Here is a 72089-nt window from a genome sequence, read left to right on the forward strand (position 1 = left end):
AAATTTATTTGAGAAAGTAAGTTAGGTTAAACCTCCACATTGTTGAGAAAATTAACATTAGAAAATTATGGAATCTATTAGCAAACATACCAATGGGAACCCTCTGGAATTTTTTTTGGTGGGTCTTGGGACCAGGTGAATAGAATGTTATATAAAATTATGTGAAATCTAGTTGAAAAATGTAAGATATTCAACTGATAGCCTATTTTGGCCTCAATGTAGCATTCTTTATTATTCTACATTAAATAAATAAAGATTGTTCTAAAATATATAAAAATTTAAAATGGTTCCCAAATTGACCTAAAGAAAGGACTTTCAATGACCGTAAATTAAAGGCTTTCAAAGGGCTTTTAGTAAACTGTGTCCACTGACTTCCTATGTTTTATATTATATTTTCTAAAATCTTTCTCTTTTTTCATATCTAGTGTTGCTTGTAAATTCTAGTAACTTAGAAGATTTCTAAGGGGAAAATGCAGCCAGACATAAAGTTGCTGTAAAAATCTTCAGCAACTGGGAGCCAAGATGGCGGAGTGAAAAGGTAGTCTCTCTCACTCTCCCCTATCAACTTCTGAAAACCCAGAAAATATCACCCCAGAAAAAAAAAAAAACCCTGGAACACCTGAACTAGAAGAAAGACAAGGAGCAGCAGTGCAGCAGCCCAGCAGACAGGTCTCCCAGTGCCTCAGCAAAAACAAGGGCCCCAGGTGGATGAGTACCCTGCCACATTCATCTGAAAGGAGGTGAAGAAAACAACCGAAAGACTTCCTAAAGCCCCGACCTTGCTGATTCCAACCCAACACCAGGTGAGCTGTAGGAGCCCTGAAGCCCCCAATTTTGAAGAGATCCTGAAGCCCAGGTGGTAGAGCAGGCAAACACCAACACCTGGACCTCCGAGTGCCTCAGTGAGGGTGGGGGGAACCTGTGGAAACCAGCTCAGAAAACCACCAGGAGACTCCACCACAAAGGAATCTCCCCATGCATTAGGAGAAAGGAGGGACACAACACTGCAGGGGGCCCCAGGCAGATAAACATCCTGCAGCAGCCATCTAAAAGGAGCAGAAGAAAGCTAAAGGAAAGGAAAAGCAGGCAACCTAGAATTGCCTGAAAGTTCCAGCCTTGCTGATTCCAGCCCAACACAAGGTAAGCTGCCAGAAACCTACAGCCTCCAAATCCCAGCATAAGAGGCCCCAGAACGCAAAGCCAGTGACCAAGACCTAGGCTCCCAACACAAGAAGCTTGGGTCAGTACCCTCTGTTCCCCAGCAGGAGAGGTCAATCTCTTTAAAGGCCAGGGAATAAAGAAACACCATGAGTAAAAAGAAACGTGCCATAGATTCATATTATGAGAAGAATGAAGATCAAGACAGAAATTCTGATAAGGACAACATTGTCAACAAACCCACATCTGCAACAACAAAAGGGAATATGAACTGGTCTGAAGCCCAAAAAGCCTTCTTAGAAGAGCTCAAGAAGGATTTTAATAGTCAAATGAGAGAGGTAAAAGAGTCCTTCAAAAATACAATTGGCCAGTTGGAAAAAAAATACACTGAAGAAAACAAGTCCCTAAAAAACACAATTGGCCAATTGAAGAAGGAAGGACAAAAACTAACAGAAGAGTACACTGAAGAAAACAAGTCCTTAAAAAACAAAATTGGCCAGTTGAAGAAGGAAGTACAAAATCTAACAGAAGAGTATGCTGAAGGAAACAAGTCCCTAAAAAACACAATTGGCCAGTTGAAGAAGGAAGTACAAAAACTAACAGAAGAAAACAATCTGTTAAAAACTAGAATTGGACAAATGGAAACTAATGTCTCTATGAGAGAGCAAGAATCAGTCAAACAGAAACAAAAAATGAAAAAATCGATGAAAATGTAAAATACCTCATCAGTAAAACAACCGACCTGGAAAATCGACTCAGGAGAGACAATTTAAAAATTATTGGACTACCTGAAAATCATGATGAAAAAAAGAGCCTGGACAGTATCTTTCAGGAAATCATAAAGGAAAACTGCCCAGAAGTCCTAGAACCAGAAGGGAAAATAACCATAGAAAGAATCCACCATCACCACCTGAAAGAGATCCCAAATTGACAACGCCAAGAAATATAATAGCAAAATTCCAAAATTACCAGATGAAAGAGAAGGTGCTGCAAGCAGCCAGAAAGAAAGAATTTAAATATCATGGAACCACAGTCAGGATTACACAGGACCTTGCAGCTTCTACATTAAAAGACCAGGGCATGGAACATGATATTCCATAAGGCAAAGGAGCTTGGAATGCAGCCAAGGATCAATTACCCAGCAAAAATGAGCATCATTTTTCAAGGGAGGAGGTGGATATTCAACGAAATAGGAGACTTCCAAACTTTCCTGATAAAAAGACCAGAGCTCAACAAAAAATTTGATCTTCAAGTACAGGACTCAAGAAGGACTTAAAAAGGTAAATGGGACAGAAGGATACAATATGTTGTTAATAAGGGGGGGGCTGTTTAAACCCCTACAAGGGAATATGAGACTTGCAACCCTTGAGAACTGTATTGTTATTACACCTTGTTAAAGGAGTATACATAAAGAGGGTGGATATTAGTTGACTTTGATGTAATGATAAAAAAAAATCTAATCAAGTGGGTTAAATGGATCCAAATAAGTGGATCAATCTAATCTTAGAAAAGGTACTGAGAAAGGAGGAGGCAGACAAGGGTAAATTACATTACAGGAAAAGACACAAAATCCTATTACAGCAGAGGGAAAGGGGGGGGAGCATTGTTTGAACCTTACTCTCATCAGATTAGGCTCAAGAAGGGCATAATATAATCAGTTAGGTATAGAAATCTAACTTGCCCTATAGGCAGTAGGAGGGAAAAGGGGAAAGAAAAGGGGGGGAAAGAAGGGAGGAAGCAGCAGTAAGACTAAAGGGGAAGAAAAGGGAAAGGGATAATAAAAGGGGGAAGGGACTGAAGGAGGCGTGGTCAAAAGCAAAACACTAGTGAAGGAGAAAGGAAAAAGGAGAAAGAAAAGCATAAATAGGGGGAAAAGGATGGAGAAAAAGACACAGATAGTAATCATAACTGTGAATGTGAATGGGATGAACTCTCCCATAAAATGGAAACGGATTGCAGAATGGATTAAAAACCATAATCCTACAATATGTTGTTTACAGGAAACACATTTGAAAAAGAGTGACACATACAGGGTAAAGGTAAAAGGCTGGAGCAGAATATATTATGCGTCAGCTGAAGTAAATAAAGCTGGGGTAGCAATCCTGATCTCAGACAAAGCAAAAGCAAAAATAGATCTAATCAAAAGAGATAAGGAAGGAAACTACATCCTGCTAAAAGGCACCATAGACAATGAAATAATATCATTACTAAATATATATGCACCAAATGGTATAGCATCCAAATTCTTACAGGAGAAGTTCAGGGAGTTACAGGAAGAAATAGACAGCAAAACTATACTAGTGGGGGACCTGAACCTCCCCCTCTCGGCACTAGATAAGTCTAACCACAAAATAAACAAGAAAGAATTTAAGGAGGTGAATAGAACATTAGAAAAGTTAGGTATGATAGACCTCTGGAGAAAACTGAATGGGGATAGAAAGGAATATACTTTTTTCTCAGCAGAACATGGCACATACACAAAAATTGACCATGTACTAGGGCATAAAAATCTTCAGCAAAGAAGTTTAGAATGCTGGGGAGGGGACGAGCCAAGATGGCAGAGCAAAAGCAGTGACTTGCTTGAGTTTTCCAATAAGCCCCTCCAAAAACTTGTAAAGAATGGCTCTAAACAAATTCTAGAGCAGCAGACCTCACAAAAAACAAAACAAAACAAGACAAAACAAAACAAAACAAAAAACCCCTAAAAACAAAAAAAACAGTGAAACAAATTTTCAGTGGAAGACAAGGTGGATGGTTGATGTGAAAGGTCTGTTGCACTGGGCTGGAAAAGCAGTCCAGTTCAGCATGGGCAACACAGGAAAAGACCTTGCCTCAGCGAACCTGGAGCAGGCCTCAGGGGACTGAATCACTAGCAGTGGTAGCAGTTTCCAGACTCTTCAACCCACGAATTCCAGAGACAACTTAGAAGGTCAGTAGGAAAGGTCTGTTGGACCTGGGTGAGAGAGGAGCAATGGTCTGGCTCCAGTGCTTGTGCAGCCCTGGGATGGCAGCTGCTTCCAGAGCTCTAGTGCCACAGATCATGTGGAGATCAGGTGGCTGATCAGACAGAGATTGCAGGGATCTCTTTACTGGTACTGAGGTAAGATTCTCTTGATCGGCCCTGCTTAGATCTGGATCACAGTCATGGGTGGCAGTCCTGGGACAAGGAGGAGTGCCCATGTGTCATATCTTGTGGTGGCAGTGCAGAGGAATCCTCCTCACAGTTCCAAGGCAGAAAAGTGTGGTCACTCATAGACCAGAGCACAGGCCAGGAAAGAAGTAAACACCTTTCTGTTGATCATACCACCTTTAAAAAACTGAAAATTTACAGGGTCCTAGAAGTATTTCTGAAAACAGCTGCACAAAACCACTGAAGCTTGGACAGCACGCTCTACACACTGGGAGCAGAACCCTGCCTTAACAAAGAGTTTAAAAGTTAAGTAATTGCCAGGGAACAGGAACAAGGAGAAAAAACCCAAAAACTCAGAATACAGAATCTTACTTTGGTGACAAAGAAGATCAAAACATACAACCAGAAGAAGACAACAAAGTCAAAACTCCTATATCCGCAGTATCCAAGAAAGATATGAATTGATCCCAAACCATAGAAGAGCTCAAGAAGGATTTGGAGAAACAAGTAAGAAAAGTAGAGGAAAAATTGAAAAGAGAAATGAGAGTAATGCAGGAAAACCATGAAAACAAGTGAACAGTTTGTTAAAGGAGACATAAAGAAATACTGAAGAAAATAACATGTTAAAAATATTGGGGGGGTGGGTATGTGGCACAGCGGATAGAGCACTGACCTTGGAGTCAGGAGGACCTGAGTTCAAATTCAGGCTCAGACCAAACACTTGACACTAGCTGTGTGACCCTGGGCAAGTCACTTAACCCCAATGGCCTTAAAAGAAAAAAAAAGTAGACCAACCTAAATGGCAAAAGGGGCTCAAACAGCCAATGAGGAGAAGAATGCCTTGAAAAGCAGAATTGGCCAAATGGAAAAAGAAGTCCAAAAGATCACTGAAGAAAGTAATTCCTTAAAAATTAGAATAGAGCAAACTGAAGCTAATGACTGTATGAGAAATCAAAAAATTATGAAACATAACCAAAAGAATGAAAAAAAATAGAAGATAGTGAAATATCTCATTGGAAAAACAACTGACCTAGAAAATAGATTCAGGAGAATTAATTTAAAAATTATTGTACTACCGAAAAGCCATGATAAAAAAAAAAGAGCCTAGAAAAAATCTTTCAAGAAATTATCAAGGAAAACTGCCCTGATATTCTAGAACTACAGGGTAAAATAGAAATTGAAAGAATCCACTGATCACCTCCTGAAAGAGATCCACAAAGGAAAACTCCTAGGAATGTTCTAGCCAAATTCAAGAATTTCAAGGTCAAGGAGAAAATTTTGCAAGCAGCCAGAAAGAAACAATTCCAGTATTGTGGAAACACAATCAGGATTACACAAGATTCAGCAGCTTCTACCCTACAGGATTAGAGAGCCTGGAATATTATATTCTGGAGGTCAAAGGAGCTAGTATTAAAACCAAAAATCACTTACCCAGTAAAAATGAGTATTATCCTTCAGGGAAAAAAAAATGGTCATTCAATGAAATAGAAGACTTTCAAGCATTCTTAATGAAAAGACCAGAGCTGAATAGAAAATTTGACTTTCATATTCAAGACTCAAGAGAAGCATGAAGAGGTAAACAGGAAAGAGAAATCATAAAGGACTTATTAAAATTGAACTATTTATATTCTTGCATGGAAAGATGGTATGTGTAACTCATGAGCCTTTCTCAGTATTTGAGTAGTTGGAGAGGATATACATACATACATACATATATATACAGAGGGCACAGGATGAGTTGAAGATGAAGGGATGACATCTGAAAAATAAATTAAGAGATGAGAGGATTTTGCTGGGAGAAGGAGAAAGGGAGAAGTAGAATGGGGTAGATTATCTCATATAAAACAGACAAGAAAAACTTTTACAGTGGAGGGGAAATGGGGGGAGATGGGAGGGAAGGGTGAATCTTACTCTCATCAGATTTGCCTTAAGAAGGGAATAACATACATACTCAATTGGGTACTTAAATCTATGTTACCCTACAGGAAATGGGGGGGGGAGGGGATAAGAGAGGGAGGGGAATAATAGAAGGGAAGGCAGATTAAGGGAGGAGGTAATCAGAAACAAATATTTTTGGAGGGAAAAAAGTCAAAGGAGATGCCAGAAGAAATGGGGGGCAGGATAGGTTGGAGGGAAATATAAGTAGAGTTTTGTTTTTGTTTTTGTTTTTTTACAACCTGACTATTATAGAAGTGTTTTGCATGACTACACATGTACAACCTGTATCAAATTGTTTGCCTTCTCAATGCGATTTTTGGGAAGGGAGGAAGGGAGAGATTTGGAACCCTAAATTTAAAAACAAATGTTAAAAATTGTTTTTACATGCAACTGGGAAATAAGATATACAGGCAATGGGGTATAGAAATCTATCCTGCCCCACAGGAAAATAGAAGGGGAAGGGATAAGAGAAGGGGGGTGATAGAAGGGAGGCAGATTGGGGGAAGGGGTACTCAGAATGCATGCCATCTTGGAGTGGGGGGAGGGGAGAGATGTGGAGAAAATTTGGAACTCAATACCTTGGAGAAGTGACTGTTGAAAACTAAAAATAAATTAATTAAAAAAAGAATGCTTGGGAAGATTAATGAAGTTTCATACTTCAAACGGTTCTCCTAGCTTTCTGTAATCTGATGATAAATTCTCCATTTCATTAAAAAGATACTGACCCCACTTTAGACATTCAATGGTAGATAAGATTTTAGAAAAAAAAAAAAGAACCTATAAGACACTTTCTCCTTGTCAGTTCAGCCCTGGCTAAATTGGGGTTACAGAGATAAAGTCAGATAACTAAAGAAAAGAATTTTTTTTCTATTCTGTTGAAATTTACAGCATTATAAACTAATTAGATAGAAATTTATAATTAAGATGTAATATCTTTATGGTAAACTTGCAAATTATGATAACTGCTAAAAATCTTCTTATTAAATTTTAGAGATTTGCAGATGAAAGTTAAGGAAGTGCTGAACAAGGAACTCACTCTGTTTCCTTTGTCCTGTCTGATGACTTACTAAGAAGAAACTTAACAAATGCTGAAGTACCTTAGTGAGTTTTAGGGTACCACTCTATAGAATTTGTTTTAAGGAAATATAAAAATATGATTTTGTGGGAATTACACAAAAAACAACATGTAGACCTCTTATTATTCGTTCCCTGAAGATTGATAGAGCTATTGTTTTTGTAAAAGGAAGGAAGTTGTTTTCACTAATTAGGGGAAGGTAATTAAAGTTACTTTGAAAGTAGCTCCAGTTCTCTAATCATATACAGAATTAGGACAAATTTCTAAGAATACAAGCCATTCCCCAATTGATAAATGGTCAAAGGGTATGAACAGACAGTTCTCAGATGAAGATATTAAAGCCATCTATAGTTATATGAAAAAAAATGCTCTAAATCATTATTGATTAGAGAAATGCAAATCAAAACAACTCTGAAGTACCACACCAAACCTATCAGATTGGCCAACATGACAAAACAGGAAAGGATAAATGTTGGAGAAGATGTGGGAAAATTGGAACACTAATGCATTGTTGGTGGAGGTGTGAAATTATTCAACCATTTTGTTTGGTTTTTTTTTTTTTACTAGGCAATGTGGTTAAATGACTTGCCCAGGGTCACACAGCTAGTAAGTGTTATGTGTCTGAGGCCAGATTTGAACTCAGGTCCTCCTGAATCCAGGGCCAGTGCTCTATCCACTGCGCCACCTAGCTGCCCCTGATTCAACCATTTTGGAGAAGAGTTTGGAACTATGCCCAAAGGGCTATAAAAATGTGCATACCCTTTGACCCAGCAATAGCACTTCTAGGGCTATATCCCAAAGAGATCATACAAATGGGAAAAGGACCCACATGTACAAAATATTCACAGCCGCTCTTTCTGCAGTGGCAAAGAATTGGAGATTGAGAGGATGCCCATCAATTGGGGAATGTCTGAGCAAGTCATGGTATATGAATGTAATAGAATACTATTGTGGTATAAGAAATGATGAACAGGCTGACTTCAGAAAAACCTGGGAAGACTTGTATGATCTGATTCTGAGTGAAATGAGCAGAACCAAGACAACATTGTACACAATAACATCTGTGTTGATCAATGACTAATATGGATAAACTTAACCCTTCCCAGAAATACAAGGATCTAAGACATCTCCAGAGGCCTCATGATGGAAAATATTATCCATATCTGAAGAAAGAACTATGAAAGTTGAATTGCTATTTTTTTGTCTTCTGTTGAGTTTTGTTTCCTCTTTCTGATGGTTCCTCCTATTGGTTTTAATTTTTACTTACAATACTGATGATGTGAAAATATGTTTAACAGGAATGCAAATGTATAGCCTATATCAGATTGTGCACTGTCTTGGGGAGGGTGGTGGAGAGGATGGGGGAGAAAAATTTTAAACTCAAAAGCATATTGAAGTGATTATTAATACATCAAAATAAATTAATAAAAGTTTTAAAAAAAGAAAGTAGCTCCAAAATGAAAAAAAATAAAGTATAATAGGAGGAGGAGAAAGAAGAAGACAAAGAAGAAAAGGAAGAACAACAGGAGTAGAAGAAAAAGAACAAGAACAAGAACAACCAGAACAAGAAGAACGAGAACAGGAAGAAGAGAGGGCCATTAAGAAGGCCTGCTAAACCTTACCCCCACTGATACCTATGTCTAGACCCTGCTGTACATAATAGGAATAGATATTCATAATGACAGGAATAGGGGAAGGTGAGTATGAACTAGGAATGTCTTTTATGAAGATTAAAGTAGAACTTTCAAAGTCTTAAACAAAAAAATTTAATTGCTTAGCTGAACTAGAAACAAGATCACCTAAGAAAAAAGTAGAAAAGACTGCATTTGTCAGCTGTTAAGAACTCCAAAAAGGCATGATTTTGAAATTAAAAAGGAAAATTTCAATGGAGTGAAGATTACTTCTTTAAATAGTCTGGGATATGATTAGGAAATACAATACTCTGCCCCTGAAAGATCACTCAAAGGCCATATCTCAATCCTTTCAAACCTGTAGTCACCACAGCAGCCATTCTACTTCTTGTCAAAGGGGGTGGAGGGTAATTCACAAATTGATTATATAATGAGTGGTTTTCCATCTAGAAATATTTAGCTAAAAATATTAAAATATACAGAGTGGTTTAAAATTTAACTTCAATGCTTTAATACATATAATGTGTTAGGTTGCATCTTTGAGCCAGATTAATAACAATAGATTCCAGATTCAAAAATTCCAATCTTGCATTACTGGCAATACAGATTGGAGGCTTACAGTAGCCATAAATTTTCTGGGTGTTTTGAGTTAACTATCATGTATTCACAGTATGTGCAGAACCCCAGAATATTCTTAATTTCCAAATAAAGGATAAATGAAATGTCCTTATATTTCTCTTCTTTGCTAACTATTATTTAAAACTGAGTCAAAAATAATAACTTAGCTCTAAGCTATGATTAGTGAAATTCTGCTATTTGAGGTAGAATATCTTGGGACTGTAATTTAATATTGATCTGAGTTTGATTTCAAATACTGTTTTCTGAGTTATTCATTAAACCTATAGTCCACCATTCAAGAAGAAAATGGCATGTGCTGCAATCTGAGAACTGCTATGGGTGGATGCCTGTCCCTGGAAAAAGTTGAGTGGATGACTTTGTCATGGTTGAAGGTAGGATTTTTTAACTAAGTCTCCCCATGATGCTTTTTCCTTTTTGAACAGGAAAATTTCCCACCCGTTTAATCTAATTCTGCCTTTTGATACCCTGTGAATAATGCAGAAATTTTCTACAAGACTATTAATTATGACTTATGCCAGGAATAAAAGAACTATGGGAGTTTTGTTCCCATGTTACTACTTATGTCAGGTCAGTGAGAAAACAAGTCTTAATACTTTCATAACCATGTCCTTCATTTTCCTTTCATAGCAGATTTCTATATTCAGACAGGGGAGCTGTAGAAATGTGTTTAATTTATACATTTAATTTTGAAACATGTAGGTTTTGCTGTTGCCAAGCTGAATCTATGAATTAAGTAAAGTAATGCTACAATATTTTATTTCAGATCATAATATAGTGATGATATCTTCCTAAGGGGAGAATTAGACAAAATAATGACAGATATCATGTAAAAGTTTTCTAATTTGAGAAAGCAACAGGACTCAAACTATTTTTATACAGAACTAGGATAAATATGTATATACATGATTGACTTCCAGATATTTCTAAATGGAAATTCTTACTTTAAGTAAGATTTAGCAATAAGTTCTAAAATTGGATTAAGAATTTTACATGTAAAATTGCATTGACAATTGTAAAGAAAATGAAGTAATTTTCCTATTTTGAAGTATCTGTTCTAAGGGTCAGAAGGTCTCATTTTCCAAGTCACATCCATCATGTTTTCAGGTATGGGGGTTGTTGTTGTTTTTCTTTTTGTTTCATTTTTGTTTGTTTGTTTTTTAGTCTGTGGATAGCATTGTCTGTATCTGGAATAAGATTCAGATCAATATAGAAACTGAAAATGGTATATAAAAACTGAAATCGTCTGAAGTTTCAAGTGAAATAAGAGTTTCTATTTTGATATTTTTCTTATAGGTCTTTTGTTAATAAAGAATCAATGAGGAAAACAAAGAAGCAAATCTGAGTTAATAAAGGTATGATGGTGATCTCAAATGATACTGGGAAGTCTGAGAATATGTGGCTTTCTGCTAAAAGATAATGAGTTCCATTTGTACATATTTAGTCTGAACTGCTTCTAGGACTTTCAGTTGGAGATAAAGTATAGATAGTTGATATGAAACAGTAATTAGCATTACATGCAGATATCTAGAGTTCACAGAGATGACAACTGAATGTCTAAGAGATGATGACATCATGAGTGTTAAGTAAAAAGGGATACAAAGGAGGAGGAGTCACAATGGCAGAGCAAAAATTGGGACTCACTTGAGCTGTCTCCCAATCCTCTTCAAATACCTATAAAAGTTACTCTAAACACATTCTAGAGAAGCAGAATCCACGAAAAGACAGAATGAAACAAACTTCCAGCCCAAGACAACCTGGACGGTCAACAGGAAAAGTCTTTGGTGCTGGGCTGGGGGAGGAGCACAGTCTAGTGCAGAATGCAATAGCACAGACAGGAACCCAGTGGGCCCAGAACAGCCCTCAAGGGACTGAATCATTGGCAGCTGTAGCAGTTTCCAAACTTCTCAGCCCACAAATCCCAAAGACAACTGAGAAGGTCAATAGGAAAGGTCTACAGGACCTGGGTGGGAGAGGAGTGCAGGCCACCAGTGGCCCCAGGGCAGTCTCAGGGCAGCAGCAGCTGCTTCAAGAGATCTCAGGCCAGACTTCCGCTTCTGGGAGCCAAGATGACAGAGTAAAAAGGTAGCTGCTCTCACCCTCCCCTATCAACTTCTGAAAACCCAGAAAATATTACCCCAGAAAAAAAAAAAACCTGGAACAGCTGAACTAGAAGAACTAGGTGAACAGCAGTGCAGCAGCCCAGCAAAGGGGTCTCCCAGTGCCTCTGCAAAAATAAGGGAAGCAGCACTACAAAGGACCCCAGGCGGATAAGCACCCTGCAGCATTCATCAGGAAGGAGCTGAAGAAAACAACCTCGAGTCTTCCTAAATTCCAAACCTTTGCTGATTCCAGCCCAACACGAGGTAAGCTGCTAAACCCTACAGCCTACAATTGCCAACATAAGAGGCCCAAGCGCACAAAGCCACTGACCAAGACCAAGGCTCTCAACACAAGAAGCTTGGGTCAGTGCCCTCTGTTCTTCAGTAGGAGAGCTCAATCTCTTTAAAGCCCAGGGAATAAAGAAACCATGAGTAAAAAGAAAAGTATCATACAGTCATATTATCAGAAGAGTGAAGATCAAGACAGAAATTCTGAAGAGGACAACATTGTTAACAAACCCATAGCTGCAGCATCAAAAGGGAATATGAACTGGTCTGAAGCCCAAAAAGCCTTCTTAGAAGAGCTCAAGAAGCATTTTTAAAGTCTAATGAGAGAGGTAGAAGAGTCCTTAAAAAATACAATTGGCCAATTAGAAAAAAAAGTACACTGAAGAAAACAAGTCCCTAAAAAACAGAATTGGCAAACTGAGAAAAAAAATTACACTGAAGAAAACAAATCCCTTAAAAATACAATTGGCCAATTGGAGAAGGAAGTACAAAAACTAACAGAAGGAAACAATCTGTTAAAAACAAGAATTGGACAAATGGAAACTAATGACTATGAGAGAGCAAGAATCAGTCAAACAGAAACAAAAAAAATGAAAAAATAGATGAAAATGTAAAATACCTCATCAGTAAAACAACCAACCTGGAAAATCAATTCAGGAGAGACAATTTAAAAATTACTGGGCTACCAGAAAATCATGATAAAAAAAGATCCTGGACAGTATCTTTCAGGAAATCATAAAGGAAAACTGCCCTGAAGTCCTAGAACCAGAAGGGAGAATAACCATAGAAAGATTATATTGTTCACCACCTGAAAGAGATCCCAAATTGACAATGCCAAGGAATATAGCAAAATTACAAAATTGCCAGATGAAAGAGAAGGTGCTGCAAGAAGCCAGAAAGAAATAATTTAAATATCATGGAACCACAGTCAGTATTACACAGGACCTTGCAGCTTCTACATTAAAAGACAGAAGGGTGTGAAACATGATATTCTATAAGGCAAAGAAGCTTGGATTACAGCCAAGGATCAACTACCCTGCAAAAATGAGCACGATTTTTCAAGAGAGGAGATGGATATTCAACAAAATAGGGGACATCCAACCCTTCCTGATAAAAAGACCAGAAGCCCAACAAAAAAAATTGAACTTTAAATACAAGATTCAAGAAAGACATATAAAGGTAAATGTGACAGAAAGATGCAATATGTTGTTAATAAGGGCAGACCATTTACAGCCCTACAAGGGAAGATGACACTTGCAACTCTTGAGAGCTGTATTGTTATTATACCATGTTAAAGGAGTATACATAAAGGGGGTGGATATTAGTTGATTTTGATGTAATGAAAAAAAAAGCTAATCAAGTGGTTAAATGGATCCAAGTAAGTGGATTAGTCTGATCTTAGAAAATGTACTAAGAAAGGAGGAGGCAGGCAAGGTAAATAACATTGCAGGAAAAGAAAGAAAATCCTATTACAGCAGAGGGAAAGAAGGGAGGGTGGTGAGCATTGTTTGAACCTTACTCCTTTCAGATTTGGTTCAAGAAGGGAATAGCATAATTAGTCAGGTATAGAAATCTAACTTGCCTTATAGGCAGTAGGAGGGAAGAGGGGAAAGAAAAGGGAGGGGGAATAGAAGGAAGGAGAACTAATGGAGGTCATGGTCAAAAGCAAAACACTAGTGATGGGGGGGAGAAAGGAGAAAGAAAAACATAAATGGGGGAAAAAAGGCTGGGGAAAAAGACACAGATAGTAATCTTAACTGTGATTGTGAATGTGATGAACTCTCCCATAAAATGGAAGCATATAGCAGAAAATGCTATCCACATACAAAAAAAGAACTATGAAAGTTGAATCACTATCTTTTTTTTTTCTTCTGTTGAATTTTGTTTCCTCTTTTTGATGGTTCCTCCTGTTGGTTTTAATTTTTACTTACAACTTCACTAATGTGAAAATATATTTAATAGGAATGTAAATGTATAGACTATATCAGATTGTGTGCCTTCTTGGGAAGGGTGGTGAGGAGGAGGGAGGAGAAAAATTTTAAACTCAAAGCATGTGGAAGTAATTGTTGATAAATCAAAATAAATTAATAAAATTTAAAAAAAAAAAGATCTCAGGCCACAGACAGTAAGGGGGTCAAACAACTGATGACAAGGAGACTGGAAGGATCTCTTTGCTGCCACTGAGACAAGATTCTGTTGCATTGCCCACAGTTGGATTTAGGTGGCAGTCCTGGGGCAAGGAGGAGTGCTGGCATAGCAAAGCTTGTGGAGGCAGTGGAGAAGAACCCTCCTCACTGTTCCATGGCAGAAAAGAGTGCATGTGGTCACTTACAGACCAGAGTATAGGCCAGGAAAGGAGTAAACACCTCTCTTTAGATCACACCACTTTGGAAGAACTGAAAACTTACAGGCCCCTAGAAGTATCTCTGAAAACAGCTGCATACAACCCCTGAAGCTTGGGACAGCACACCATCCACACTGGAAGCTGAGACCTACCTTAATAAAGAGTTAAAAGTCAAGTAATTGCCTGGGAACATGAGCAAACAGAGGAAAAACCTCAGACTATAGAATCTTATTTTAGTCACAAGGAATATCAAAACATACGGTTAGAAGAATACAACAAAGTCAAAGTTCCTACATTCAAAGTCTCTAGGAAAAATACAAATTGGTCTTAGGCCATGGAAGAGCTCAAAATCGATTTTGAAAATCAAGTAAGAGAAATAGAGCAAAAATTGAGAAGAGAAATGATAGTGATGCAGGAAAATCTTGAAAAATGAGTCAACAGCTTCCTAAAAGAGACCCAAAAAATATTAAAGAAAATAACAACCTAAAAAATAGACTACCACATGGCAAAAGGGGTTCAATAAACAAATAAGGAGAAGAATGACTTAAAAAGCATAATTGCCCAAATGGAAAAGGAGCTCCAAAAGCTCACTGTAGAAAATAATTCTTAAAAATTAGAATGGAGCAAATGGAAGCTAATGACTCTGTTAGAAATCAAAAAATTATAAAACAAAAACAAAAGAATGAAAAAATAGAATACAATTTGAAACATCTCGTTGGAAAAACAAATGACCTGGAAAATACATCCAGGAGAGTTACTTTCAAAATTATTGGACTATCTGAAAGCCAGGATAAAAAAAAAAAACCTAGACATCATCTTTCAAGAAATCATAGAAGAAAACTGCCCTAATGTTCTAGAACCAGAGGGTAAAATAGAAATTGAAAGAATCTACCAATCTCCTCCTGAAATAGATCCTAAAGGAAAACTGCCAGGAATATTGTAGCCAAACTCCGGTGTTCCCAGGTCAAGGAGAAAATATTGTGAGCAGCCAGAAAAACAAAACAAAAGAAAACAAAACAATTCAAGTATTGTGCAAAAGCAATCAAGATGACACAAGATCTAGCAACTTCTACTTTAAAGGATCAGAGGGTTTAAAATATGGTGTTCTCAAGGGCAAAGGAGCTAGGATTCCAATCAAAAGTCACCTACCCAGAAAAACTGAGTATAATCTTTCAGAGGAAAAAAATGAAAATTCAAAGAGATAGAAGACTTTCAAGTATTCTTGATGAAAAGACCAGAGCTGAATAGAAAATTTGACTTTCAAATACAAGACTGAAGAGAAGCTTAAAAAGGTAAACAGGAAAGGGAAATCATAAGGCACTCATTAAAATTGAACTGTTTACATTCCTACATAGAAAGATGACATTTGTAACTCATGAGACCTTTCTTAATGTTAGGGTAGTTGGATGGAATATATATAGACAGAGGGCACAGGGCAAGTTGAATATGAAGGATAATAGCTAAACAATAAAATTAAAGTGTGAGAGATGATTAACTAGGAGTAGGAGAAAGGGAGAGGTAGAATGTGGTAAATTATCTCACATAAAAGAGGCAAGAAAAGGCTTTTGTAGTGGAGGTGAAGAGAAGGGAGGTGAGGGGGAATGAGTGAACCTTACTCTCATGGGATTTTGTTTAAGGAGGGAATATCATACACACTAAATTGGTTTGGGAAACATATCTTATCCTACATGAAAATAAGGGAGAAGGGGGGCATGATAGAAGGGAGGGTAGACTGGGTGAGGGAGTTATCAGAAACACTTTTGAGGTGGGACAAGGCCAAAGGAGAAAATAGAATACACAGGTGGGATGGGATGGAGGGAAATATAGTTGGTTTTTCACAACATGACTATTATGGAACTGTTTTGTACAACTAAACATGTATAACCTATATTGAATTGCTTGCCTTCTCAATCAGGGTAGGTGGTGAAGGAAGAATGGAAAGAATTTGCAACTAAATGTTTTTAAAAAAAGATTGTTACAGTTATTTTTACATGAAATTGGAAATAAGATAGACAAACAATATGATAGAGACATCTCTCTTACCCTACAGGAAAATAGAAGGGGAAGGGGATAAGAGAAGGAGGGGTGTTAGAAGTGAGGGCAGGTTGGAGGAAGGGGTAATCAGAATGTATGCCATCTTGTCATGGGGAGAAGGGAAGATGGGGAGAAAATTTAGAATTCAAAATCTTATGGAAGTGAATGTTGAAAACTAAAAAAAATAAATTTTTAAGAAAAAGAAAGAAGGGATTTGGAGCGTGGACAGAGACTAGGGCAATACCCATACTAGAGGATGGGGTATATGTTATTATCAATAAAGATCATAGGATAAAGACATAGAACTTGCTGTTTATGAGCTTCAGAATATTACTATGTGATATTATTATCTTTCTCTAATTTTAAAAATTATATTTTTATGCTTAGAAACTTTTGAGTGGTACAATTCATACTTATCCATTAGATTACAAGAATGAGTAACAAATATATTTTTCAACTAGCTTTATCATCTTTATATAACAATTCTATTTACTAAATTTTATGTAGTGCCTACTTTATGAAAGACACTCTGTTGGATACTGAGTATATAAAAACAACAACAACAACAAGAAAACCTAGCAGTTTCTACCCTCAAGGAACATACATTTGATTTTGGGGAAACAAAATACGGAAGTAGGAAAATTCATGGTAAACACAAAATAATTTCAAGAAGAGGAGGATATAAACAAATAGGATGGGGTCCAGTCCAAGAAAGGCCTCATTTAGAAAGAAGCACTTGAGTTGTGCTTTGTGAAGGAAGGATGAATTCCATAAGGCAGAGGCAAAGAGGCAGCACATGACAGATATGAAAGCAGAGGTTCAGAGGCAGTATCTGTTATTTCATTTCATTCATTCATTCATTCATTCATTGTTATTCATATTAATAATAATTTTAAGGAATAGAAAGTATGTACTATCTCAATTGTATTTTACAACAACCTTGTTAATCTGTAGATATTTTTATCTATTTGTCTATCTTCCCTGAACTCCTCAGGTGTCCTCACCCTGGAACATACAACCACCCGCCTTCTCAACTTAGAATATCCATCTGTGAGGACCATTCTTTTATCCTGTTGGTGAGTTCATCCTGAAGCTTCCATTTTGTGGAAGAGCCTAGGCCAACCTTTTTTCCCCTCCCTGCTTTGTTTCTGGCTTTCAGACTTCAAAACTATGCCTTCATAATTGTGCTGTTTTCTCCTTTTAGAATGTAAACTCCTTAAAGTCAGGATCTAATTTTTTTTTAATTTTGCTTGTATTTGTATCCCTAGCATTTATCAAATTACATGACACACATCATAAGTGTTTAATAACTTCTTTCTTCCTTACTTACTTTCTTCCATCTTTCCTTTCTCCCCATTCTTACTTCCTCCTTTCCTTCCTGCCTTCTTTTCTTGTTGGTCCAGACATATGATTTGGTTGGTAATTTTCCATTCTGAAAGAAAACTAAAATGACATCACAATGTTAGAGGCAAGTTACAGTATGTTCAACTGTGGCTGAGCAGACAAATGTGAACTCAGAATGCTTTAACACAGGTCAGCCACAAATAGTCCATGTGAATATTTGTGGTGAATTCTCTAAATTTGTGCATCTTGTGGTTGTTTTTTTTTTTGAGCTACTTCACTTCTGTTTTTTCATAGAGCACAGTATCTTCTTTGATGAGGGTATGCCATGCTGGGTGTTCTTGTGCCAGTGTCTCCCATGTCTTGCAAATCAATTCTATAGTTCTTAAGAGGGACCTTGAGAGTATCCTTCCATGAATTCTTCTCACCTTCAACTCTTGTGGAAGTTTTCCAGTAAAATAGTCTTTTAGGCAAGCGTACGTTTGGAATTTGAACAATGTTACCAGCCCATCAAAGTTGTGTTGTCTGTGGTAGAATTTGAATGCTTGGAAGTTTAGTTCAAGAAAGGACCTCAGTGTCTTGTACCTTATCCTGTTAGGTGATTTTCAAAATCTTCCTAAGGCAATTCAAATGGAAGTAATTCAGTTTCCTGGATTCTGGATAATGGACTATGTTTTCAGCTTTTGAAGTCACCAATGGAGTGGGAAAAAAAGACTATTTGCTTGCTTCCATGATTTTTAGTATGATGTTTTCAGCCATATTGTCATGCACCTTCAATGAAGATGAACACAACATCAAAGTTAACTATGACATTGATAGTAAATTATTTTAGCTTGTGACATAGTCTATCAAATGCCAATGTTTGCTATGAAGGCGCATCCACAAAGTTTTATTGTTTTTAGGCAAATAGAAGACACTGTTGGGGATGAGAAGGTCATGAGATAAAGAAGTCTTCTGTAGTAAGTGATCCTTGCTGTTGTTGTTTCCAACCCCATTCTTCCCAAAGACTCCCTGCCATGTCTGGTAGTTTGTGCCTAGTCTAATATTAAAGTCACCCAGAATTATAAGCTTGTCCCTCTTTAGCATATTGATGATGAGGATCACCGGGTCTTTATAAATTTTTCTTTGACCTCATCAAGGTTAATCAATGGTGGGAATATAGGCACTGATGATGGTCACATGGTGCTTTCCTGCAAGTGGCAATTGCATCATCATGAGCTTCTCATTCACTCCTTTTGGTAAGCATATAAGCTTGTTGACTAGATTAGTTTTGATTGCAAAACCTATAGCAGCTTCACAGTGCTCCCCTTCACTGTGGCTTCTCCAGAGAAATGTGTATCCAGCTCCAACTTTGGTAAGCTGGCCTTAATTTGGCAGCCTTGTTTCACTCAGGGCTCCTTTTTGGATATAAGACCTGCTGAGTTCTCTTGCAACAAGAGCTGTGTGTCTTTCAGGTCTTCTGAATATTGTGTTTTCCATAAGTGCATGGAAATTCCACGTACCAGTAGTGACTGGAATTGTCTTTGTAGAAGTTTTGGAACATTTATTCATGTGTCTTTTGACCCCAGGGTGTGACCCCTGCCTGCCCCATTAAACAGGCCAGGGTTGGGTATGCAGACTATTTTTAGGGCACCTTCTCTAGTCCCTTCCTCACACCAGGAATTGAATGGTATGTTCCTTAAAAGGCTACTCAAACACCCAATGGGCTACCAAGTCCCACTGCTATATACAGTGAGATAATGACACTATGGCCTGGGCCATCTTTCTGCAAGGTTGTGACTACCTATCCCAGTCAATCCACACCTGCTGCTTTGTCATTGGCCTGTCACTATAGGACTTCAAGACAGAGAAAAATGGTATTATTGCATGCATGATGTCTTTTGATTTATGCATAAATTGTATTTATGTGAGGCAGAGGTGCACAAAATCATCAGCCTCACTCTTCCAGAGTCATCACAATCCAGTGGCAGGACAGAGTCAAAAGGACTGGAAATCAAGACCTATGATTTAATTGGTGTAGGAAGCTCTTAAATGGAAACTCCCTCCAAGTGAAGATGTGTAACTTCTCTGTAATTTACATTCTTAATGTATTATATGGATCACTATGAGAATGAATGACTTTACTTATGGTGACGTTGCTGGAATATGCTAGAACTTCTTGACTCCAAAGTTCTAATCTCAGTTTTCTGTCCATTATGATTTAAATTGTTTTTCCTTTTATATAGAATTTGAACTATTAAATTTATTTATATTATACATAACATACTATGATATATAATATAAATATTATATGTAATATTTATATATTTATGCAGTATTGAACTATTAAAATGTTCGGAAATTTCTGAAACAGATCTTTACACCATATAATGTAGAGATTATTAAAACTCAGCTGAGCATTGCCATACCACAGCCATTCCCTCTTCACTTTAGTTCTCTTTCCTTCCTTCCTTTCTCCTTTGCTTCCTTCCTTCCTTCCTTCATTTCTTCCTTCCTTTCTTTCTCATGTGGCTTCCTACCTTCAACAATTAGATTACCCTTACACACACCTGTGTGTGTGTTTGTGTGTGTGTGTGTGCAGTTGTAAACATTTAACATTCTTTTAAAAATTATATTAATTATTTTATTTTTCCCAATTACATTTAAAAACAGTTTTAACATTTTTTTTTTAAATTTTGCATTTTAAATTCTCTCCCCCTACCATTGATAAGGCAAGCAATTTGACATAAGTTTTATTTGTGTAGTCATGCAAAACACATTTCCACGTAAGTCATTCTGTGAAAGAAAACACAGACAACCCCACCCCCCATAAAAAACATAAAAAAGTAAAGAAAAATATACCTTTGATATGTATTCACACTCTACTAGTTATTTTATTTTTCTGGAGATGGACAGCACCTTTCATAAGTCCTAAAAAATTGTATTGGACCATTGTATTGCTGAGAATAGTAAATCATCACATAATATTGCTGTTACTGTTACAATGTTCTCCTACTTGTACTCATTTTATTTTGCACCAGTTCATGTGGGTATTTAAAGGCTTGTTTTTGTTTTTGTTTTTGTTTTTTTCTCAGAGCATCCTGTTCATCAGTTCTTGTAGCACAATAGTATTCCATGGCAATTATATAACAGAATTAGTCCAGCCATTCCTTAATTGATTTCTTTTTTTTTTTTGTTACAAAGAAAGGGCTGCTATATTTTTGTACATCTAGGTACTTTTCTACTAGTGGCATTGCTGAGTCAAAGGATATGCATGCTTTTATAGCACTTTGGGCATAGTTCCAAATTGCTCACCAGAATGGTTGGTTCAGTTCATAAGTCTATGAACCATGCATTAATTTCCCACATACCTTCCTACTGAGGTTTTAAAGCTTTAGGGGTATTGTGACACACAGGTCTTGCCCCAATGAATGTGATCCAAGCCTTTTTACAGTCAAAGACAAGGTTTATTATAGATTTTCCATATTGGCCAGACTCTTAAGGATCTGAAAATTTGTGATGCTCGCATTAACAAGCAATCTAGTGTAAATCTCAGCACCTTAATGGTGGCCAAGATGGATCTTTACAGAAAGACAAGGGAGGGATCTACAAGTGGTCAAGTAGTTTGAGGTGATTGGAGGAGGGTTCTAGGGAGGATATTGATGGGAGTGACCAGTAGGCTGGGGTGACTGAAAGTTAATAGATAGGATCTAGGGTGGGAAGGAGCCTGGAGCCATCCCCAGGTAACAGGCCATGGAGGGCTAGGCTAGATTAAGGGTAACAGAATTGAGAGATTGAGTATAAGTGACAAGGAAAGGCAAATTCATAGGATTATAGCCTCAAATGTACCCTAGAGACTTCCTTGATCAAGTGAGAGTTCAAGGGGAGTTCAAGGTGGGGTTTTGTAGGGCCTTTAGAAAAATAGGACCCTAATTCCTTTGGGGTGAGTGGTGGTCTTGGCTTCTGTAACTGCTTCCTGCTGGCAAGAGGCATAGAGCTGTCCCTGCATCTCTGGGTCTAATGTCAGACTTCAGAACCTGACTGAAGCTAGGTCCAGTGGGATAGAGACCTTGGACTTGGTCAGAGGTTGGTACATAGCCTGAGCAGTCATCTGGAAGTTGATGTCTCAGTCGCTGAGGAGACAGACCTGGCAAGGATGTTAAGCAAACAAACATCAAACAGGCACTAGAGGAATATAATCAGGGGAAATAAAAACAGGGGTGTAGAGTGTAAGTATAGAAAGGAGCAAGGATTTTGATGAAGAAGATAATTTTTGGGCATTGAGGTTATCATGGATTTCTTGCATCCAACTAGACTTTTCCAGAATATGTTCAGTATGGATCTCTACATGCCCAGAGTTGTTGATATAAATACAACAGAATGTGTTTGTTAGAGCACATACACCCCCACTAGAGGCAAGTAGGTGGTCTAGGGTGGTTCTATTATCTAGAATCAGCTTTGCTAGGTAATCCAAAGCTTGCTGGATTTCCTGGAGACCATAAGCTGTCTCATTTGCCAACTGGTGAATGGTCTCTGTAAGTTTAGAAAGAATCTGTTCATGTTGCAGGTGACCATACCAGGGCATGAGACATTCTGCTCCGTTTTTAAGGAACCAGAGGAGATTTCCTCAGGATCCATGCTTTGTCCTTTTTAAGTTAGAGACCCTGGGCTGTGTGGCATTGAAAATGGAGAAGGGAGGTTCTAAAAATCAAGGGTACACACCCCAAAATCCTTGTGAGGTGTTAAGCATTGGATGGCCAGGACAATAGTTCTGGGGTCTTGTCATGTGCTGGCACTTCTTTACACCTGTTCCCCAGAATTCTTGTCATTAGGTTCATCATTTGGTTCACCAATCCCCCTAAAGAAAAGTATAGTCTTTGGGGGTGCAGATGGGGTGAGTCCATAAGAGGCTTCAAGTATGGGTGTCCCAAGGTTCGGAATGGTTGCACATTAAGCTCCCAGTTGAGAGGGGTATAAGAGATCAATAACAGTGTTATAAACACAGGGGGATGTGGCATTGTGATTTAACTTAAAGTAAAGCTTAAAAAGGGAAAAAAATACTAGGGGAAGGGATGGGGTCATAGGTTCAAGTAGAAAATGTTCCCTCAATACAATTGGTACAGCTAGTTGATGTAAAGTTCCAGAGGAACTTTTCCTTAGCAATATCTACACAGATAGTGCAGGTCAAAAGACCAGGAGAGACTATTATAAGCCCTCCCTCAACAGGGATATTAACTTGCCTAGTGGCTGTGGAGCTTGTCTCCCAAGTAAGGAAGTATTCCCCTGCTGAGAAGCAAGGTGTCAAAATGGAGACAGTAGCTCATAAAGGAGTGGCCAGCATAAATGATGTGGCATAAATCTCTGAGAAAGTCATATTGAAGAGGGGGGCTTTTGCAAAAATGGCACTTGGTGGGAGATGAGAGTTGCCTTGTGGGTATGAGTGGCATACCCAACAATCTTGGACTCCTCTCCAGCCTAATGTCTTTCCAGTTTAACTAGGGAGTTATCCTCCCACTTTCAGAGGCCAAGTGTACTTGATTTTATCAGAGAGGAGGAGGAAAATGATTAACACTATAATTGTCAGCTCAGAGGGAAATGATTTCAAGAGGGAGAGAAAATGTAATTTCTCTAGTGGGAATTAAAGATGACAAAGCCAAAAGAAAAAGGGTGAGTATAATTTCACCTCTTTTTATTCACCTTTCTGCTGGTGGAGGATTAGGCTTTTCTAAAAAGTAGCTTGAGATCCTCCAAGGGCTCACAGGAATATTCCAGAGTCTCTGGGAGAGGAGAAGGGGAAGCAAGAGATGATACTGGTTTAATCCTATTTATGATTCCATCTGGGGAGGACCTCGAGTTTTACAGCCCTTGGAAGGTGAGTATGACTCAGTAGGGTCCCTTCCAGTGGATATCTAATTGTTCTCCCTTTTGGGTTTTCCATGACTTAAATAGATCCAATCTCCAGGTTGTATTGCAGCTGGACACTCTTTTTCATTGCCAAGAAGTTCTGGAAGATGCTTATTAGCATATTTGGTTACAGTATTCCTGACAGCTCCTAACTGAGTTGCAAATTGGGTGATCAAATTCTGTTCTGGGTCTACAAGGATATCAGAGGTTAAGAAGGGTCCCCCATACAAGAGTTCAAAAGTGCTAAACTTAATAATTTCCCTAGGTGTGATAGGACTCTGATCAGCCCAATTGGGAGATTCTTAATCCAGTCTTCTTGGGTTTCTATGCACACCTTATTAAGGTCCAGCTTAAGGATATGATTCATTTTCTCCACTTTACCAGATGATTTTGGATTCCAGGGTCAGTGGAGGTAGTAATTGATTTTAAGTGTCTTTGCCACAACTTGGGTTATCTGTGAAATAAAAGCCAGGCCATTTTCACTCTATAAGGAGCTAGTCAAGTCAAAACAATGTATAATTTCTTTTAATAGGAACTTCTATACCTCTTGAGCCTTTTCAGTTCTGCAAGGAGAAGCTTCTACCCAATTAGTAAAGGTGTTGACAAAACCCAAAAGAAATTTGAAACTCCCACATGGGAGCATATGTGTAAATTCTATCTGCAGGTCTTCACCTGGGTAGGTATCCCTCCTCTGAACAGGTTTAAAGGGGTGGGGTTTGACTGCTCCTTCAAGATCTACCTAGGCACAAGCTAGGAAAGCCTAACAGGCTTGTTGGATAGTTTCTTCTAACTTGCTTCCAGTAAAAATGGGCTTTATCAGAGACTGGAGGGCATTCTTCCTCAGGTGCATGGCCTGGCGGAAGCCAAAAAGAAGCTTCCACTGGCTTTCCTCTGAAATAAGTTGTCCTGAGGGTATCTGAAACCACTCAGAGAAGGAGAGAGTATCACCTTCCTTTAGCAAGGGTCTATTCTTGGGGCTGTAGAGAGGTGTGAAGGAGTCAGGGAGCTGTGGGAGTAAAGAATCCAGTATAGTCAACTGATGGGCAGCATTCTTTGCTGCAGTGTCTTCTAGGCTATTTCCTATGGCCTGAACTATTTCCCCTTTCTGATGGCCTTTGCAAAAGATAACAGGTATCTTGGATGGCTTTTGAACAGCTTGGAGGAGAAGTGAAATCTGTGCATGTTTGATATGGGAATTATTTGCTGTCAGATGTCTCCTTTCTTTTCAAATTTCTCCATGGGCATGTAGAACATGAAAAGCATATTTTGAGTCAGTAAAAACATTTACCCTTTTATTTTCCCCTAGTTCTAGGGCTCTAGTGAGTGCTATTAATTCTGCTTTCTGGGCAGAGGTCCAGGGGATAGGGGTTTGGCCTCTCTTGTTTGGTGGAAGCTGACCACTGCATACCCAGATCTCCCAACCCCTTGTTCAATGAAGCTTGAAATATCTATGTGCCACACTGCTTTGGGGTTCAGAAGAGGAGAATCTTTTAGATCAGATTCACTGGTATAAACACAGTCCAAGATCTCCTCACAATCATGAACCAGAGAACTTGAGGGAGCACTATTTGGGAGGAGGGTTTCCAGGTTGAGTGTGTGACACAACTGAAGGATGAGGTCGGGGTATCTAAGAGCAAGGCTTGATATTTGGTGAGCCTGCCCCTAGCCAGCAACTGATGGCGCTTTGCTTCCAGGGTCCTCTGAACTGGGTGGGGAGTCAGAACTTCCAGGGATTGGCCAAGTGTAAGTTTAGAGGCTACCTCAATTAGAATGGCTGCAGCAGCTACCGCCTGGAAGCATGTAGGCCATTCAGTATCTATGGAGTCTAATTGTTTTAAAAAATAAGCAAGCAGTCTAGGGTCAGGGACTAAGGACTGGGTTAGGATCCCAAAAACCTGCCCTCTCCTTTCATCCACATACAGAGTGAAATAGATTGGACAGAGCTAAAGCTGGCATGGTGGTCAACTTAGTTTTCAAAGTCTCACAGCTTTAGCCTGGTCAGGGTCCCACTCTAGAGAGAATAAATTAGGGCCTTGAGTAGAATCATAAAGGGGCTTAATAATAAGGCCAAATTATGGAACCAGAGTCTACAAAATGCAGCCATATCTATAAAAGTTCTAAGTTGTTTCTTAATGTCTGGGACAAGGATAAACTGGATTGTCTTTCCTCTCTGATGTTCAAGAGTGAAGAGTGGGTTCATGGTCCAGATACTTTAAAGATTGGTATGCTATCTTGACTTTGTTCAAAAAGACCCTGTAGCATAAAGAGCCCAAGGTGTTAAGTACTTCTGCAGCAGCAGTCAAAGAAGTCTCCCAGATGGGATTACAAATAAGAACATGGTCCACATACTGAATTAAGCTCCTATCAGCTAGTTCCAGATCCCTTAAATCCCTTCCCAAGACCTGGCTAGATAAATTAAGGCTATCACAAAACCCTTGGGGCAAGACTGTCCACATTAGCTGCCATAGACATGATTTCTCAGGTAGTGTCCATTCAAAGGCAAAAATAAATTGTGAGTCTATGGAAAAAGGTATCTTTGAGATCCAGGGTGGAAAATCATTGGGTACCCCCAGGGATCTGAATAAGTATAGTATATAGGTTGGGGACAACGGGATATATAAGAATAACAGCTTCATTAACAGCCCTGAGATCTTGAACCATTTTGTATACTCCATTAGGCTTTTTTTTTTGTAATGGGAAGAATTGGGGTGTTACATAGGGGTTGACAAGGGACAAGGATTTTATACTTAAGGAATTTTTATAGTTCTTCCCAGGCTTCAGGCTTAATTGGATATTGACTGCAATGGAGAAACATTAGAATCTTGGGGCGAATGATGGCTGGATGGCATGAGTAGCTCACCGAAGAATTCCCTGATTCCAAACAATTGACTCAACTGTTTCCAAAACTCCTGGGGGAACATGGGGAGGTCTGGTGAGCAGAGGGAAAAGGGAGATGGGAGCCTTAACTGCAGAAATTTGGCTCCCCAATTTCACCATCATGTCCCATCCCAGCAAGGGGTTAGGGCACAAAATAATGATAAGGAAAGAGTGTTCAAACTACAGATCCTCAAATAGGCAGGGGAGGGTGTATATCTCCAGATATCCCTTAGTTTTCCCTTTGATGCTCATGACCCAAAGGATCAAGGGAATAGTAGGGCCATATTAACTGGTTAAAACAGAGAATGTAGCCCCCATACATATTATAAATTGGATAACCTTACCTTCAACCTCAATTTTTGACCTGGGCCCAGCAAAAGAGATGGAGAAAGTGGGAGCACTGCCAAACTCCAGGCCCTCCCATCATTCCAAGTCTTGAGCAGACTGGAAGACATCAGACTGGGAGGTGGCACCACCACTTTACAAACCTCAGGGTAAAATAGTGATCAAAACTAATCAAAAGAATGAACTAAGCATGCCCTAAAAGAGATCCCAAATTGAAAATGCCAGAGTTTTGTAGCCAAATTCCAAAACTACCAAGTCAAAGAGAAAATACTGCAAGCAGCCAAAAGAAACAATTTAAATATCATGGAACCACAGTCAGGATTAAGCAGGACCTTACAGCTTCTACATTAAAAGACCTGAGAGTATGGAATATGATATTCTGTATGGCAAAGGAGCTTGGATTACAGGCAAGGATCAACTACTCAGTGAAATTAAGCATAATCTTTCAGGGGAGGAGATGGACATTCAAAGAAATAGGGGACTTCCAAACCTTCCTGTAGAAAAGACCAGAGCTCAACAGAAATCCTTCCTCCAATGTCCCGCCTAGTCACCTGTTGGGCACAGTCCTGGAGGTGTTGGTTCTGGGGCTTCCTCTGGTGGGGACACCTTAGAGGGGCACTCTTTAGACAAGTGGCCCTCCTTGTGGCATTGAGATCAGGTTTCCCAACTGCCCGAGTCACTAGGAGCAACCTTGAGTCTTTTCCTGGCCATGGAAGTAGCTAAGAATTGAGCATGTTCTGGAAGTCAAGATGGTGCAGTAAGAAGTAAGTTGCTGTCACTCTCCCTTATTGACCTTTGGAAGCCCATAAAATATCACCCCAGGAAAAACCCTGGAACAGCTGAGGCAGCAGAAAAATGAGGTACAGCAGTCTTGTAGCCCAGGAAACTAGAGGGATTAATGAGAAAAGCCTCTCTTGCTCTGGGAGAGAGGGGCCACTACAAGACAGGAGGCATCTCAGCAAGCCAGCAGCAAGCCAGCTGCAGGCTGTAATACCAGGGGGAGATCATGAGCCCCAGGGCAGTGGAGTAGGCAAGCTCAAACACCAGGATCCCAAGAGTACCTCAGTACAGGCAGGGAAACCAGTAGACATCAGGTCTGAAAACTGAGCTATGGTCCTCTGCAGAAGCCAAATCTCCTGATGCCTCAGCACAATTTCAGAAAGCACAACTCCAGGAGGCAAAGCCACAGGCTGACAGACATCCTCTAGCAGCAAAATGCCCCTGTTTAAGGCTGTATTGAGCAGGAGCCAAAGAAAAGAGTGCAAAGCCTGGGTGAGCAGGTATCTCCTAGGAGCCAGACTCCTCATCCCCACCCCAAAATCTCCAGTGTTGCTGACCCCAGCTCAGTACCAGGTAAGCTGCTAGAACCCTACATCCTCCAACTGCCAACATCTAAGGCCCCAGCACACAAATCCAGTGATCTGGGGCTTCCAGAACAAGAAGCTTGGGTCAGTGACCCCTGCACTCCAGCAGGAGAGCTCAACTTTTTTTTTTTTTAAGTAAGGAAACAGAGAGCAAGCACAAAAAAACAGAAACAGACAAAGGACCATAGATTCCTATTATGAGGACAGTGAAGAGTAAGGCACAAATTTAGAAGAGAACAGCAATGTCAATATGCTACATCTGAAACATCAAAGGGGAATATGAACTGGTCTCCAGCACAAAAAAGCCTTCTTGGAAGAGCTCAAGAAGCATTTTAAAAGTCAAATAAGAGAGGAAGAAAAAAAGTTGTGAAAAGAAATTACAGGCATGCAAGAGAGAGTCAATAGCTTAGAAAGGAAGGACAAAAATTAACTGTAGAAAACAAATCCTTAAAAACTGCAATTGGCCAAATAGAAACAAAATGTACACTGAAGAAAATAAGTCCCTAGAAATACAATTGGCCAAATGGAAAAGGAGGCACAAAAAATCACCAAAGAGGAAAACTCCTTAAAAAGTAAAATGGGCCAAATGGAAAAGGACATAGAAAATCTGAAAGAAGAAAACGATTACTTAAAAATTAGAATTGGGCAAGTGGAAGCTAATGATTCTAGAAGATATCAAGAATCAGTCAAACAGAAACAAAAGAATAAAAAAAAAATAGAATAAAACATAAAATACCTCACTGGTAAAACAATTGACCTGGAAAATAGATCCAGGAGAGACAATTTAAAAATTATTGATTTACCGAAAACCATAATGAATTTTTGTTTAAAGAATCTGGACAGTGTCTTTCAGGAAATCATCAAGAAAAACTGCCCTGAGGTATTACAATCACAGGATAAAATAGTATTCAAAAGAATCAACCAAGCATGCCCTGAAAGAGATCCCAAATTGAAAATGCCAATGAATATTGTATACAAATTTCAAAATTACCAAGTCAAAGAGAAAATACTACAAGCAGCCAGAAAGAAACAATTTTAATATCATGGAATCACAGTCAGGATTAAGCAGGACCTTACACCTTCTACATTAAAAGACCTGAGGGTGTGGAATAGGATATTCTGTAAGGCAAAGGAGCTTTGATTACAGGCAAGGATCAACTACCCAGTGAAATTGAGCGTAACCTTTCAAGGGAGGAGATAGACATTCAAAGAAATAGGGGACTTCCAAACCTTCCTGAAAAAAAGACCAGAGCTCAACAGAAAACTTGATCTTCAAATACAAGCCTCAAGAGAGGCATAAAAAGGTAAACAGGAAAGGAAAAACAGCAACATGTTATTAATAAAAGCAGATTGTTTACATCCCTACAAGAGAAGATGACACTTGTAACTCTTGAGTACAATATTGTTATTATGGCATTTAAAAGGAGTATACATAGATAGAGGGCATGAGTATAAGTTGACTTTGATGTGATGATGAAAAATCTAAATAAGCGGTGAAAAGGATTTGTACTAGGAGAAGAGGAAAGCAGGAGGCAGACAAGGGTACATTACAACACATGAAAAGGCACAAAAACCTATTACAATAGAGGGAAAGAAGGGAGGGAGATGAGCATTATCTGACCCTTATTCTCAACATTTCAAAAAAGAAATAGCATAATCAGTTAGGTATGAAAATCTGACTTACACTATAGGAAGTAGGAGGGTAAAGGGAAAAGAAATGGAAGGGGTGAATAGAAGGGAGAGAAGAAGTAGTAAGGGTAAAGGGGAAGAAAAGGGAGGGGGCTAATAGAAGGGAGAGAAGATTGAAGGAGGTGATGATCAAAAGCAAAATTGTAGTGAGGGGGAAGGGAGAAAGGAGAGACAAAAGCATACATGGGGAGGGGGAGAGGATAGAGAGGAAGACACAGATAGTAATCATAACTGTGAATCTAAATGGGGTGAACTCTCCCATAAAACCAAAGTGGATAGCAGAACAGATTAAGAAACACAATCCACAATATGGTGTTTACAAGAAACACATTTGAATTACAGGGATACACACAGAGTAGAGGTAAAAGACTGAAGGAAAATACGTTATGCTTCAGCTGAAGTAAAAACAAAACAAAACAAACAAAAGAAAAAACAGGGGTAGCAATCCTGAACTCAGACAAAGCAGAAGCAAAAATAGATCTAGTTAAGAGAGATAAGGAAGGAAACTACATCCTGCTGAAAGGTACCATAGGAAATGAAGTAATATCATTGCTAAAAATATATGCACCAAGTGGTATAGCATCTGAATTCTTAGAGGAGAAGTCAAGGAATTTACAGGAAGAAATAGATAAAACTATACTAGATGGGTACCTCAACCTCCTTCTCTCCAATCTAGATAAATATAAACACAAAACAAATAGAATTTTGGAAAAGTTAGATATGGTGAAACTCTGGAGAAAATTGCATGTTTTTCTAAGCAGTTTCCAGCTTAGAATCATGGCATCTGAAGTGTCACCTTCAAAAGAAGAAAAGGTTCATTGTTCCTGTTTACAACTGCAATCTATTTTTTATAAATACTTTCAAACAAAAAAAAATGCTAGTGTTTTCAAAATGCTGGATTTGCTCAGCTACAGAAGGGAAAAGAATGACGATATATTTTCAATGAAATAAACACCTAGAATTCCAGATCACATGAACAACAAGACAGTACACTGACATTTAACTCTGATCAATATTACTTTGCAATCCTCTCCAAAGCAGAATTGTGAGCCTAAGATAATGTATCTTCAGCTGTTGCTATTGCCTAATAGACACCAAGTATCCAAAGCAAGGTGGGGGGAAGTCATAACAAATTTTTTTTTAATCTGTTTTCACTCTACATCCTTTCCCCACTTCCCATGCTACCCAAAGGTGGACCACACTAACAGACTTAAGGATAGGACACAGGCTTACATAAAAACTCACCACTACACCTTCATTTCTCTTCCCTCTTTCCAGTGCCATAGAGATCCCAGCTCCAGGTTGTAGAACTTTTCTCAGATCTCTACAGCCAGCTTGGCCACAGCTCTTCAGGAGAAAACTCTTCCAGGAGCTACAAATTGGAAACCCTAATACTGCAAATATCTAAACTACCAGTAGTTCTGAACTGCAGGTGTCAGGCCAAAGAACTAAGGAAGAGAGGAAATTGGATAGGTCTCCAAGAAAGGATACTGTGGGAGCTGTGCAGTATTCAACTATGCCTAAGGAAAGAGTGCTAGGTCTAGTAAGATATAACCACTCAAATTTCAATTGGAACAGAGACTTAGGCTAGTGAATTGTGAATTTCTCAATGTGCAAGCATCAAACAGATGCTCTGATATCCAGTCCCCAAGCAAACTTCAGTCAGAGGGGAGGGAGTCAGAAGTGAGCAACAGGGGAACATAAGCGGGGAGGGGATGGGAGAATCAGCTAATATGTTTTGTAAAAGGTTTAACAAGTCTAACCTTCTAGTGAAATTAATCCACTATGAAGCTTTGTATTGTGTGTATAACACCATGAGGTAATCCATCCTGCCAGAGGAGTGTCTTAGTAATTTACTTGGAAAAGAAAAGAATTAACAAGTGAAAATAAGGATTCTTTCTATGAGTACAGATGATAATTTCATATCACAATCTAAACAAATTTTGGATTACTGAAGTATTTTAAAGCCTAAAATTTAAATAAATTCTCAACAAAAATTATACAAAATATCTAAAGATCTCTATGTTGTCAGAAAATCATTATGGAAAATAATTATTTCCTTGTTTATAATAGTCATGTTTCAGACTTAAATTGATCTCTCGATTATCTGAGGAAAGAAAATTTCCAGAGGTAAACTAGTGTAGTACAGTGCAATACTGAAAGAAAAAAAAATGAATAGGGGTTTTGGATTCAGAATAATTGAGTCTGCATCAGAGCTTTGCTACCTGTGTGACCTTGGACAAGCCACTCAGTCTTAAATGTCACTTTTTATCTATATAATGAAGGGGTTAAACTAGATAATATATAAAGTTCATTTCATTCCCAGGTATCAAAAAGATTTAGACCCTATATATAAATAATGGATTAATCAAAGGAATTACTACTTGTAGTAGGACAATCACTGCATAATCATTTCCTTATGATAGATATGAAAGAAAACACCATTCGGGTGCACCAGAAACTTGAGTTCAACTTAAATCAGAGTTGACAGAGCCCCCACCTTTGGGCTAATACAACGGCATGCCAGAGAAAATGAATAATCCTGTGATGTCAACTTCAGCATGCAAGTGAATCTCATGACATCCAAATAGCATCTTAGCCCACATCTCTTCTCTTAGCCCTACCTTAGCTTCAGTTCACACAACTGGGATTATGATGATTCTGAATGATATAGTAGAGCTAGAGGCAAGCACAGAAATTATCTATGCCAACAGGCACAAAAATTTAAGTGGCATGCCCATGATGAAAAATCTTTGATCTCCTTGAAAGAAGAGGCTATGTAAATCCAATGTAATATTATTTAGCTTTTCAATTTCATCTTCAGGTAATTTAATTTGGTTATTTCACTATAATATAAAATGTCTTATATTTGAAAAGCAATTAAAATAAATTCATACTTTTTAGTATAATTATATTTCTTTCCCCATTGCAATACATCAAATTTAAGAGGTGAATTCTTTTAGTTTTCAAAAGGAATTTCACCTTGTCTCTACATGGTTTTATGCAAGACATGCATGTTAGTAATAAAAACTCTACAGTCAAAAGTATTAGACCTAAAATCACACTGGCATAAGATTGTAAATAATGAAACATACAGAATAGTTCATATTTTGAATTCAACAGCATGAAATACATAAAAAGTAAAACTTTTGTCAATTAAAAGCAGTTATTTCATGTAATTTTATGGTTTAAAAATTCCCCATGGGGCAGGTAGGTGGCACAGTTCATAGAGCACCAGTCCTGAAATCAGGAGGACCTGAGTTCAAATCCGGCCTCAGACCAAACATTTGACATTTACTAGCTGTGTGAACTTAAGCAAGTCACTTAACCCCAATTCCCCTCCAAAAAATTTCCCATAATACATATGACTACAACACTTAGCACAGTATTTCCAGCACTTAGCAAAGTGAATGGCAAATAGTAGGTGCTTAACAATTTTTTGACTTGATTTTGCTTGCACAGGGTAGATACTCAGTAAATATTTATTGTTGGTTAGCAACAACATTTTCTGAGAAAGTGTGAAAGGCACCAAAAAATATTTTCTTTTTAGGTAGGAAAAATCTTTCCTAAATAAAATTTAACAACTGTATAATATTTGGATTCTAGAAGTAGAGGGGTAGAGGTGGGAAGAGCAATAGATAATATTAATAAAGACATAAGTGAAGATATACAAAAGACTACAGAAAGGGAGAAAATTTACTTTCTTTTAATTTTTTTTCCTACACACAAAGTGAATTTGATTTCAAAAACAATGGCATAGCCATTTCCTTAAACAAAACCATCAAGAATAAGAAAAACAACAATAATAGAAAAAGTGAGTTATTAAAACATACTAGAAAATGTAGATGTATTAAAATATACACTACTTTTCAAATGTTCAAATGTATCTGTGATTTCATTTACTTGAATGTGATCTCTTTTAGATGAATGTATGAATGAATGATTTTTTTAAAAAATGCTGACTACTTGCAAAGTACTCTGCTAAGGTCTGTTAACACAGATGGAAAAGCAAGACAGCCTCTACCTCAAGGAACTAATATTCTAACAAGGGAACACAACAGATAATAAAAGGTTTTACCTGCACATCAGATAGAAAGTCCCAAAAGTCATTAAGGTATAGCCACAAAGTGGATGATAATGCATAATATTTAATTTTATTTCCATTAAGAAAATGGTACCATGGTTTTGTTTTGGTTTTTTTTTTTTATATTGAACCATTTGACAATGTTAACAACTTTGCTGATGAAGACTCTCTTTTCTAGGTCATCAGTATCTATAATTGCTGAGATATGTTCAGATGCAGGTATACGATCACATACCCATGAGTTTTGCTTTCCTGGACTGTTGCTGCAAGAGCCCATCTGGAAACAGGGCTGGGGGTCCTGTGTGCTCTAGAATTCCTGGGATTCTTGGGCTCAGGGTCCTGGGTTCTCCACACCAGGAGTGAGGGGAGTAAGAAGCAAGAAAAGAGGTTTGATGTTTCCAGGCTACTTCAGTTAGGCTGGGTTTTTGGCCCCTCTTGTTATGAAGATTAAAATCAATCTATGTCTACTTAACTTTGTAACTATTGTGCATATCATCCCAGAAGTTTACCACAGGAAGACCACCCAAAATGCTGCAGGGAGGGAGAGATATGGAGCTTTCTAGATTTCTTCTGATGTCATAAAGAAACCAGTGGGGCAACTGGGTCATCCATTTCTTATCCTTCATACTAGCCATATATCAACACATTTTCTTTTTTCAGTCATTGATTTCCTTGATTTTTTTTTATTGTTTTGCAAAGTTCTTTATTTTTATATGTTGTATCATCTTCATTGCACTGTGTGAAACTTGTTTTTAGTTCTTTGGTATGTTCCATAGCTTGTTATCATGTTACAAAACTAATAAAATATTGATTATAAAAATAGTGACTTTCATTTTCTGGGAGGAATTTGGTGATACTAACAAAGTATATTAATACCAATGTGCAAAGAGGTTTATTTTTCTTATGTGTCCCATCTGATATTACCTGAAAAAAAATAATGATTTTGTCAAACATGGACTCTTTTATTGTGTTATACTTAATGGTCAGGAAAAAAAGTGGGAAAAAAAGCCTAGACAAGTCTTACCTTAAGGTTTTACCTTTTTTTAAATCCAGAAATACTCAATTCTAAATCATAATTTTCCTCCCAAATATTTATCATGATATACTTTATTTTAAAAGTGGACATATATTATAAATCATATGTATGCATATGCTCATGTATACATTAATTTTAAATGTACATAATTGACAAATTATGTGTATTTAAATCATATTATTGCCATGATTTGATATGTATCCAGACCTGAGGAAAAACCTTCTACCAGTGCATATCATAAATTATTGTGCAACCTACAATATGAGAGAATTCCCTAGAGTCTTGAATCATTAAGAGACTTACCCAGAATCATACAGGCAGTATGTATCAAAGGCAGAACTTGAACTCAGTTCATCCTGACTGGATAACACTCTATCCACTACAGAGCAGTGTGTGTATGTGTATAGATAGATAGATAGATAGATAGATAGATAGATAGATAGATGTAGATATACATACATACATACATATACTATATATACATAAATGCATGTATAGATACACATACACACATACACACAGAGGACAAAATAGTATATAAAACTCTGACATTATCAGTTTCCTCTTATAGGCAAAAATTTTTGTCAGAAAGTAATCAAACAATTTTCACCACTCCTTTATCTTAAATAATTCAAATCCATATATGCAACTATCTGGACATATCCATAGTGTAAAATATGCTGCCACTGAATTATCCTTAATTACAAACAGAAAATAAATGCCCCATACTAACAGAATCAGAAGAAAAATACAACTAAGATGACTTCAAATGTCTTACAATGTGTCATACACATAAATTTTTTACTTTGATATTTATTTGTATAACTTAAACATGAAAATTTTGGGTTAAAAGTATTGTTCCACCAACATTTAGCATTAATTTCAGAGTATAAAGCAATAGGAGCAGAAATAACATTGAGAAAACAGGAAATAAAAGAATTCTGATAAAAGAAAAAAGGCTCAGCTATTCAAAGAAGATTTTATTAGCTGGCCCTACCCTATATCACTGTCAGTGAGCAAGGCCATACAAACACATCAACCAACCATAGCACACCTGACAGCACATCTACATCATATGTTCAGAGGTCTTATCGACTAATCATTCAACAGACATCAAACAATTAACATATATTAAGTGATTATTACCTTCAAGGCACAACTCTAAACATAGTGTGGGACCCAAAGAGTTGTCCTTATCCCTAGGGAGCTTCTGATTTTCTTGGAGAGATGAGACATAAATATTTTTTAAAAGACCTAATAATATAAAGTAACTAATCTATATTTAAGAGTACAGCATTATTTTGGGACATCATATCTGTTTGCTATTTCATTTATCTTCTATACAGACTCAGAACTAGGGAGACATTTCTACACTTGATTAGGAGCTTTATTTTGACAGCCTTAGAGGCAAGTCAACTCTTTATTAATCACATGATATTATCCCATATATTTTATGGACCAAAAAGAGGTAAAAGGAAAAGTGTTGTATTGAAAAAAAAATGACATCCTAAATAACAACAAATTACCTCTCTCACCTAGGGTCAACAAGAAGGAGAGAGAGAGGGAGAGAGACAGAGAGAGAGAGAGAGAGAGAGAGAGAGAGAGAGAGAGAGAGAGAGAGAGAGAGAGAGAGATTGTATATAGTAAATGGAAGACAATCTCAGAATGGAGGGAAGCAATGAAGGGTAGGTGGGGAAAAATAGTCTGTGTGAGAAATAGCCAGTAGACCAGTGTAGCTACATCAAAGAACATTCAGAGAGAAGTAAGGTGTGATAAGACTAGGAATATGAAAGGCTTTAAATAAGAAGAGGACATTTTATATTCGATACTGAAGATAATAGAAAGCCTTTAGAGAAAATTGATTAATCAGACACTTTGGTACCAGAGTGGAGGATGGAATAGAATGTGGAGATAATTAAATCAAGGGAACAACTAGAAGCTATTGCATTATCAAAGGCATGAGGTGATGGGGATCCATGTGAAGTTGGTGGCTGTATGAGGGGAGATTCAAGAAAGTAAAAAATGACAAGATTTGACAATAGCATAGAAGTGTTACAAACATAAAAGTGCAATGCTGGTGCCTTCCCTCTGAGATTATCTATGTGTGTGTTTAAAATATGTGTGTACATATAAATATGGATGTCTGTGTGTGTGTGTGTGTGTGAGTGTGATTTGTGCATAGTTGTTTGTGTGTTTTCTCCCAAAATACATTATGGATTTCTTTTTTTTTTCCAGGAGAGGATTTTTTTTTTTTTGCTTTTCTTTTCTAACCACATGTTTGGCACAGCTCTGGCCTCATTGTCGTTGCTGTTGTTGAGGTGTTTTGCAGTCATGTCCAACTCTTCATGACTCCATCTGTGAGTTTCTTTTCATTATTATTAGACAATTTATTTATTGATTTTTAGTTTTCAACATTCACTTCCATAAGATTTTGAATTTTAAATTTTCTCCTCCTCCCCTCCTCCCTACTCCCTAAGATGGTGTGCAATCTGATATATGCTGTACTTATATATTCATATTAAGTATATTTTCACATTAGTCATGATGTAAAGAAGAATTAGAACCAATGGGAGGAACCAAGAGAAAGGAGAATAAAAACAAAACAACAAAAGAAAAGGAGAGCAAATAGTATGCTTCCATCTGCATTCAGATTCCATAGTTCTTTCTCTATATGTGGACAGCTTTTTTCCATTGTGAATCTTTTGAAGTTATCTTACATCCCCACATTGCTGAGAAGAGCTAAGTATATCAAAGTCAGTCATTACACTGTTACTATAGCTATTACTGTGTACAATGTTCTCCTCGTTCTGCTCACTTCACTCAGGATGAGTTCATATAAATCTTTCCAGGTTTTTCTGAAGTCCACCTGTTCATCATTTCTTACAGCGCAATAGTATTCCATCACATTCATATACCGCAACTTGTTCAGCCATTCCCCAATTGATGGGCATCCTCTCAATTTCCAATTCTTTGCCACCACAAAAAGAGCTGCTATTAATATTTTTGTACATATGGGTCCTTCTCCCATTTTTGTGATCTCTTTGGGACACAGTCCTAGAAGTGCTATTGGTGGGTCAAAAGGTATGCACATTTTTATAGTCCTTTGGGCATAGTTCAAAATTATTCTCCAGAAAGGTTGGATCAATTCAAAACTCCATCAAAAGTACATTAGTGTTCCAATTTTCCCACATCTTCTCTAACATTTATCATTTTCCTGCTTTATCATGTTCACCAATTTGATAGCTGTGATGTGGTACCTCAGAGTCATTTTGATTTGCATTTCTCTAATCAAAAGTGATTTAGAGGTTCTGCTTCCGGGAGCCAAGATGGTGGAGTGAAAACGTAGTCCCTCTCACTCTCCCCTATCAACCTCTGAAAACCCAGAAAATATCACACCATAAAAAACACTCTAGAACACCTGAAATAGAAGAAAAACGGGGAGCAGCAGTGCAGCAGCCCAGCAAACAGGTCTCCCAGGGCCTCAGTAAAAATAAGGGAGGCAGAACTACAAGGGGCCCCAGGCAGATAAGTACCCTGGCATTCATCTGAAAGGAGGTGAAGAAAACAACTTAAAGGCTTCCTAAAGCCCTGGCCTTGCTGATTCCAACCCAACACCAGGTGAGCTGTCAAAACCCCCCAGCCTCCAATTGTGAAGAAATCCTGAAGCCCAGGCAAACACCAACACCTGGACCTCCGAGTGCCTCAGTGAGGGTGGGGGAACCTGTGGAAACCAGCTCAGAAAACCACCAGGAGTCTCGGCAATCCACCGCAAAGGAATCTCCTGGTGCATTAGCAGAAACAGGGAGACAACACTGCAGGGGCCCCAGGCAGATAAACATGCAGCACCATCTAAAAGGAGCAGAAGAAAGCTAAAGGAAAGGAAAAGCAGGCAACCTAGAATTCCCTGAAAGTTCCAGTCTTGCTGATTCCAGCCCAACACGAGGTAAAGCTGCAGAAACCTACCGCCCCCAAAACCCAGCATAAGAGGCCCCAGAACGCAAAGCCAGTGACCAAGACCTAGGCTTCCAAAACAAGAAGCTTGGGTCAGTACCCTCTGTTCCCTAGCAGGAGAGCTCAATGTCTTTAAAGGCCAGGGAATAAGGAAACACCATGAGTAGAAAGAAACATACCATAGATTCATATTATGAGAAGAGTGAAGATCAAGACAGAAATTCTGAAGAGGACAACATTGTCAACAAACCCACATCTGCAACAACAAAAGGGAATATGAACTGGTCTGAAGCCCAAAAAGCCTTCTTAGAAGAGCTCAAGAAGGATTTTAATAGTCAAATGAGAGAGGTAAAAGTCCTTCAAAAATACAATTGGCCAATTGGAAAAAAAATACACTGAAGAAAACAAGTCCCTAAAAAACACAATTGGCCAATTGAAGAAGGAAGGACAAAAACTAACAGAAGAGTACACTGAAGAAACAAGTCCCTAAAAAACACAATTGGCCAGTTGAAGAAGGAAGTACAAAAACTAACAGAAGAAAACAATCTGTTAAAAACTAGAATTGGACAAATGGAAACTAATGTCTCTATGAGAGAGAAAGAATCAGTCAAACAGAAACAAAAAAATGAAAAAATAGATGAAAATGTAAAATACCTCATTGGTAAAACAACTGACCTGGAAAATTGATTCAGGAGAGACAATTTAAAAATTATTGGACTACCTGAAAATCATGATGAAAAAAAGAGCCTGGACAGTATCTTTCAGGAAATCATAAAGGAAAACTGCCCAGAAGTCCTAGAACCAGAAGGGAAAATAACCATAGAAAGAATCCACCATCACCACCTGAAAGAGATCCCAAATTGACAACCCAAGGAATATAATAGCAAAATTCCAAAATTACCAGATGAAAGAGAAGGTGCTGCAAGCAGCCAGAAAGAAATTTAAATATCATGGAACCACAGTCAGGATTACACAGGACCTTGCAGCTTCTACATTAAAAGACAGGGCATGGAACATGATATTCCATAAGGCAAAGGAGCTTGGAATGCAGCCAAGGATCAATTACCCAGCAAAAATGAGCATCATTTTTCAAGGGAGGAGGTGGATATTCAACGAAATAGGAGACTTCCAAACTTTCCTGATAAAAAGACCAGAGCTCAACAAAAAATTTGATCTTCAAGTACAGGACTCAAGAAGGACTTAAAAAGGTAAATGGGACAGGAAGATACAATATGTTGTTAATGGGGGGGGTGTTTAAACCCCTACAAGGGAATATGAGACTTGCAACCCTTGAGAACTGTATTGTTATTACACCTTGTTAAAGGAGTATACATAAAGAGGGTGGATATTAGTTGACTTTGATGTAATGATAAAAAAAAAATCTAATCAAGTGGGTTAAATGGATCCAAATAAGTGGATCAATCTGATCTTAGAAAATGTACTGAGAAAGGAGGAGGCAGACAAGGGTAAATTACATTACAGGAAAAGACACAAAATCCTATTACAGCAGAGGGAAAGAAGGGGGGGGAGCATTGTTTGAACCTTACTCTCATCAGATTTGGCTCAAGAAGGGCATAATATAATCAGTTAGGTATAGAAATCTAACTTGCCCTATAGGCAGTAGGAGGGAAAAGGGAAAGAAAAGGGAGGGGGAAGAAAAGGGAGGGGGAAGAAGGGAGGGAAGAAGCAGTAAGACTAAAGGGGAAGAAAAGGGAAAGGGATAATAAAAGGGGGAAGGGACTGAAGGAGGCGGTGGTCAAAAGCAAAACACTAGTGAAGGGGGAAAGGAAAAAGGAGAAAGAAAAGCATAAATGGGGGGGAAAGGATGGAGAAAAAGACACAGATAGTAATCATAACTGTGAATGTGAATGGGATGAACTCTCCCATAAAACGAAAGGATTGCAGAATGGATTAAAAACCATAATCCTACAATATGTTGTTTACAGGAAACACATTTGAAAAAGAGTGACACATACAGGGTAAAGGTAAAAGGCTGGAGCAGAATATATTATGTCAGCTGAAGTGAAAAAAGCAGGGGTAGCAATCCTGATCTCAGACAAAGCAAAAGCAAAAATAGATCTAATCAAAAGAGATAAGGAAGGAAACTACATCCTGCTAAAAGGCACCATAGACAATGAAGTAATATCATTACTAAACATATATGCACCAAATGGTATAGCATCCAAATTCTTACAGGAGAAGTTCAGGGAGTTACAGGAAGAAATAGACAGCAAAACTATACTAGTGGGGACCTGAACCTCCCCCTCTTGCACTAGATAAGTCTAACCACAAAATAAACAAGAAAGAAGTTAAGGAGGTGAATAGAACATTAGAAAAGTTAGGTATGATAGACCTCTGGAGAAAACTGAATGGGGATAGAAAGGAATATACTTTTTCTCATCAGTACATGGCACATACACAAAAATTGACCATGTACTAGGGCATAAAAACCTCACAATCCAATGCAGAAAGGCAGAAATATTAAATGCATCCTTTTCAGATCATGATGCAATAAAAATTATATGTAATAAAGGGCCATGGAAAGATAGACTAAAAAATAATTGGAAACTAAATAATCTAATCCTAAAAAATGATTGGGTCAAACAACAAATCATAGAAACAATCAATAATTTCATTCAAGAGAATGACAATAATGAGACAACATACCAAAACCTATGGGATGCAGCGAAAGCAGTTCTTAGGGGAAGTTTTATATCTCTAAATGCTTACATAAATAAAATAGAAAAAGAGGAGATTAATGAATTGGGCATACAACTAAAAAAACTAGAAAAAGAACAAATTAAAAATCCTCAACTAAACACCAAATTAGAAATATTGAAAACCAAAGGAAAAATTAATAAAATTGAAATTAAGAAAACTATTGAACTAATAAATAAAACTAAGAGCTGGTTTTATGAAAAAAAATAAAATATAAACCTTTGGTTAATTTAATTAAAAAAAAGAAGAAGAAAACCAAATTACTAGTATCAAGAATGAAAAGGGAAAGCTACCCACCAAGGAAGAGGAAATTAAAACAATAATTAGGAATTATTTTGCCCAACTATATGCCAACAAATTTGACAATCTTAGTGAAATGGATACATATTTACAAAAATATAAATTGCCCAGATTAACGAAGAGGAAGTAAAATACTTAAATAACCCCATCTCAGAAAAAGAAATTGAACAAGCCATTGATGAACTCCCTAGGAAAAAATCTCCAGGGCCAGATGGATTTACATGTGAATTCTATCAAACATTTAAAGAACAATTAATTCCAATACTATATAGACTATTTGGGAAAATAGGTGAAGAAGGAGTCTTACCAAATTCTTTTTATGATACAAATATGGTGTTGATACCTAAACCAGGAAGAGTCAAAATAGAGAAAGAAAATTATAGACCAATTTCTCTAATGAATATAGATGCAAAAATTTTAAACAAAATACTAGCAAGTAGATTGCAGCAACTTATCACAAGAATAATACACTATGACCAGGTAGGATTTATACCAGGAATGCAGGGTTGGTTCAATATTAGGAAAACTATCAGCATCATTGAGCATATCAACACAAAACCAACAGAAACCACATGATCATCTCAATAGATGCAGAAAAAGCTTTTGATAAAATACAACACCCATTCCTATTAAAAACACTAGAAAGCATAGGTATAAATGGAGTCTTCCTTAAAATAATAAATAGCATTATCTAAAACCTTCAGCAAGCATTATATGTAGTGGGGACAGGCTAGAAGCATTTCCAATATGATTGGGGGTGAAACAAGGATGTCCATTATCACCACTGTTATTCAATATTGTACTGGAAACCTTAGCTTTAGCAATAAGAGAAGAAAAAAGAAATTGAAGGCATTAGAATAGGCAAAGAAGAAACAAAGCTATCACTCTTTGCAGATGACATGATGATATACTTAGAGAATCCTAGAGAATCAAGTAAAAAACTACTTGAAATAATAAACAACTTTAGCAAAGTTGCAGGCTATAAAATAAACCCACATAAATCATCGGCATTTCTATATATTACCAACAAAGCCCAACAGCAAGAGATAGAAAGAGAAATCCCATTTAAACTTACTGTAGACATTATAAAATATTTAGGAGTCTACCTCCGAAACAAACCCAGGAACTCTATGAACACAATTACAAAACACTTTTCACACAAATAAAATCAGATCTAAATAATTGGAAAAACATCAGTTGCTCATGGGTAGGCGAGCTAATATAATAAAAATGACAATCCTACCTAAGCTAATTTACTTATTCAGTGCCATACCAATCAAACTACCAAAAATTATTTTATAGAGTTAGAAAAAATAATAACAAGATTCATTTGGAAAAACAAAAGGTCCAGAATATCAAAGGAACTAATGAAAAGAAATGCAGGAGGTGGCTAGCCAATTCAGATCTTAAATTGTATTATAAAGCAGCAATCATCAAAACTGCTTGGTACTGGCTAAGAAATAGGGAGGTGGATCAGTGGAATAGGTTAAATATGCAAGACACAGTAGTCAATGACTATAGTAATCTATTATTTGATAAACCCAAAGACCCCAGCTTCTGGGATAAGAACCCACTCTTTGAAAAAAACTGCTGGGAAAACTGGAAAAGAGTATGGCAGAAACTAGGCATAGACCCAAATCTCACACCATATACCAAAATAAAGTCAAAATGGGTTCATGACTTAGATATAAAGGCTGATACCATAAGTAAACTGGGAGAACAAGGAATAGTTTACCTATCAGATCTATGGAGAACAGAAGAATTCATGACCAAACAGGAGATAGAGAACATTATGAAAAGCAAAATGGATAATTTTGATTACATTAAATTGAAAAGTTTTTGCACAAACAAAGCCAATGCAACTAAGATTAGAAGGAAGGTAGAAAATTGGGAAAGAATTTTTACAACCAGTCTCTCTGATAAAGGCCTCATTTCTAAAATATATAGAGAATTAAGACAAATTTATAAGAACACAAGCCATTCCCCAATTGATAAATGGTCAAAGGATATGAACAGACAGTTCTCAGATGAAGAAATTAAAGCCATCTATAGTCATATGAAAAAATGCTCTAAATCGTTATTGATTAGAGAAATGCAAATCAAAACAACTCTGAGGTACCACATCACACCTATCAGATTGGCCAACATGACAAAACAGGAAAATGATAAATGTTGGAGAAGATGTGGGAAAATTGGAACACTAATACATTGTTGGTGGAGTTGTGAAATGATCCAACCATTTTGGAGAACAATTTGGAACTATGCCCAAAGGGCTACAAAAATGTGCATACCCTTTGATCCAGCAATAGCACTTCTAGGGCTATATCCCAAAGAGATCAAACAAATGGGAAAAGGACCCACATGTACAAAAATATTCATAGCAGCTCTTTTTGTGGTGGCAAAGAATTGGAAATTGAGAGGATGCCCATCAATTGGGGAATGGCTGAGCAAGTTGTGGTATATGAATGTAATGGAATACTATTGTGCTATAAGAAATGATGAACAGGCTGACTTCAGAAAAACCTGGAAAGACTTATATGGTCTGATGCTGAGTGAAGTAAGCAGAACCAAGAGGACTTTACACAATAACAGCCATTATGCAATGACTAATATTGTTAAACTGAACCTTTCTCAGCATTATGAGGATCTAAGACATCTCCAGAGGCCTCGGGATGGAAAATGCTGTCCACATCCAAAGAAAGAACTATGGAAGTCAATCGCTCACTTATTTTTACCTTCTGTTGAGTTTTGTTTCATCTTTCTGATGATTCCTCCTATTGGTTTTAATTTTTACTTACAACTTCACTAACGTGAAAATATGTTTAATGAGTATGTAAATGTAAAGCCTATATCAGATTATGTGCTATCTTGGGGGGGCTGGGGGGAGGAAGGGGGAGAAAAACTTTCAACTCAAAAGCATATGGAAGTGATTGTTGATAAATCAAAATAAATTAATAAAATTTAAAAAAAGAAAAAAATAGTGATTTAGAGCATTTTTTCATATGACCATAGATGGCTTTAATTTCTTCTTCTGAAAACTGCCTGTTCATATCCTTTGACCGTTTATCAATTGGGGAATGACTGGTATTCTTATAAATTTGATTCAGTTCTCAATATATTTTAGAAATGAGGCCTTTATCAGAGACACTGGTTGTAAAAATTGTTTACAGCTTTCTGCTTCCCTTCTAATCTTGGTTGCATTGGCTTTGTCTGTGAAAAAGCTTTTCGCTTTAATGTAATCAAAATCATTCATTTTTCATTTCATAATGTTCTCTGTACCTTTTTTTGTCATAAATTCTTCCCTTCTCCATAAATCTGATAGTTAAACTATTCCTTGCTCTCCTAGCTTGCTTATAGTATCTGTCTGTATTTCAATTATGTACCCATTTTGATTTTGTCTTGGTATAAGGTGTAAAAGTTTGGTCTATCCCTAGTTCCTGCCATTTTGAAGTTTTCACAGTAGTTTTTGTTAAATAGTGAGTTCTTATGCCAGAAACTAGAGTCTTTGGTTTTGTCAAATACTAAATTATTATAGTTATCAATTGTGTGTATTGCATACCTAGCCTACTCCACTGATCCACCATTCTATTTCTTAGCCAGTACCAAGTAGTTTTGATAATTGCTGCCTTATAATACAATTTAGGCCACCTTCCCCTTGTATTTCTTTTCATTAGTTCCCTTGACACTATGGATCTTTTGTTCTTCCAGATGAATTTTGTTATTTTTTTTCTAGCTCTATAAAATATCTGTGGGTTTCTTGGCAATGATACTGGAATAGTTTGCCATTTGGTTTACAAGAAAGCACCATGCCACCATCATCAGAGGCTATATTCCCAACATTGATGAACCTTGATTAGGTCAAAGAAAAAAAAATATGAAAACCTGGAGACCCTCATCATCAATTTGACAAAAAAGGAAAAGCTGAGAATTCTGGGTGACTTTAATGCTAGAGTAGGCACAAACTATCATACATGGCAGGAATTCCTTGGGAGAAATGGAGTTGGAAACCACAACATTGATGGTCACTTACTACTGAAGACTTGTGCATTTAATGACCTTCTCATCAACAAAAGTGTGTTCTACTTGCCTGAATGTAATAAAACTTTGTGTATGTGCCCTCCCAGCAAACATTGTCTTTTAATAAACAATGTCATTGTAAGGAGAAAAGACAGGATGTGAGAATGTTGAGAGTGTGGCTCAGAGTGCTGGACCAATCATAAACTTATGCTCTCCAACCTAAATATTCACATTCAACAAAAGCAGTGACCTCAAGGGAAGACCACTATCTGAAGACTTGAAGTCAACAAATTAGAGTGCTTCTCTGAGGGTGAACAGTTCATTTCTAACTTGGAAGGAAAGCTGAGTACAGCAGTGGAGCAGAAAAGGAGTGGGCAGCTTTCAGAGATTTGGTGTTCAGCAACACATTTACTCATCTGGGCCAGAACACTAGCAAACTTCAAGACTGATTTAATGAAGATGATGGAGTAATTAAGAAAGTGTTAAATGACCTATGAGAATTTGACAGAGTATACTAGCAGAATATTCTGCTAGTATGCTCTGTCAAATTCTCACATGTCTCTAAGATGGCAGGATTTGACTACATCAAAAGTTAATGTCAAGTGAAAAGCTTAGCGAGATGAAGTGTCCTTGGTTCAGTAAGAAGGCAGATAAAATTCAGTATTATTCTGATGGTAACCATCTAAAGCACTTTTATGGTACCTTGAATGCTATTTATGGGCCAAAGATCTATAGTGCATATCAACTGCTCAGTGCTGATGGAGCCCCATTAATTAGTGACACATACATGATTCTGGAGAGGTAGGCTGAACACTTTCATTTCTCATCAGCCCCTAATCAATCAATGTTGAAGCCACTGGCTTTATATTTCAGATTGAAATCAATCCTTCTCTAGCTGAACTTCCAACTGAAGAAGAGATTGTAAATGGCATTAGGTTCCTCTTATGTGGCAAAGTGCCTGGACTGACTTTATTCCAGCTGAAATTTACAAGGTAGATATCCAGTGCTTAAATAAAAGTGACTCAAATTTTCTGAGTTTTATGGTGAGAAAAGGTTATGTTCCAGTACTTCAGGGATGCCTTCATTGTCCATTCCAATACAGGAAAGGGAAAAAATATTGTCCTATGACAATCACAGGGGGAATTTCTTTCTTATTCATTGCTGGCAAATTTCTTACCAGAGTCCTCCTTAATAGGCGGATCCTTCACCTGAAAGGTGGTTATCTACCAGAGATCAAGTGTGGTTTCATAGAAGACTGAGGGGTGGTTGATATGGTGTTTGCTGCCCAGCAACTCTACGAGTTATGCCAGGAGCAGAACAGAGATCTGTACACAATGTTCATCAACTTGACCAAGGCCTTTGTTACTGTCAGTTGTAAGGGTTAATGGAAGGGCTTATGTTTTAGCACCCAGAGAAGTTCAAGACTATTGTATGCCAGTTTCATGATGGTATGCATGTCCCACTTCTAGATAATGAGTAATTTTTTTTTCATTTTTCCAGTCACCAAGTGAAGCAGGGATTTATGCTTGTTCCCACACTTTTTAACATGATGTTTTCAGTGATACTGTTGGATATCATCAACAAGGATGAAAGCATCATCGAGTTCAGCTACTGCACTGATGGCAAAGTATTTAACTTGAAAAGGCTATAAGCCAGGACTAATGTGGAGGGACAGTTGGCGTATGACTTTTTATTCACAGATAATTGTACACTCAGTACAGCCTCTGAGGAAGAGATGCAAAAAAGTATGTATCAATTCTCTGCTGACTATGCTAATTTTGGCCTAACAATTAAAACCAAGAAAACACAGGCTTTCCACCAGCCAGCACTACACCATCCAGACAGGGAACAATTGGTTACAGCAAATGGAGAAGTTTTGAATACTGTAAATAAGTTTACTTACCTTGGCAGTATATTTTCCAAGGATGTTCCCATAGCTATTGAAGTTGATGCATGCATTGCTGGAGCTACCTCAGTGTTTGGGAGATTTCTAAGGAAAGTGTGAGAAAGAAGACGTATTTAAATGATCTAAGACAATTCTAGAAGACTTATGGTGGAAATGTTACCATATCTAGAGAAAGAACTGATGGAGTCTGAATCTACATCAAAGCACACTATTTTCACTTAATTTGTTTGTGTTTTTTTTTTCCTTTTGGAAACTGTGTTTGCATATGTTTCTTCTTTCATAACATAACTATTATGGAAATAGGACCTACATGATTGTAAATATATAACCTATATCAAATTGCTTACCCTCTTAGGGAGGAGCATGGGTAGGGTGGGAGGAAGAAAATTTGGAAGTAAAAATTTTATTAAAAAATAGAAAATTTTGTACATGTATTTTTTTAAATAGAATGAAAACAAAAAGAAAGAAAGGAAGAAAGAATGAAGTATCCGATTGCCTACCAAAATTAAGGTCTACAAACCTACAGACCTCAGCATTGTATGCCTGTGAAACCTGGATAGTCGATCAGCACCATGCCAGCAAACTGGATCACTTCCATTTGAATTGTCTTACAAAGATTCTGAAGATCACCTAGAAGGATAAGATACCAGACACTGAGATCCTTTGTCAAGCTGAACTAACAGCTACTCAAATTCTGCTACAGAGAGTTCAACTCCAATGGGATGGCCACATTGTTAGAATACCACATGTAGCTTGCCTAAAAGGCTATCTCATGGAGAACGAGGCAAGCATTCACATGGAGATGAGAAAAAAGTGATACAAGAAGACTCCTGAAGTCTCTATGAAAAACTCTGGAATTGATTGTGAGACACGAGACAATGGCACAGAACCATTAAGTATGGCATGACTGCATTACAGAAGGCACTGTACTCTATAAGCAAAGCAAAATTGCAGTAGTTCAAAGGGAGTGTCAGATCTGCAAATCAAGAGACATCTCCACTTTAAATGCTTATATGGATTATTTGTGCCCTCCCTGTGTTAGAGTCTGCCAAGTTTGATTTAGTGTGATCAGCCACAGTCAGACACATTGTACCTTGACCTCACATACTCATGTCATTTTGGTCCTTTTTAAGAATGAAGGCCAACAATCAAACTGAACCAAAGCAATCTATATTTTCTTCTCTTTTCTTTTCAAGCTCTTGATTATGTTCTAATATGTTTTGCTGTCTCTTAGAGTCACTGAATTCTGCTTAGGCTGTTCTAGTTTTCAATGAGTCAAGTAACTATTTTGTCTTCAAAGCTGTGTTTTCTTCTCATTTCCTTATCTGGGGGTTTTATTTATTTATTTTTAGTCTCTTGTTACATTTAATCTAGTTATTCATGCTGTCCTTTTGGGAAATTTATTTTTGTTTTCTTTGGTTTTATGTCTTTTCGTGTACTTTTCAGTGAGTTACCATAAATCTATCTTCTTTTTGAGGATCTCTAAATTTGCAATCATTTTTGATCCTGGCTGGTGTTTTCTTCATTTTACTCACCTTTTCACATTTATTTCTTCATATGAGGCTTTGTGCCAGGGCTTATTCTCTTGGTGTGTAAGTGGTACAACTGGCCTTGCTTAATTCACCCTACTTGAATTGTTTTTCTGTGCTGACCTAATTCTCACAGCATTAGACTGTTCTTTATCATTGAGGTTCAGAGTGTTAGATCTTCTAGGTTTTCCATGACGTCTCAGAGGAGACCTTGTATCTTTTTAAGCCTCAAGTGTCCTGGCCAAGGCATACTTTCATTGGTTTTTGCTTCCTCCCCAGAGCTAAGACTCCTAACCTAGATTTACAAGAGCCATTTGGCTTTGTTAGGGGCACCCTCTACTCTGATTGCCACTAGAAAGAAAACTGAGAATGTTACACATGTCCTCAGGCCTTCTTTAGTTTCACTGAAATACTAAAAGCTGCTTTGCTGAGCTGGGGTTGACTTTGTTGGCAACTCCCTTCACAATTGCTTGTGGGCTGCCAGCTGACATTTTTGTGCTATTCTGAGGTGGAATAAGTAACTTGCTGTAGTTTTTCTTTTGATTTACTAATCATTAATTGATATGATTTGAATTTAAAGTTTCTCTGTAATTATTTAGATTACCTGGGCAGCCTGCTTCCATTCAGGTAGCTATCTTGTTCAGAAACCTTTGTTACATTTAGAAAACATTTCCTTATTTCTTCCATCATTTTCTCAATCTTCTGGAATAGAATTCTTTATTTTCAGAAATATTCAAAACCATTGTGATTTCTCAGAGCTACTTGATCAACTTAAGCCACCTGTTAAGCAATCAGACTAGTTTCAAATGTGGCCATCAGTTAATCAAATTTCTATTTATCAATCATCTATTAATGTTGGTCATCTAAATGTGATCAGCCTCAAACTATAAAGTCAGTAGTAGTACTTCATATTTTAAATATTTGTAGTTGACCCAGATATAGTGGATACATGTTCTTTAAAGGAATAGCAATTAAAGCACAAAATAGAGTGTGTGGAGATAGAGAGAAAAGAGCATTTTTTGAAATCGCAAAGTTAGCAATTGTCATTATTAACTAGTTATTGTACTTCAAAAATAATTCATCTTTATCTCACTCTCTTTTATCAGAAATTTTATTGTGCATAGATAAAATTTAAGGTTATGTGTCAGAACAATTTTAAGATTTTAAAAGAGCCTCTGTAACTAAAAACAAGATCTACTCTCATAGCTGGCAAAGTTACAAGTACAGGAATTACACTGAATATTTAAGAAAGATTTTCTTACATTATGAAATATATGTTACTAGACTTGAATAGATATTCCTATTGCTTCATGAACATTCTTTCTGTTGTGTAGAGCACTCTTGGCTGGTGTGACTCCCTTTGCAGTATTTTATGTCAAAGTAAAAAAAATCAAATATGCCAAATTAAACTTCAGGTTAATCAAAATATTGCTTGACAAAGCAAATAATTGGATTATGCTCCCGATGCACTGTGGAAGATAGTAATTATCATGTAACATCTTCTACATTCGAATACAACCTCCACTTTCCCTTTTAACATCACAGAATGCTGTCTACACATTTTTAAATGGTGCCCATGATAATAATATATTCTGTTTTTAATCATATTCCATGTTTCAGGAAATGAAGCTTGCAATTTTCCCAGGTGCTTACCAAATTACTACTGCAAGCTAATTCTCAACCCCCAAGTTAAGAGTTTCAACACAGTGAACATTAACAGCCTGCTTATATTCTTCCTGTACGGCAGAAGGTAAGTTAATATGCACTTCAATTATATCCAGTTTGTGCATTTATAGCACCCAGTGGGTAGCAATAAGAATGCTATAAATGTACTTATCCTGGTTTTATAGTATTCATCTATATTATATTACAGGGTGAGGGAGGAGAGCGAGACAGAGAGAGAGAGAGAGAGAAGAGAACAAGAGAGCAGAGAAAGGAGGGGAAAAAAACTGCCATTTAAGAAGGCAAATCAATAATGAACTCAACTCAGATTCATCGATCTGAAAAACCTGCCAAGTTTCTATCTCTTTGCATTAAAAATTCTTATTCTTTGCTTGTCATATTTTTCTATTAAGTCTTTATGTGTCTTGCCTTTAAAAAAATACTCCAACAAATTGTAAGGATAGTAAATATGTTACATACAAAATGACCAAATGTAAAGGAATCCATGTCTATTACATCACAATAATAGTTAATTAGATTCTCTGGAAATAAACAATTCTACTATGACAGCATGTTTTCTTTCAGTGTCGGTCAATAAACACTGATTAACTAGTCAATTAATGGATATTTATTAAGTAACTACTATTTTCAAATGTTGCAGTAAGCTCTGGGATAAAAAAAAAAGGAAGGAAAAAGCCAATCCCTGCCCTTGAAAAACTGAAAATCTATTCAGTCAGTGAGTCAGCAAACAATGCCTACTGTGTCAGGTTGGGCAGCTAGGTGGCACAGTAGATGGAGTGCTGGGTGTGAAACTCATCTTCCTGACTTTAAATCTAATTTCAGACACCTATTAGCTATGTGATCCTAAGCAAGTCACTTAGCCTGTTTACCTTAGTTTCCTCATCTGTAAAATGAACTAGAGAAGAAAATGGAAAACCATTGCAGTATCTTTGCCAAGAAAACCCCAAATCAGGTCACAGAGAGTCAGGCATGCCTAAAAAATATCTAACAACAACAACAAATGTGCCAAGTACTGTGTTAAATTCTGACAATACAAAGAATGGCAAAAGCCAATCTGTTTTCTCAAGGACTTCACAATCTAATGGAAGAGACATCATACAAACAACTACATGCAGACAGGATACACACACAACAGGATACACCTATGTGTGCCTGTATAAAAATTGGATCTACTTTCAGTTCACATAAGCAACAAGACAGAGGACTAAATATTGCCTCTCATCCCCATGACCACTCAAACCTCTCCAAAACAGAATTTACGTACCAAAGCTAAAGCAACTTCGGTTGTTTCCATGGAGTAAAACAGTCAGAATCCAAAAAAAAAAGTTTCAAAGAATTTTAAAAAATAAAAAATATATATACATTAAACTGAGCCTTACTGAACCCAAGCTTACTAAATATCCCTCCCCTACTTCCTTTGCTACTGGCAATAAGGCCGCGCCAGCAGAACCAAAGACCCAACATAGGCCTGCAGGTTTTTTTTTTTTAATTAACCACCACCTCACCATCCCCCCCATCTCCCACCCCAACCCACCCCCTGGTCTCCTCTCCTTCCTTCCATTGCTTTGGAAACCCTGGCCCCAGGCTCTGGAAACTTGAACTGGCTGCACAGATGTCCAGACAGCCACAGCCCTTCAGGAGCAAGAGCCTGAATGGTACTATAATCCTGCAGCACCAGCTCTGCAAAGCTCTGAACTGCTAGTGCTGGGTCAGAGGCCTAAGAAATAGAGGGGAATGGACAGGACATTCTGTGTGAGAGTGGGGAGGTTTTGTTTTGTTTTTGTTCTTTTGTTTATTTGTTTTTTATTTGTTTGTTTTGGTGGGGGAAGTTAAAGTGATCCATCAATCTTGAGAGGAAGAAGCAGCATTCAACTGGGATCAGTTCTAAAAACCAAAAAGCGGCTTGGGGCAGAGACTTAGACTGGTGAACTATCAATTGCTCAGTGTGGGAGAAAACAAATGCTTTGAGATCCAGGACTAACAGGAAACCAAAAACAGAGGAGAAGGAGTCAGAAAGTGAGCTATAGGTTAAAATAATGTGGGGGGGGAATTAAATTTTGAAAGATTTCAAGTAGAAAATTCAAGTAGTTTGAACATAAATAAATCAATGGGAAAACCAGTAACAATAGAAGAAAATATCACCTGATATAAGAAACAAGTTCAGGCATCTGTGTATAAATACTGCAAAACAAAGGAAAGCAATTCAATTTTTAAAGAGACAGGGCCCTGTTAAATTTTAGAAAATTAAACCGCAACATGAGTAATTCAAAAGAAAAATGGGAATGTTGAGAACAGAATTTATGTTTTGCACAGAAAAAAAAATGAGTAGGAAAAATAGGAAAATGCAATGTCAAGCCTCACCAAGGAAGCAAAAAAGAAAACAATATATTGAGAATGCAAAGACAATCTAGAAGAAGAGGAACAAAAACAATAACACTGAGAGAAAATAAACATAAAAGAAAAGGTAAATTGAAGATAATCACAGGGGGAAGATACTTGCATTAAAAAAAAAAAGACTAGGAAATGCTTATTGTAGAAGGTGAGACTTTAACTTAGACTAGAAGGAAGCCAGAGAAGCCAAGGATTGGAGATGAAAACGGAGAACATTACAGGTATGGAATAAAGCTGGGAAATGGATTATCTTGCATAAGGAACAGCAAGGAAGTCAAGGTCACTGAATCTCAGAATACTTAGGTTGTGAGAGAAGAGGAATGCAGTGCAAGTTTCAAGAAAAGTAAAAAGATAGGAAGAGACCAGAAAATGGAGGACTTTAAAAACCAAATTGAAATCAGCAAAAAATTTTACATACATTTTCTCATTTGGTTATGTGAATTTTTTTTCATACCTGAATTCACTTTTTATAAAAATTCAAAACAGCTAGTCATTTTAAAGAGGGAGGAAAATGAACCTATGAACTAAAACTTTAGAATGTTAAATACTAGGAGATTGAAAAAATGGAAACAGCTAATGTGGTATATATGTAGCTCTTATATACATATATATATATATATATATATTATATATATATATATATATATATGTATATATATATATACATATATATATGTATATATATATATATATATATATATATATATACATATATATATATGTATATATATATATATATATGTTGAGACAATGATAAGAAAATTTAAAAAATAGAAAAAAGTCTCATGTAAGTCAGAATGATGAATTTGGAAATTTATAAACTAAAGATTTACAAAGGGAATAAGATTTTTTTTATCAATGAAGGTTGAAAAAATTTCTAAAACATAAAGTTTCTCATCTTTGTTATTGTTGCAATGAATAAAATATCTTTAAAAAAAAAAACATGTAGCACCAGGACAATTCACAGCATTGCAGATAGGAATTACAATACAACCTGAACCTGAATACTGCATTTTTCCATACTCTTCCAGACATTATGATTTCAAATAAAGACCCCAAATGACCAAGTATTCACTATCTGTTGAAATGATCACCTCTAAATGTTGGGATTCATATCATTTTATTGAGCTACAATTTTTCTCTTTCCAACTTTCAACCAATTGATTTTAGCTCTACCCTCTTGGAACAAGTAGAATAAACATCATCTGTCTTCCATTAGAAAACTATAATTTTCCATGATGATAATCATGGTCCCTCTATAACAGTAATTTTCCAGTGTAAACTTCCTCACCTCCTTTAACTGATCTTTTATGGAATAGACTGAATTTTACTCCACTCTACTCCATCAGATTAGCTGAGCCCTCCTCTGTAAAATGCCCAGAAAATATCACCAAGAAGAGGATGCCTTTGCTGATGCTAACGTACAAGTGAACTGACTTTTTTCCATCTCTGTGTTCATATGCCACTCACATTATCTCTGAAATAGAAGAATAATGTTAGAAATATATGATATGATTATTGCTGGGTTCTTAGGCTGCAATAAAATATGAATAGAAAATAAAGTGTGGTTCATTGATTTTAACTCTTTTTATGATAATCTTTAACTGCTAGGGATGCTATGTTCATACGCTTTTGAAGGTAGGCAGAATTCCTGAGTAATACTCCTATTTTACGATTATAGCAACTCCTTATTTTGTTTCCCCCACAGTATTGTCTTCTCAAAACCATTAAAATTCAAAACAAAGTGGTTATCAAAGAAATTTGTAGTGGAAAATTGAAGATTTTATACATCTTCTCTTCTCCTGGAGTCAATTAGTTCAATACTTTAAAGATTTATCACTGTGGGTGTCACTTGGAGGATCTCATATCACAACCCCTCTACAACTTAGTAGGTCAACTTCAACAGTTACTGCAACCAAAAGCTGCAGTCAATCTGATGACAAATCCTTTCCCTCCTAATTGAGCTAAGCTGGTCCTAAGACAACAGAGATAGACCAGGTTGTGGGATGCATATTCAAAACTCTTCCAAATAGATATGGTTTGCAAGAGTTTGTGCCATTTGGGAATAGCCTTCAGAAAAAAAGGGAGGGGAGCATCATCCCCTGCACTCCAATAATGAGGGATCAGAATACGACTTTCTTGGAAATACCAGAGACACTCGGATGCTTTAAATGCTAATTGACAAGACTAGATTTTCAGTTATGCTGATTCATGCAACAGTGATTCTAAAAACAAATAAGTTTTGTTGGGACATGAATTCTGTAAAACTTACTTTTGAAATCAATATGGATATATAAATCTTCTGAATTGTTATTGCAAGTATAAAAATTCTACATGTAGCTCTTCTCCCTGACAAAGAAGAATATGGTACTGTCAGCAAATAACAACTATTATTATTATTATTATTATTAATGCCTACATTATTATTCATTTACAACATTTATATTACTTTTGTATGCATTTGGTTTAAACTAAAATATTATGAAAACTTTTCTCTCTTACAGTAATTAAGGGATATATTCTTCCTGTGCTAAGAGTAGGCAGGGCAAAGTACCACTTCATAGTCTTTATGATAAATTGTGTACTTTTTTCATTTAAAAAGCCTATTGACAGTCCAGTACACTGATTACAAATTTTACATCATATATACAGATCCGATGAAAAAGTCTGAGCAGTTAAATTTCTCTTTCGCAGACTGCGGGTTCAGACTATTTGACCAAGAAATTTGGTCAGATTTGTACAGCTAACTAGAGACAAATTAAAATTTTAATTTAGGTGCCAGGCTTTTTCCACTACAACTATGATAATTTCACTTTAATTTTAAACTGTAGTATACATTTAAAAATATAGATAGGTATCATATTAAAATTTGAGGTTATCAAAATGTCCATACATTTAGAAACCAGCGCAATAAAATGTTGTCTTTGATTTAAAAAACACAAAAAGTTTTTCTTTTAATTTCCATTTTATAATAAATGCTACCCATATCATATATATTAAGTTTTATTTGTTAAAGAAGTTACTTACATGGACTCTAGGAAAGCCATGATGAGAGGTCAGTTGAGGATTTGCTTGGAGTGTGTATGAAGTTTATTGTAACTGAACTTCTAATTGCAGGAATGTCATTTCTCTCCTCTCCCGACTAAGGAATAAAGTGAGTTAGCAGCTCTCAGACTTGGTGAGACTGTAGAAGATCTGAAAGCTGAGAGCCTTTAGGTTCCCTGCTCAAAAAATGTAGCTGGAAGTAGGCTCTTCCTTAAATTCTACTTCTTAATCAATTCTGCTGTGTCCTATGAGAAATCTAATCAATTCTGTAAGTTGTTCAGGGCACTATCTAGAAACATGCACCCCCACTGAGAAAGACTAATTGGTTAATATTTAATCATAAAGTTCCTGAGACTTAGTCAGTCAGTTAATAATCATTTATTAAACACTTATTAATATGTGTTAGGCTGTGTACTAAGTGCTGAGATTACAAAGAGTCAAAAGACTGTCCCTGCAATCAAGGAGCTTTTCATCTAATGCAGAAAACAACAAGCAAATACTTGCAAACAAGTCATATACCAGATAATTAGGAAATTATTATCAGAGAAGAAGTCACAGTAGTTAAAAAAGATTGGGAAAGGAATTGTGTAGAAGGTTAGTTTTTAATTGACTTGAAGGAATCCAGGAAATTTAGAAGACAGAGTAGGGTAGGAGGGTTATTTAGTATTTTTTCACAAGTTACGTGTAAAAATAACTTTTAGCATTCATTTTTAAAACTTTGAGTTACAAATACTCTCCATTCCTCCTTCCTCACCCCTCATTGAGAAGGTAAGCAACTTGATATGGGTTACACATGTTACACATGCAAAACACATTGATAATAGTCATGTTGTGAAAGAGAACAGACAAAACTCAAAAAATGAAGAAAGTAAAAAAATGCATGCTTAAATATGTATTTCTCTGGGGATGGATAGCATTTTTCATCATAAGTTCTTCAGAATTCTCTTGAATCATTGTATTGCTGAGAATACCTAAGTCATTCACATCTGATCATCTTACAATATTGCTATTACTTTGTGCACATACATTACATTTTGCATCAGCTCATGCAGGTTTCTCCAGTTTTTTTTTTTCTCAAGAGCACTCTGCTTATCATTTCTTATATTACAATAGTATTCCATCATAATCACATACCACAACTTGTTCAGTGATTCTGAAATTGAAAGGCATTCTCTCAATTTCTAATTCTTTGCCCCCAGAAAAGACTTATAATAAATATTTTTGTATATATAGGTCTTTTCCCTTTTTAAAATCTCCTTTGGCATGCTGACTGAGTAATGGTGTTGCTAGGTGAAAAGGTATGCATAGTTTCATAACCCTTTGGGCATAGTTCCAAATTGCTCTATAGAATGGTTGAATTAGTTCACAACTCCACTAGCAGTGCATTAATGTTTCATATTTCTCACATCCCCTCCAATATTTGTCATTTACCTTTTCTGTCCCATTAGTCAATTTAGTAGGTATGAGATAGTATCTCAGAACTGTTCTAATTTTCATTTCTTCAATCAATAATGAGTTAGAGAATGTTTTCACATGGCTATAGATAAGTTTTGATTACTTCATCTGAAAACATCATATTTTTGATCATTAATCAATTGGGTAATGGTTTTTACTTTTATAAATTGACTCAGTTCTCTATACGAATGATAAATATGGCCTTTATCAGAGAAATTTGCTTTATTTTTTGCCATTACTATTATTAACTGTATTTCCCTCCATCCTCTTCTTTCCATTTATTCTGTAACCTCCCTCCTTTTGCCCTGTCCCTTCTCGAAAGTGTTTTGTTTCTGACTACCTACACCTCAATCTACCCTCCCTTCAATAACCTTCCCCCTTCTCATATCCCTTTCCCCTCCTAATTTGCTGTAGGGCAAGGTACATTTCTATACCCAACTGAGTGTGTATGTTATTCCCTCTTTAAGCCAATTTTGATGAGAGTAAGGTTCACTCATTCCATCCTCATCCACCTTCCACTGTAAAAGTTTTTTTTGTCTCTTATATGAGAGATGACATAACTCACTCTACCTCTCCTTTCTCATTCCCTCAATAAATTTCTCTCTCACCTATTAATTTGTTTTTAGATATCCTCCCATTATATTCAACTCACACCTGTGTCTTCTGTCTATATATGTATATATGTGTATATATATATATATATATATATATTCCTTCTAATGACCCTAATAATGAGAAAGTTCTTAGGAGTTACAAATATCATTTTCCCATGTAGAAATGCAAATAATTTAATCTTATTAAATCCCTTGTGATTTCTTTTTGTTGTTGTTGTTGTTGTTGTTTACCTTTTTATGCTGCTCTTGAGTCTTGTATATGAAAATCAAATTTTCTATTCAGCTCTGGTCTTTTCATCTAAAATGCTTGAAAGTCCTCTTCATTGAGTGTCCATTTTTTCCTTGAAAATTATACTCAGTTTTGCTGGGTAGGTGGTTCTTGGTTTTGATCCTAGCTCTTTTGCCCTCTAATCCTTTAGAGTAGAAACTGCTAAATCATGTGTTATCCAGTTCTGCTTCCAGGAGCCAAGATAGCAGAGTAAGAAGTAAATTGCTCTCACCCTCCCTTATTGACCTCTGAAAATCCAGAAAATCTCACCCCATGAAAAAACCTTGGAATAGTTGGGCCAATAGAAAGTCAGAGTACAGCAGTTCTTATTGCCTAGGAAGCTTGGAGAATTGAGGGTAAAGGCCCTTATCACTCTGGGGAAAGGGAAGCAGTACAAAATGGGAGGTGTTACAGCAAGCCAATGGCAAGCTCCACCTCAGCATACCAGGGGGAGATCCTGAGCCCCAGGGTGGTGGAGCAGGGAAGTACCAACACACAGGACCAGTGTCTCAATACCGGCAGGGGAACCAGTAGAGACTACCTCAGAAAACCCCCACATGCACCAGCACCCTCCTGCAGCCAAATTTACCAGTGCCTCAGCACAACTCTGGGAAGCACAATTCCAGAAGGCAAAGCTCCAAACTGACAGACATTCTCCAGCAGCCAAATATACAAGTGCAAGACCCACCCTGAGAGCTCCACTGTTGCTGATACCAGCCCAGCAGGTGTAAGCTGCCAAAACCCTACAGCCCCTAACTGCCAGCATCTGAGGCCCTGGCACACAAAGCCAGTGACCAGGTCCCAGGCTCACAGAACAAGAAGCTTAGGTCAGTGGCCTCTGCACTTCAGCAGAAAAACTTAACTTTTTTATTTTTTTTTTAAGTCAGGAAATAGGCATACACCATGAGCAAAAAGTAGAAAAGAACAATGACCATAGATTCCTAATATGGGTTCAGTGAAGATCAAGGCACAAATTCAGAATTAGACAACGTTGTCAATATACCCACATATGAAACCTCAAAGGGGAACATGAACTGATCTCAATCCCAAAAAGCCTCCTTAGAAGAGCTCAAGAAGCATTTTAAAAATCAAATAAGAGAGGTAAAAAGAAAATGGAAAAGAAATGAGAGGTATGCAAGAGACAGTCAATAGCTTGGAAAAGGAAGGACAAAAAATTAACTGTAGAAAACGAGTCCTTAAAAAATAGAATTGGCCAAGTAGAAAAAATTACACAGAAGAAAACAAGTCCCTAAAAAATACAATTGGCCAAATGGAAGAGGAGGAACAATAACTCACTGAAGAGAATGCCTTAAAAATAAAATGGGTCAAATGGAAAAAGAGGTAAAAAAATCTAATAGAAGAAAATGATTAATTAAAAATTGGGATTGGGCAAATGGAAGCTAATGACTCTATGAGACATTAAGAACCAGTCAAATAGAAACAAAAGAATGAAAAAAATATGAGAAAATATAAAATACTTCATTGGTAAAACAACTGACATGGAAAACAGATTCAGGAAAGACAATTTAAAAATTATTTATCTATCTGAAAATCATGACAGAAAAAAGAATCTGGACAACGTCTTTCAGGAAATAATCAAGGAAAACTTCCCCGAGGTCTGAGAACAAAAGGGCAAAATAGGCATCGAAAGAATCCACTGATCACCTCCTAAAGAGATCTCAAATTGAAAATGCCAAGGAATATTGTAGCCAAACTCCAAACTTGTGTTATCATGACTGTTCCTCCACAATACTTTTTTAAATTATCTATCCTGGATCAATTTTCCAGGTCAGGTGTTTTACCAATGAGATAGTTCACATTGTCTTCTATATTTTTTCATTCTTTTGGTTTTGTTTTATCGTTTCTTGATTTCTCATAAAATCATTAGCTTCCATTTATTCCATTCCAATTTTTAAGGAATTATTTTATTCAGTGAGCTTTGGACCTCCTTTTCTATTTGGCCAATTCTGCTTTTTAAGGCTTCTTTCTCCTCATTGACTTTTTGGACCTGTTTTACAATTTGGCCTACCCTGTTTTTTTATGGTGCTATTTTCTTTAGTATGTTTTTGTTTCTCCTTTTCCAAGCTGTTCACTTGTTTTCCATATTTTTTTTCCTGTGTCACTCTCATTTTTCTTCTCAATGTTTCCTTTACCTTTCTTATTTGATTTTCAAAATTCTTTTTGAGTTCTTCTACGGCCTGAGACCAAGTTCATATTTTTTTTTCTTGGAGGCTTTGGATGTTGTTTTGTTGTCTTTTTCTGAGTATGTGTTTTAATCTCCCGTGTAACCATGCTAACTTTCTACAGTGAGAGGTGTTTTTTTTCCCCATTGTTTGCTCATTTTCCCAACCTATTTCTTGACTTTTAACTATTTCTTAAATAGGCTTCTGCTTCCAGTAGAGGGCAACACTGTACCATGCTTCAGGGGTTTTCTACAGCTGTTTTCAGAGATACTTCTAGAGACCTGTAAGTTTTCAGTTGTTCCAAGGTAGTATGAGCTAAAGACTATGCTTCTGACCTGTGTCCCGCTGTGTGAGTGACCACAAGTGATCTTTTTCTGCCCTGGAATTGTGAGGGGGTAGAATCTACTGTGGCCACAATCTCTGCTATGCTAGTTCTCCTCTTTGTCTTGGGTCTGACATCAAGACTGTGAACTGGTTCTGAGTATGGGCAAAGCAATAGAGCCTTGCTTCAGTGCTGACAACAACAAGACCAACAACAAAAACAAACAAACAAACAAACAAACAAACCTGTGATCTAATTCTGACCAGTTGTTCAACCCCTTTACTATCTGTAGGCTGAGAGCTCTGAAAGCAGCCATGACACAGCTGACTCAGTCACGGCCATGATCTGCTCCTGGTTTGCTGGGGCTGGGGGTGGGGCTGTGCTGGCATAACCTGTGTTGCACTGCACTTTGCTCTCACCCATGTGTGACAGACTTTTACTTCTGATCTTCTAAGTTTTCTTAGGCATCTGAGGGCTGAGAGGTCTGGAAACCACCACTGCTGCCAGTGATTCAGTTGCCCCGATGCCTGCTCCGCGTTTGCTAAGGCTCAGTCTGTGCTGGCATGACCTTTGCTGGACTGTGCTCCTCTCTTATCTAGGTGCAACAGACCTTTCCTGCTCACCTTCCAAATTGTCTTGGGCTGGAAATGTTTTTTTCACTTTGTCTTTATGTGGATTGTGCTGCTCTATAATTAGTTAAGCCATTTTTAAAGGTATTTGGAGGGGTTAGGGGGAGAGCTCAGGTGAGTCTCTGCCTTTATTCTGCCTTTTTGGCTCCATTTCCCCAGAAGACAGAGTTGAGGAGGAAGAGAATTCCGAGTATGGAATAAAGCCAGAGGAATTACCACAAACCAGAGACCAGAAGTGGAATATCTTGCTGCTGGAAAAACAATAAGGCAAGTGTCACCAGAACAAAGAGTGGATATAAGGTATAAAAAGATAGAAGCCTAAATTACATCAAGTCAAATTAAGTTAGGTTAAATTTTGCTTTACCACCCCTCCCCCCTGAAATATCTGGAAATATAAAACAATCATTTCTATTTGTAAACTATCTTAATATTACCCAAGCTTCCCAGTTTGTCCAACGAAATATCTGAGATGAAATTCAGTGGAAAATCATACCCTTGGAAGACCTTATAATGTAGTCAGGCATACATAGAGGATTGTTGGTCAATTACTAGGATTTATTTTATATCAGTGTAATTCTGCCTAAAAGAAATTTAAGAAAATGGATCATATTCTAGCAGGATAAGGGTTTTAAAAGACCCAGGGTCTTGTTGACAGTATTTGAAATTAGAGTTAGAAGAACTGTTCAAATCCTTTCTCTGATATTTATTAGCTTGTGGCTTTGAGGAAGTCATTTAACTATTCTGAAACTTAGTTTCCTTCTCTTTCAAATGGAAAATGGTATCCATACACCTCATAACCAATCTATGTCTCAAAGTGATTCTTTTTGAGTCTTCAACCTCTTCAGAAGGAATGAGCTAAAAGACACAAATATGTGCGAATCTAAAAGAAATTCTTTTTCAATAAATCTACACCCAGACATACTAGGTCTGACTAATCTTCTCAGTGTTAGTGATAAGGTAAACAGAAAATCACAAATCAAAAATTTTAATTGTCTTCAACTACATTTTACTCAGATGTTCAAATGGAGTTATGATGGTGTCAGTGTGGGTATTGCTTCCAAAAAAAACCTAGAAAAAGAACTAATTAAAAAACCTCAATTAAATACCAAATTAGAAATACTGAAAGCCAAAGGAAAGATTAATAAAATTGAAATTAAGAAAACTATTGAATTAAGAAATAAAACTAATAAAACAATAAAATAGGTAAACCTTTGGTTAATTTGATTTTAAAAAAGAAAGAAGGAAACCAAATTACCAGCATGAAAAATGAAAAGGGTGAATCCACCACAAAGGAAGAGGAAATTAAAACAATAGTTAGGAACTATTTTGCCCAACTGTATGCCAATAAATTTTACAATCTTAGTAAAATGAATGAATATTTACAAAAATAATTGACCATATCAACAACAAAACTAATAGAAATCATATGATTATCTCAATAGATGCAGAAGAAGGTTTTCACAAAATATAACACATATTCCAATTAAAAACACTACAGAGCATAGGAATAAATGGAGTCTTTCTTAAAATGATAAAAAAAAAAACATCATTTACCTAAAACCATCAGCAAACATTATATGTAATGAGAATAAGATAGAAGCATTTCCAATAAGATCAGAGATAAAACGATGATGTCCATTATCACCACTGTTATTCAATATGGCACTAGAAACATTAACTTTAGCAATAAGAGAATAAAAAGAAATTGAAGTAATTAGAATAGACAAAGAAGAAAGAAAGCTATCACTCTTTGCAGATGATATACTTAGAGAATTCCAGATAATAAAGTAAAAAAAAATATTTAAAATAAGAAACATCTAGCAAAGATATAAAATAAACCCACAGAAATCATTGGCATTACTATATGTTATTAACAAAACCCAACAGCAAGAGATAGAAAGAGAAATTCCATTTAAAGTTGTTGTACACATTATGAAATATTTGGGAGTCTAACTGCAAAAACAAACTGTATGAACACAATTACAAAACATTTTTTATACAAATAAAGTCAATCTAAATAATTGGAAAAACACCAGTTGTGCATGGGTAGGCTGAGCTAATATGACAAAACGACAATTTTATCTAAAGTAATGTAGTTATTTAGTGCCATACCAATCAAACTACCAAAAATTATTTCATAGAGCTAGAAAAAATAATAACAACATTCATCTGGAGGAACAAAAGTTCCAGAATATCAAGGGAACTAATGAAAAGAATGCTAGGGAAGGTGGCCTAGCCATACCAGATATTAAATTGTATTATAAAGCAATAATCATCAAAACTACTTGGTACTGGCTAAGAAATAGAGTGGTGGATCAGTGGAATTGGTTAGGTATGCAAGACACAGAAGTCAATGACTATAGTAATCTACTATTTGATAAACCCAAAGACCCTAGCTTCCAGGATAAGAACTCACTATTTGACAAAAAAACTGCAGGGAAAAATGGAATACAATGTAGCAGAAATTAGGCATTAACCAGCATCTTCCACTATACAGAAAAATAAAGTCAAAATGGGTACACAATTTAGTTATAAAGGCTTATACTATAAGCAAACTGGGAGTAAAAGGCAAAGTTTACCTGTCAGATTTGTGGAGAGCAGAATAATTTATGATCAAACAAGAGACAGAACAATATGAACATAAAATGAATAATTTTGATTACATTAATTTGAAAAGTTTTTGTACAAACAAAGCCAATACAACCAAGAATAGGAGGGAAGCAGAAAACTGGAAAAGAATTTTTACAACTAGTGTCTCTGACAAAGGCCTCATTTCTAAAATATATAGAGAACTCACTCACATTTATAAGAATACAAGTCATTCCCCAATGGATAAATAGTCAGAGGATATGAACAGGAAGTTTTCAGAAGAAAAAATTAAGGCTATCTATAGTTATATGAAAAAATGCTCCAACTCACTATTGATTAGAGAAATGAAAATCAAAATGACTTTCAGGTACCACATCACACCTATCAGATTGGCTAACATGACAAACAGGAAAAGGATAAATGTTGGAGAAGACGTGGGAAAATCAGAACACTAATGCATTGTTGTTGGAGTTATGAATTAATCCAACCATTCTGGAGAGCAATTTGGAAACATGGCAAAAGGGCTACAAAACTGTGCATACCCTTTAACCCAACAATACTACTGTAGATGTATCCCAAGAAATATCATAAAAATGGGAAAAGGACTCACATGTACAAAAATATTTGCAGCAGCTTTTTTTTTTTTGTGGTGGCAAAGAATTGGAAATTGAGGGAATGTCCGTCAATTGGGGAATGACTGAGGAAGTTGTGGTATACAAATGGAATGTGATGAAATGAATTTTGAGCAGCAAAAACAATATGGTGAAGTAATTGAATTTGGAAGTGTTTAGTGGGAGCTTGATGCCAAAGGAGAATGATCATGTAATTGAGTACTATTGTGCTATAAGAAATGATGAATAGGTGGATTTCAGAAAACATGGAAAGACTTGTATGGACTGATGCTGAGTGAAGTGAGCAGAACAAGGATCATAAATTTTTCTACTCTCCATAAATCTGAAAGGCAAACTATTCCTTTTACTCCCAATTTGCTTATAGTACGAGCCTTTATATCTAAATTGTGTACCCATTTTGACTTTATTTTGGTATATGGTGGTTAATGCCTAATTTCTGGCATATTATTTTCCATTTTTCCCAGCAGATTTTTCTCAAATAGGAAGTTCTTGTCCTAGAAGCTAGAGTCTTTGGGTTTATCAAATAGTGGATTACTATAGTCATTGACTACTGTGTCTTGCATACCTAATTCCATTGATCTACCACTCTATTTCTTAGCCAGTACTAAGTAGTTTTGGTGATTGTTGCTTTATAATACAATCTAATATCTGGTATGGCTAGGCCACCTTCCCTAGCATTCTTTTCATTAGTTCCCTTGATATTCTGGAACTTTTGTTCTTCCAGATGAATGTTATTATTTTTTCTAGCTCTATAAAATAATTTTTGGTAGTTTGATTGGTATGGCACTGAATAACTATATTACTTTAGATAGAATTGTCATTTTGTCATATTAGCTCAGCCTACCCATGCACAACTGATGTTTTTCCAATTATTTAGATCTGACTTTATTTGTGTAAAAAATGTTTTGTAATTGTGTTCGTACAGTTCCTGGGTTTGTTTTTCGCAGATAGAATCCCAAATATTTCATAACGTCTGCAGCAACTTTAAATGGAATTTCTCTTTCTATCTCTTGCTGTTGGGTTTTGTTAATAACATATAGTAATGCCAATGATTTCTGTGGGTTTATTTTATATCTTTGCTAGATGTTTATTATTTCATATTTTTTTTACTTCATTCTCTAGGATTCTCTAAGTATATCATCATATCATCTGCAAAGAGTGATAGCTTTCTTTCTTCTTTGCCTATTCTGATTACTTCAATTTCTTTTTTAATCAAATTAACCAAAGGTTTATGTATTTTACTGTTTTTTTATTAGCTTTATTTATTCAATATTTTTCTTAATTTCAATTTTATTAATCTTTCCTTTGGTTTTAAGTATTTCTAATTTGCTATTTAATCAAGGATTTTAATTAGTTCTTTTTAGAGGTTTATTTTTGAGATTCATGCTCAATTCCTTGATCTCTTCTTTCTCTATTTATTCATGTAAGCATTTAAGGATAGAAGTTTTGGTATGTTGTGTCATTATTGTCATTCTCTTGGATGAAGTTATTTATTGTTTCTGTGATTTACTATTTGATCCACTCATTCTTTAGCATTAGATTATTTAGTTTCCTATTTGTTTTATTCTATCTTTTCATGTCCTTTATTATACATAATTTTTATTTCTTCATGATCTGAAATTGATGCATTTAATATTTCTCCCTTTCTGTATTGGATTGTGAGATTTTTATGCCATAATACATACACAATTTTTGTGTAGGTGCCATGTACCACTGAGAAAAAAGTATATTCCTTTCCATCCCCATTCAGTTTTCTCCAGAGGTCAACCGTATTTAACTTTTCTAAGATTCTATTATCTCCTTAACTTCTTTATTGTTTCTTTTGTGGTTAGAATTATCTAGTTGAGAGAGTGGGAAGTTGTGGTACCCCACTAGTATAGTTTTACTGTATATTTCTTCCTGTAACTACCTGGAATTCTCCTCTAAGAATTTGGATGCTATACCACTTGTTGCATATATGTTTAGTAATGATATTACTTCATTGTCTATGGTGCTTTTTAGCAGGATGCAATTTCCTTCCTTATCTCTTTTAATAAGATCTATTTTTACTTTTGCTTTATCTAAGATCAGGATTGCTACACCTCCTCTTTTTTCTTTTTTTACTTCAGTTGAAACATAATATATCTACTCCAGTCTTTTCTCTTTACCCTGTGTATATCCCTCTGTTTCAAATATGATTCTTGTAAACAATGTATTGTGAGATTATGGTTTTTAATTCATTCTGCTATTCGCTTCTGAGAGCTCATACCACATTCCATTAACAGTTATGGTTACTATCTGTGTATTTCTTTCCATTCTATTCTCTCCTTCCCACACCATTTATGCTTTTCTTTCTCCTTTTTTCCCTTTCCCTCCTCACTAGAGCTTTGCTTTTGATCACTGCTTCCCTCAGTCTTTCCTCCCTTCTATCCACTCCTTCTCCATTTTTCCCTTTCCCTTGCCACTTCTTTGCTCCTTTCCATTCCCTCCTTCTTTTTCTTTCCCTTTTATCCTCCTACTGCCTATATGGCAAGCTGGATTTCTACTCTTATGTTGTTCTCTCCTTGAGACAAATTCAATGAGAGTGAAGTTCAAACAATGCTTATTTCCCTCTCTTCTTTCCCTCTACTATCTCTTCAGGTGATGTAATTAATTTACCCCTTTTTTGCCTCCTCCTTTCCCCTTCTTCTATTACAGTTCCTTTTCACCATTTCATTAATTTTTTTAATCATCACTTAACATCACTTGAAGTCAACTTAAACCTATTACCTCTGTCTATGTATATCCCTTCTAAATGTCATAATAAAGATACAGTTCTCAAGAGCTATAAGTGTCACTTACCCATGTGGTATGTAAACAGTTTACCCTTATTGAATAACATGTTTTTTTTTCCTCTTTCCTGTTTACCTTTTTATGTCTCTCAAATCTTGTATGTGAAGATCACATTTTCCATTGAGCTCTTATCTTTTTGGTAGGAAAGTCTGGAAGTGCCCTATTTCATTGAATGTCCATCTCCTACCATGAAAGATTATGCTCAGTTTCACTGGGTAGTGGACTCTCAGTTGTAGTCCAAGCTTCTTTGCCTTATGGAATATCATATTGCAAGCCCTCTGATCTTTCAGTGTAGAAGCTGTAAGGTCCTGTGTGATTCTGACTGGGGTTCCATGATATTTGCATTGTTTCTTTCTGGCTGCCTCCAGAATTTTCTCCTTCAACTAATAATTCTGGAATTTGGCTACAATATTCCTTGGCATTTTCAATTTGGGATGTATTTTAGGAGGTGATCATTGGATTCTTTCAATGACTTTTTTTACCCTCTGTTTGTAGGTCCTTAGGGCAGTTTTCCTTGATGGTTTCTTCAAAGATGCTGACTAGGTTCTTTTTTGATCATTGATTTCAGGTACACCAATAATTCTTAACTTATTTCTCCTGGATCTATTTTCCAGGTATTTCTTTATTTTTTTTTCCAGTGAGGTATTTTACATTTCCTTCTATTTTTTTTATTCTTTTGATTTTGTTTGACTGATTCTTGATGTATCACAGAGGCATTAGCTTCCAATTGTCAAATTCTAATTTTTGATGAATTGTTTTCTTCAGTTAGCTTTCCTACCTCCTTTTCTATTTGGCCCATTTCACTTTTTAGGGAGTTCTCTTCAGTGAGTTTTTGTGCCTCTGTTTCCATTTGGCCAATTCTATCTTTAAAGGGTTGTTTTCTTTGGTGTACTTTTTTTTTCCATTTTATCAACTGTATTTTTAAAGGAATTGTTTAATTTTTCTTCCCCTTCTCTTATTTTAACTTTTAAAATCCTTCTTGAGTTCTTCCTACTAGGCTTTTTGGGCTTAAGACCAGTTCATATTCTCCCCTGAGGTTTTAGATGCAGGTATATTGACAATGTTGTTCTCTCCTGAATTTGTGTTTTGATCTTCCCTTTCACCAAGAAATTTCTCTATGATCACTGTTTTTCTATGTTGCTTTTTGTTCATGTTGTTTGCCTTTTTCTGGCTTCTGGGACAAAGGGGGCACTGTCCCAGGCTTCTTGTGCTGGGGGCTAGGGGCCTGGTTACCGGTTTGCTGAAGTGGGGCTTGCCACTGGCTTGCTGGGACACCTCCATTCCTGCACTAGTCCCCTTTAGCCACAGCAAGAGCGTCCTTTCTCATTAATGCCCCTAGCCTCCTGAGCTAAAAGACTGTTAAAACTCGTCTTTCTGCTGGCTCCACTATTTCAGGATTTTTCCTGGGGCAATGTTCTCTGGGTTTTTCAAGGTCAATATAGGAGGATGAGAACAACTTACTGCTTACTCCATTATCTTTGCTCCTGGAAGTAGAAATAGGTGACTTTCAAACATTCAGTCTGTGTGCTAATAGCTCCAGGAGCAGCTACTGCCACTACACCACCACTGCTTCTGTCAATTCAGTCACTCCCAAGGCCTGCTTCTGGTTTGCTGGTTCTGGAGCTGTTTTGGCATGTCCTGTACCACTGTGCTAGACTCTGCTGGACTGTGCTTCTCTCTAACCCAGTTCAGACAGACCCCTCCTACTGACCTTCTAAGTTGTCTCTGGCTTCTGTGGGCTGAAAAGACTTGAAATCACCCCTACTGCCAGTGATTCAGTCCTCTGAGTCCTGCTCTGACTGGAGCTCTGGAGCTCCGGAGCTCCAGAGCCCCTCTGTCAGGCTGGTGCACCAGACCTTTCCAATAGACTTTCCATGTTGTCTTGGGCTGGGAATCTGCCTCACTCTGTCACTGTGGGTTCTGCCATGCTAGAATTTGTTTAGAGTCATTTTTAGAGGTATTTGAAGGGGTTTCGTGGAGAACTCAGACAACTCTCTGCTTTCACTTGACTATCTTGGCTCTGCCCTGCTAACTAAAATCTTAAGGAAAAAAAAAACTTGTTGAAAACTAGAATTGGGCAAGAGGAATAAAATGATGTTATAAGACTCTAAGAAATAATAAAAATAGGAAAACAAGAAAAGAATCTGAAACATCTCATTGGAAAAACAAGCAATCTGTAGAACAGAGTGAGGAGATACAATATAAGAATTATCAGACTGCCTGAAATCTATGATCAAAAAATAAATCTGGATACAACATTGCAAGGAATTATTGAGGATAAGTGCCCTGAAGTTTTAGAATAAGGAGGTAAAGTAGAAATAGAAAAAAAAAACTAAGATTCACCAACTAAAAGAGATACTAGGAGGAAAATTTACAAGAACTTCATAGCCAAGTTTCAAAATTCCCAAGTTAAGGAGAAAATATTGCAAGCAACAAGGAAAAAAAAACGTTTAAATGATGTAGAAATACAGTCAGGATGTCACAAGACCCAGCAGCTTCTACTCTAAAAGACTGTAGATACTGGAACATTATATTTCAAATAGCAAAAGAGCTGGGGTTGCATTCAAGAATAACTTACCCAGCAAAGTTGAGTATTATAGTGAATGAAAAAAATGGACATTTTACAAACAAAAAACTTTCAGGTATTTTTCATAAAAAGTCCAGAACACAATGGAAAAATTTGATATAAAAGCTCCAGAAGAAATATAAGGAAAACATTAAAGACTAATTATAGGATACTCATTAAGGTCAAACTTCTCTATTTCTCTGTCTCTCTGTCTGTCTGTCTGTCTCTCTCTCTCTCTCTCAACATACATATGTATGTATATATGTATGTATATGTGTAAGAAAATTTTATTAGCATCTTAAAACTGTCATCATTACTAAGGTTATTTTATAGAAAGATTGGGGCTGAGTTATATATGATGTGGTGATTCTAAAAAACAAAATTCAGTAGGAAAAGGTAAAAAGGAGCAATTATATTAAAAAAAGGAGACATGCAAAGAAGAACTAATGTAGAGGAAGCAGGAGGGGGTGAAGGGCTAGTAATGTTGGAACCTTACTCTCATCTTGGTTGAAAAGGAAACAATGTTTATATCTGGAAGGCAATAGAAGTCTTCTGAACTTGCAGAGAGGTGAGAAATCTGCAATATGGGGGAGACTTTTAGAAAGAGGTGTGCGGATTGGGATTAGGGGTGGGGGCAGAGATGGAGGGGATTTTATGGAGAAGTAGATGAAGTGAGAGTGGGATGGAAGAGAGAGAAGACAAAATAACAGGGACAGGGTTAAAAATAGTAAGTAAAAATAAAATAGAGGCAATTTTTTAAATAGTAATTTTAACGTTGAATGTGAATGGGATGTTTATAGTAGCTCTCTTTGTAGTGTCAAATAACTGGAAAATACAGGGATCCCCATCAATTGGGAAATAGATGGACAAGTTGTGAACAGATAGATGATGGTTGTGGTGGAGTTGTACTGTGGTATAAGAAATGATGAGCTCAATGATCTTAGAAAATCATGGAAAGATTTGTATGAAATGATGGAGAGCAAAGTGAAACAGAAACAAGAGAATATTGTATATAACTACAACAATACTGTTTTAAGAACAACTTTGAATGAATTAATCATTTTGAGCTTTATACATACACAAATTAAAAATAAAGGATGTATGAAGAAAGATGCTATTTGCATCTAGAGAAAGAGTTGATGAATAGAGGTACATATCGAATAATTTTACAAAAATATGTATATACATATATATGTATGTATGTGTATGTGTCTAATGGTAGCCATCTCTAGGGGAGAAGGGAAGATAAAAAAAGAAAAAAAATTATTTTACATGATAGCTTTGTTCTATATTTACAGAGAATAATAAGTTGTATATGGTAGATTTGCAGTTTCAAATGCAATCATCCTTTCTTTTTATTGCACTGTGCTTGTTTTGTTCTGCGAATTGAATATAAAATAAAATTTTAAAATTCAATCAATAATAAATATTTATTGAGTAGCAATTATGTACCAGATCCTATTCTAAATCATCAGAATAATGATAATAATCACTAGCATGTATACAAATACTACCTCATTTTACC

The sequence above is a fragment of the Phascolarctos cinereus genome, unplaced genomic scaffold (genome assembly GCF_003287225.1).
Source record: "Phascolarctos cinereus isolate Bilbo 61053 unplaced genomic scaffold, phaCin_HiC Scaffold_4;HRSCAF=312, whole genome shotgun sequence".
Classification (NCBI taxonomy): domain Eukaryota; kingdom Metazoa; phylum Chordata; class Mammalia; order Diprotodontia; family Phascolarctidae; genus Phascolarctos; species Phascolarctos cinereus.